General features: G+C 40.5%; 1 protein-coding gene across 1 annotated transcript; it reads left to right on the top strand.

Moving 5' to 3' along the window:
- The first annotated feature begins 12226 nt into the window (after positions 1-12226).
- On the top strand, positions 12227-58544 carry ccbe1 (collagen and calcium binding EGF domains 1). The gene is made up of 11 exons (XM_080419599.1): positions 12227-12384; positions 12630-12710; positions 41169-41221; positions 42261-42395; positions 43120-43257; positions 46588-46694; positions 49531-49639; positions 49913-50052; positions 51845-51880; positions 53575-53610; positions 57363-58544. Exons 1-11 carry the CDS (start codon positions 12278-12280, stop codon positions 57609-57611), a joined length of 1191 nt encoding a protein of 396 aa, XP_080275725.1. The 5' UTR covers positions 12227-12277; the 3' UTR covers positions 57612-58544.
- The last annotated feature ends 5921 nt before the right edge of the window (positions 58545-64465 follow it).

The following is a 64465-nucleotide window of genomic DNA, read 5'->3' as shown; positions in this document are numbered from 1 at the left end:
AGTGGGAATGCCCCACTGAGGGACCCTAAGTTTAGCAATGCTATATGGAATCAAATGATGTAATTGTCCCCAATAAGAGCTCATGTCCAGATGGTAGGTTTGGGACTGCCCCAGCCTAGTTCAGAGTTTCCCCTTCAAAGAAAAGGGTTTTCCTCGGCTCACATGACTCAAAAAGAGAAAAATGGGACCTGATTTTTTTTAAAACATGAAATATGTTATGCTAATAATTTCTATAAAGTACTGTCTAGATTTTAATCTTGTGTTGTTGTGGGTACTAAATTCGTACCCAAGGAGGGCTTGATGGTCCATTGTGGAACCTTGGGCCGTCAACCTTTACTTTATAGAGTGCAGTCAGAAGACAGGCCTTGATAGCCACAGCGTTGATATACTGAATGTAATAGATAAGAACTTCAGAATTCTCCAGGCGCTCAACCGAACGCTTGTTTGCATGCAGACTTAGATGTGGAGCGAATTGCCTTTGTGATATATCAGGTCGTATTGTTTTAATATCATTAATTTGCTGTTCTTTTATTCACATAGTATAGAGGGAATCTCCCTTGTTTGTCAATAAAGATGCCTTGCGCATGTAAAAGGTAATTTCTGTGTATGTCGTCTATAAACTGGACTTTAGGGTTTATTGAACCAAGAGTGACAGGTCTGTCACGGCACATCACTTTCTCTGTTGCTGTCAGGCCTGGAATTTAACCTTTTTAGAGGCAAGGCCACTTGGCCTTTGGTCTTGTAAATGTGTTGAGGGCACAAAGGCCAAAAGCCAGGACAGCAAGGCCATCAAATAAAACAATGAAGTCCACTGAAATAATGTATTTAATTCAAGGGTTGAGAATGAATTTGTATTAAATATGTAGTATAACTATCAGTGAAAGAAATTATTGGTATTTACAAATTACCAATATTTGTACAAACTCCTGAAAAGGAGTTCAAACGTTCATACTGAAGATGGGATGGGGACTCAGGAATTCAGAATATTCACAGTGAAATAGATTTAACTTTAATTCTGTACTCTGTCTGATGACCTAATGTCATGTAACTGTTGGCCCAAACAGTGTGTGCAATCTGTGCATGATTAGTGCATGTGAGTGTATTATCTGTTTGTCACATGCGGTATCTCAGGATTCATGTGTAGCTATTTTTTATCAGTGTTTTTGTCACCCTTTTTGGCAATCTACGCTCTTGTAAGGGCCTAGTTCAGCTCTATGCGTCCTTATTGGACCGCAAACGCTTCACGTCCTGCTTCTGTAGAACAGGATGTGAAGCGTTTGCGGTCAGAGAAGGACGCTTTTCACTCTGGCAGGAAACTGAAGACAAAAAGCAAACAAATAGAGTAGTATGACTATGTTACAGGAGCTGTCAACGTTATCAATGTCACGATCACAGCCTCTACAGTGGGCCCATGTGACTGTTTGCCTCTGAATGTGCCTCTGCCCCTCCCTTGCTCTGCTCCATGAGTCTGATTGCCCTGAATGCCGTCACCTGTGAGGACCAGCTGAGCCTGGTTTGGTGAGGAGCTGCTGTGTCTATAAAGACTGTGTTTCTGTCAGTGGTCAGTGCTGGTTCATAAGTTGTTTGTCAGGTCCCTTCTAGTCATGTGTAGTGTAATGTTTTGAGTTCTGTATTGGTTGTAAATCTGCATTATTCCTACTAGTAAAGTTATGTTTGTGATCCGCATCTCCTGCTTTGTCTGAGTTCCTGCTTTTGGGTCCTACAACACCAGTTCCTGACAATCAACTGCATGTTGAAATGTACATCTACCAATATAAAATATATAGTATAGACTAGAGTGAAAAAAAAGCATAGATTCCTGGGGGATTCCGGTCAACGAAGTATATAGGATTTAAAGTGGTTATAGAAGAAGTACAAGCTCACATGTCAAACCTTCTTTAAAGAAGTGCGGTCGGGCTGTGTGGGAATTCCCTCACAGACCATCTTGCTTTATTCCAGCTCACTGTGATGGATACAGACCAATGGCTTTGCCATCAAGCTCTGAGTGGAGGAAACATGAGGATAGATTGAGCAAGGGAGGCAGAGTGAACAAAGGAGTGAGAGAGGAGAGGGTGATGAAAAGGATGGAGAAGACGAGGGGCCTGTGCAGAGAGACCAATCCAAGGTCACTTCACTAATGTTATATTTATTGATTGTGTATTGTGCTGTCATTAATTTTAACATTTTGGACAAAATTGCCAATTTTACATCGAGGTGCCCAGATGTCCCTAGTGCCCACCTATCCTGTATCCTTACTATTTCATGAATCATGCATGAATACAGTATTGAACTGCTTACTTATTATCATCTGATCTCATGTCAAATGTAATATTTGTACACATAACAAACCCATGAATCCTCCTCTGAGAAAATAGACATGTTTTTAATATCCATGCAAGATGTCCATCCTCAAGCTTCCCTTCGGGAGGCATGAAGGAGCTTGTTTACACCATCACTTTAAACCTTGTGACACAGCCGTGAACCTTTGAACAGCTGGTGGAGACGAGAGAGAGAAAGAAAAGAGAGCAAGAGAGAGAGAGATTCTGTGTGAATATACAATGACAAGAGGTGTTGGAAATCATTATCTCTGACATGAAGAGGAGAAAACCTGACATCAACCTGCTGCCATGGCAGTGAATAGGTGAGAAGTAAATCAATGATGGCTCTGCTGAGGTGCTGTGCTGTGTTGCTGGCTTATTAGCCAGGGAGCCTTTTAAAACTACATACACGGAGCGGCTGTAGCTGAGTGTGGTTGCGTGATAATCAGAAAGTCACCGGTTCGACCCTCAGCTCAAGTGTCCTTGAGAAAGACAAATACCCCTAACAGCTCCCCACTGAAACTGTCAGAACCTTCCCTAAAACATCCGGGACAACGCTCCATACGTCCCAGACTTCCAAACTGTGGAACTCCCCTTTGCAGTTAGAACTACAGACTCACTCCCAATTTTCCACATTTTACAAACGGGTCTGGTACTGCACATGGCTTATGAAACTATCTCATATTTTGACACTACTTGCCTTTTTTTTATTGTTATGAGAGGAAACTGGTTACAAAAAGATAACATAAGAGAGAAGTGAGCAGTTGCAGAACTGGTCAATTTCATCATCAACTCTATGTTGAAATTTGTGGACCAGTAGATCATATCTCACGCTCTTCGAATAGTGTGTTACTACATTATTATTTTTTTTAAACCTAAGTTGTTTCAAAAAGGGTGGGCAAAATAAGCCACGGCTTCAGCCTATACCTTTTCGGTGTCACTAGCATTAGTGGACTCAAATGTATGTATATTTGCTCTTTTTTTTATGGACCGAATACTACACTAGATATACTGTAAATGGTGCTAAATAGCAGTAAATGTGTGTGTGTGCGTGTGCGTGCGCGTGTGCGTGCGTGCGTGCCATTAACTTCATCATGCTAAGTGTCGGTTAATTAAATGCCTGTAAATAAATGTGCATGGCAGCTTACGCAAATATGTGAATACTGTATGTGTGTGAGTGACACAGCTTGTTCATATTTCTCGTGAGCTGAAACTTGCCTTGGCTCTCCCATCCTCTCGGCACATTTGCAGAGACACTGCAATGCTGCACTAGAGAGAGAGAGAGAGAGAGAGAGAGAGAGCAACAGATCGTTTTAACCACATTAGTGGCATCACTATTTTGGGCAAATCCTCAGAAATTTTTAAATATATGTACATATTATTTTTCAAAAACATTCATATTTTTTTCACAATTATCTAAATATTTTCAATGTACATTGTGGGTAGAGCTTATAGATTGGCACAATCTGTTTTACAACAAAATGAAACCCATATGGGCTCAAGTGGTTAAAGCAAGGCAAGGCAAGTTCATTTGTAGATCACATTTCAACAACACATTTTAAAGTGCCTTCCGTAAAATATTAAGCATAAAGACATTAAGACACAGAGCATTAAGAGAGTGCAAAGGAAACACATTATAAATGGTAATTTGAATACAACATAAATTAACGAACACAAACATAATAGTTGGCAGTCCAGCCCTACCATTACAAGACCAAAGCATGCTAACTTTCCAGGGATTGAAAGGCTTTAATTTCTATTAAAATGGAATCCCTACTGATGATGACACTGGAAGGCAGGTTTCTGAACTGTCCACAGCCCTCCTCTGAGCCACAGAGCGAGTAAGACAGAAATGGTGTCATCCTATAATGAGCATTAACGAGGACCTATTAAACTAAGATATGGTTGAAAATGGCTGAAATGCTCCTCTATCAGGAAATGTTTAATATCTGTATCAATAACTGGACTGCCTGCATGGTATAGCATGACATGGCATTGCAGATATTAGACTGGCCCAGCTCTGTCATGTACAGTTTTGTTCTGTGGCAACATTCAATATAATACTAAATGCTTGTTTGGTAAAATACCATCCATTATCCCATCTTAGCGTTGGTTAGCAATCTAGTTCTGCTCAACCTCCTGTCTGCCCACCCTGTTAAGCCCAGGCTTTTTTTTTTGTTGCCTTTTGCCTTTTGCAAAGTCTAAAAGGTCAAGTGCTTAATCCAGATACAACAACAAGAGGGTAGTCCCATCACAGACATGTTTAACTCGATACAGCCCAGTTCATCCTGGGATGTACACACCATAGCACCAAGACGTTTGCCTGCTTAGGTAAACTGCTGTAAATGTTTCACTGCTGCCAACAGAAGGTATATTGCTCATATACCTGTACACTGTTGCTGTTGATTGATTGTACGTGTATTATTAGGCTACTGTACATATATTAGTCATATACACACTGTGTATAAGCTGGTTGGTTGGCACTTCACATATCAGCCTCATATCCACTGTCAAGCTTGAACAGTACATACAGTACGTATCTATTCATTGACAAAATGTTTGATCAAATTCAAGTTGACAGTTTGTACGTTATACTTATTGTCATAATATGTCCCCCTGTTGTTATTTTATCATTTTGTCGTGTTTCCTGGTTTCTTTGTTGTCATAATGGATTTACTTTAAAGCTGTGTTCCTCTAGTCCGTGTGTTTCCTGTTTCTATTACCTGCATTGACCCATTTCAACATTGCCCTTCACCTGAGTCCTATTACCTTTGCTTTTATTGCCTGTTCCTATAAGATTGAGATACTTTAAGAAGCCTGCAACCTGTTTTATTATTCAGTTATATTCTGTCTGTACTGGATCCTGTTACATACCTGTTTATTCTGTCTGTCTGGTGGAATAAAACTAGGTTTTCCCTGTGAATACTGGCAACGCTCTCTGCTGTTTGGGTCTTGCTTAAGATTCTCTGACACTTATGCCTACAGTATATTGTATTGTATTTATATGTATTAATAGTGTATTCACCAAGCTACCGTAACCTAGTCAGTCCAAGTGTAAATGGCTAGTCAGACCTTTATGTGTCATGTCATTATGTGTCCATTTTCTCTCTGTGGCTGGTCCAGATTGTCCTCCTACAAAACCAGAAAAGGTTTATTACTGCCCAGTGCAAAATGATCCCCATACGTTCTGATGAGTTGAACAATGATGCGTTAATTAGCCAGCCGTCATCAGAGACAGGCTTATCCTTCCCATTGGCTCATAATCAATATTTATTTGGGGGGGACAGACAGTGTCTTGTACTGGTTGTACTGGCACCTCACGTGTGTTTACACACACGCACGCATGCATGCACGCACGCACGCATGCAGGCAGGCATACACAAACACACATACACAAGCACATACGTGCATGTGTGTGCGTGCACACACAAAAATGTATGGATGCATATACATGGACAGTTTGTCCAAGCATTCATAGAGCTATGTTCAAACTTGTTGTGCAACCATACGCACGCATGCATCCATGGACGCTCACACACACACACACACACACACACACACACACACACACACACACACACACACACACACACACACACACACACACACACACACACACACACACACACACACACACACACACACTGGATTGACATTATCTCTCTACTGTTTGAATGAAAACTTTATATTGAATCATAAAAACACATGACTTCCATTCTTGAGCACCAAAAAACAACAGACACAGAAATGCACACACTTCTTTGGTCAGAGGTACGTAGTACATACCACATACACAAAAGCAGACTACAGCAGATATCTAATTATGTCCAGGATGCCAACAATTCAGGGACACTGTGTATCTGTGTATCATGTCCTGAGGCCAAGACCAGGAAATATTCAGCAATTATTTCAAAGGGACAATAAAAGTGCATCAACAGAGAAAAACAGCATAAACTGTGTTCAGTGGACTAGCACGCTGTCCTGGGAATTAGTAATGTTCCAACTGAGAAGGCCACAAAAAACAAATCATCAAAGCGATTGATGTGTTAAATACAAAAGATGAGACCGTGGCTTTAACTATGTGTGCGTACAATGGGCCCGATTCACTAAGCTTGTCGTAAATAGTGCCTAAATAAAGTGACTAAAGGGGTGCGTATTTTTGATAAGCACAATCTAGCACAAACGTGCGATTCGCCAAACACTGTGTACTGCCTTCATTTGTGTGTATCGCGGCTGACGGCTGTAGCTAATTTTTGCCCGACAGTCACGAGTGTGCTCCCGTGTAGATCATCCACGCCCCAATTAACACCATAAAAGGCAACCGGGAACTCTAACGTGAGACCATAAACGTCATCACGCTTCAAATCAAAATCGGTAGACGCATCGCCGAGGGAGTCTGCTGCCCGTATCTTGAGTTTAGTTGTGGGAACGACAGTTCTCCACAAAATATTGATTCCCCATATGGTCCTATCAGCGGTTGGGACCTCCATATTAGGGGAGACTGAGGTCAAAAGTAACAGGGGGCAATTGTAACACACTCAATAATTCTAATCAGAAACAAGCTAGAGGGATGAGACTTCTTCTGCACATACTCAGTAGGGTCCTCTCTCTGCCTATGGAAGAGTAGAATGATCATTTCACCTCAGCAGAAGTTTTCAACAAAAACTGATTTTAAGGTGTAAAAGTATACATTTTTGAATGTACAGTATTTTCCTTCTGCTGTCTAAAGTTTAGATGACAGAATATTGAATTAGTGTCCGTTGGGCACGCATGCCCCTCAAAAGCTGTGCAAAAGCTGTGCTACTCGTTGTATCCGTTGTCCGAGTACTCGTTGGCTGTCTGTGTCCCGTTATGCCTATATGGAGATCTCTATATCTGTCTGACTGTGTCCCTTTTATCCCCATATATGGAGATCCATGACTGATAGTCTACGCCCAAATATGGAGTGAATACTTGGGCATGGATGATTCATTGTGACCTCATCAAGATGGCAAGCGCAAACACAGGCAAAAGGTATAAAAAAAGGTTTAGTCTCAGTTTTACGGTCAGATCAACCTAAGCTCTACATATAGCGGCATCCTAGACCTCGGATCTTCAAGGCTTTCCAAGGCGCTTCTTACGCGAACTAAAACGTCATATCGTCACTTCCTCTTTTCACGGGTAACATTTCATCATGTACCGTTTTATTAAAACTGCCAGAAACCTCTCTGGTCAGGCTGTGCGCCAGGTGAGGCACGGCTCTACAGCACGCCCCAACTTCCACACCAAGTATGGAAACAGTCTGATGGCTGGAAGTGCCATGTTCTGCATGTCTGTCTGGTCATACGTGCTAACACAGACTGGTATCACCTGGAACTTGTCACCTGTCGGTAAGATCATGCCTAAACCCTGGACAGAGGATGAGGAGTGATGATGACCTTTGACCTGTGGATGACCCCAGATGCACAACAACAAACCATGACCCTCATCACTGATGTTTTCCATAAAACAGTATAAAACATTGTTGATTGATTGTGTATATGCACATATGTACATATGCAGTAACATAGTGAAATTCGGCCTGCCCCGGTGGCTCACCTGATGGAGGCACGCCATCGTGTGTGTTGATCGTTCCTTGCGCAGCCAACCCGGGTTCGAATCTGACCCAGGGCTCTTTGCTGCATAGCCATCCCCATCTCTCTCCACTGTAACTGTCAATTAAGGCAACAAAAAAAAGAAAGAAAGAAAAAAGACCAAGAAATATCTAAAACAACAAGTGAAATGCCTGCCTGTGGCTGTCCCAGCCATGTTAATGTGTAATAATGAATTGTGCGAGTGCTTAGATAAGTCCTGATATAGTCCATAAGTGTTATGTCCCCTTCCAACGGAGGAAGGTAATTTCAACTGTAACACTCCATTCAAACTCTCCCACGTGGGAAACCAAACCTCTACCACTGGACAAGAGGGAATCCCTGCTTGGTCAGCTGGGAACTTCCCTCTGATATACACCCCTCTTCAGCACCATGGACAGGTCTGAGCTGAGTTGAGAGAACAAGACATGGCACAATATCAGCTCGCAGCAAGCTAACCCCCAGTACTATCAACTACTACACTGTTTCAGAGACATAGCGAATGTCATTCTTATTAAGCTATACATTTTTTTGTAATATAATCCTGGCCTGAGCACAGAGTTTCTAATGATCTAATAATTTAACTAGGCTATTGTATCAGACACAGCGCTGACGACGTCGTCAGATGGGGGAGAGGTGGAATAATAATAATAACATGAATCTATATAGCGCCTTTCACACCCAAGGATGCTTTACAATACACAAAATAATGAAAACTAATTGCCAAAAGCCTGAGTAAACAAGTGTCTCTTCAGTGCGAACTTGAAAGATCCAGTGTTGGCATTCTATCGTTAAATGAAACCATATTTGCCAATCTGTGATCCTGCACTAAACGCTAAACAAGATGGCTGCTTCTGCAAAACGGAGCTAGGCCTTTGATTGGCTGGCCGAGTGAGGAGCAGCGGATCCCATATGCTGCGTAGTTTTTTAGATGCCATATTCTGAGAGGACATGGGATGCCATTGGCGAGCCAGCCCTAATTGGCTAGCCTTTTACCAAGGCCAGCCAATGAGGAAAAAGTGACGAGAAAGTGACTGCTAGTTCCAGCGTCTCTTCACTGATCAGCCCTGCGAGCTGATGAAAAGAGACGCCCATTTCATGGGTGAAGCACAGCAAAGGCCACCTATTTTGATTATTTAATAGTTGACTATATTAACTTATTGTATAGTATAGTATATTGTATAATTGTGGTACAAAGTCATGTTTATATCTGCAATCTGTAAGTTTCATGTCCTACCCGGGATTTGCACTCCTCTTGTTACATTAACCACATTAACCTGCATGGTTAACGTGATTGAATATAACAAGAGGGGTGTAAATGCTGGGTTAATGTAACCATATATCCTGTGTCATGAGTCATGACGAATAGCGAGAATTGCCATTCTACAAGCTCACGTGTCCCATCGCAGTGCATTATGGGTTTGTAGATCTGTACAACATTTTTGATTTTTTTTGCTAAAGACAAAAATATTGGCTTAAAGTGGTTAGAAGGTAACCAAGAGAATTGGGCATTTGTGAGAACTGGTTGTGGATTTTGGAGGAGAAGTGGGCACTTTTTTTCTTTTCTTTAAATGTTCACATTTTATAACCCATTTCTAATCACTCATACCAGTTCTCTCCAGAGCCCACTTCATTTTAGTGCCCAGTTGACCTGTATCCCAATAGAAACCCCATTACAGTTAAGCCTGTAATGCGAGGTGAGGCTACCTAGGTTTATTGCAGACATAGGCTAATAAGTACTGATTCTCTTGTGCGGTTCTGTCTCTGTGCTGAGGCATCAAAAACAGGTGGAACATAAATGGCACAGCATGCGCACCTCAGAGTCGTGACGCACCCTGCTTATTTCTAAAGGCCGTCATCCATTTTGTGGGCGATGACGATGGCAATGGATGGAAGGGGTGAAAGAATATTTTCTGGGTTCGAAGCACCATCTAGTGGAGATAAATAGAAACTGCACCTCCCTGCAGGTAAGCTCTGTGGTCAGTGTGATGTGAAGTAAAATGTCGTTTCCCCCCTTGGTCATGCTTGACCAGGCCCTATAAATCAGGTGTAATGTATCATTCTAGCACAGTGGTTCTCAACCTGTGGGTCCCCCCATTTTGGGAGAGTCCCCAGATGACAGTGAAGTGACAATTTAAGGACTTTTAAGACCTTTTTAATACAAAATATTCACAATATTTATCTGTGGAACCGGGTCAAACTAAATTGAATGCCTCATCTTCTACATCACAAGTGCTTATCAGGGTGGGGGGTCCCCAGTTCAAATATAATTATTTTGGGGGTCATGGCCTGAAAAGGTTGAGAACCACTGGCCTATACTGTGAATAAAGTATAGGCCTACTGTAAATCATGTCTGACTGACCTCACAGATTGAAAGGCCAGTAGTGGCTGTAAAATGACACCACTGTCGTCCTGTTTCACTGCTATATCCTTTACTTAAGCTCCCCGGGCGTTCTGCTATCCAACTCCTGTAATGGTATACCGCTTTCCTGAGAAACTGAAGAACTCTTGGGTTCTGTAGATGATGCCAGGCAGTGCATGGATGGGGGGTGTGTGTGTGTGTGTGTGTGTGTGTGTGTGTGTGTGTGTGTGTGTGTGTGTGTGTGTGTGTGTGTGTGTGTGTGTGTGTGTGTGTGTGTGTGTGTGTGTGTGTGTCTGTGTGTGTGTGTCTGTCTGTCTGTCTGTCTGTCTGTCTGTCTGTCTGTCTGTCTGTCTGTCTGTCTGTCTGTCTGTCTGTCTGTCTGTCTGTCTGACTGACTGACTGACTGACTGACTGACTGACTGACTGTGACCTTGCATGCTGCTAGAGGTCACACTACAGGCAGCAAAGGTCATGTTGTGTTTTGCAACGTCTATGTTTGTAACACAGGGATGAGTGTAGGGTTTGACGTTTATAGGGCTATTTATAACCCCATTGTCTTGGTCAGTGCGCTTTGAAAACGATAAAAAGGTGCACTGCACACTGAGTCAGGTTAAAGTTGTAGTTTTCATTATGAGTTTTGGTTCCATTAATTAGGCTAGTTTTAAACGTTTTGCCTTTGACTCTGTGTGGTAGTTGTCTCATTTTAAATCAGAAAACTAAAATAAACTGCTGTGAAACATCAGAGAACGTCTTCCATCCACCAGATGGAGATGATCGTCGAAAGAATGTTATGATCATTGGAAGGAGATTTATACGGGCATGTAATTTTCGTGAACAACCGCAAGGTGGTAGCAAAGATATCAACAACATTGTGTGTGTGTGTGTGTGTGTGTGTGTGTGTGTGTGTGTGTGTGTGTGTGTGCGCGCGCGCGTGAGAGCATTTTAGGTTTGTGTCACAATAGCCTAATGCTATCCTTAATCATGACGTGAAACGTTCAGTGGAGAAACCATCATCCTGTTAAACCCGTCAAGTTATTATTAACCGTAAAAAGTGAAACCTGCCGCGGGTTTCTCTGTGTAAGTAACTACATTGAAAAGGTTATGCACCGGGTGAGATAGGAGCAGCCTTGGATCAAGACTATCATAGTCTAGATGTATTTGATCGATTTTAACATTTGCATATCTATGAGTCTTGGGCTGCACCCCGCAGCGTGCCCTAGACTTTCATCAGTAAAGTCCGTATTTCTCCGAACATGTACAAATGCTAAATATAATGTGCTTACCCGGTTGCCCCAAATGTTAACTCGGCATTCGGAATCATTGTACACTGTATTAGTCCGTATTTCTCAATAGATATGTGTTTTAATCCCGTCTGTGCCTGAACGCCATTTTCCCCACCCCCTCTTTTACTTCATGTTTACATTGAGTGTAATCCCGGTTTTCACCGGATGCGCTCCGTCACCACCGCCCATTCAGGAATACAGATAGCAGATAACTTCCGTCAGAATCCGACACAGACGGGATTAAAAACACATATCTATTGCAAAATACGGACTAATATTTTGCACACTGGTTCCTAATGTCGAGTTAACACCCGGGGCTACAGGGTCAGCACTTTATACATATTTCTTGTACATGAACGGAGAAGTACGGGCTTTCCACGCGGATGTGCAGTGATTATTCAGGGGGTGCAGGCGTGCAGCCCAAGACTAGATAGAAAGTAAAAGCCAGACTCGATCAAATACATCTATGATAGTCTTGATCCAAGGAGCGTTTCCACAAAGCGCGTTCAGTCAAACAGGCAACATCTGTCCAGATAGAAGCAGTTAATAAGTAGGCGGGGCCGAATGTGGCCAAAGTGAGTTTGGATTGTTAAATGGATGCAGTGGAGGAGATGAAGCAGCAGCAGCAGTCTCTTACCACAGTCTCAGCTGGTACCGCGCACAGGACACACAGGTGTTTCCCACACCACCGGACCCCTATATGAGATGATACTGACACGCAACGGGAGGACTCTTCTGATGACTGTGACCTGCATGTTCTTCTCCAGAGGTTTACTGTGGTCCTATCGAGATGAGCAGGATGCAAGTGACAGGTATATAAGACAATGTATGGGACATAATTAACCACTTAATCCTCCTTATATATTTTATAGGCTATTTGAAAATAGCATGCACTGTGAGCTTGTAGATCTGCTATTTTTGAAATGCTTAGAAGTTGTATTATCATTATTAGCCTATTATTTTGAGAAGTTTGAAAGACAGATACATAATGCCCAACATAGGCAGGAGTTCATGGTTGTTTTATTGCATTATATATAGACTATATTTGTTTCCATAGTGAGGTCTGCTCTGAAAACAAGATTGCCACAACCAAGTACCCCTGCTTGAAATCAACTGGAGAAGTTACGACTTGCTACAGGTAGGATGATTCAAATAGTTGCATGCTACTAAACATGTTTGTGCTTTATGTTTGATACAAAATCATCTGATAGAATGCAAAGTAAGCAATACAAAATATGTGGCACAGCATACGCCAATCTGCTATCATTTGCATACTGCATGATGATGAATGAATGACTCTGTAGAATGAATAGGCTACATCAGCTTTAAATGATGGGTAAAAAAAAAAAAAAAGAAGCTTTTTAACTTTTTATTAAAGGACCACTTCACCCATTTTCAACCTATCTTCATATAATTGGTCTTCACTAATGCTCATTATAATTTGGCACCTTTTCTGTGACTGTCTTACTCACCCTGTGTCACAGAGGAGGGCTGTGGACAGTTCAGATCTTAGCTACCATGGGGGGAGTTAATGTTTCTGGCATTTGTTTGGTTCAGTGGTTTTCAAAGTGAGGTCCAGGGACCCTCAGGGTTCCTTGGGGGGGGGGGTCTAAATGGACCCTTCGAGGTCTGTAACTCTTGAGAGTGTACAAATGGGACCAAATGGACCTGTAAGGGTCCATTTGGTTCCATTTGTGCACTCTCGGAGTTATGGGGGGTCCTTGGTTTAGTTCTTTCCTGGGCTGATCATTCACAAGCCCGATTGCCCTGATATGGTGACATTCCTGCTGAGGTGACACCTCCACGCAGCTGAGGAGGTGCTGTTCCAGGGAACATCGTGCTGAATAGAGGAGGGGCTGCTCACTGAGAGTCTGCCCATGTGAGCGTTACAGCATCTGACATTTCACAGATCACCAGACGCTTCATGTAGCTTCATTTTTTATTTACGTTTACAAGATGAGTAACATTATACACACACAGCTAAATGTTTCAGCACTGTCTTCTTCACTGTGTATCGCAGTTGTACTATTTTCTCACAGCTCTACAGTTTAACACACTTACAGTTGAACTGTAGTACCACTACCACACAGTAGTACAGCAATACTGTAGTACCACACGCAGTAGTACACCAGTACTGTAGTACTGTTACCTCACGGTTACTGAAGAAGGCAGTGCTGAGACATTTAGCAGTGTGTAATCTGTGTATAATATGTCTTACTCATCTTGTAAACATGAATACAAAATGATGATGTGTGAATTGAAACGAATGAGGTCTGATTATATGTGAGTTGGGACACCTTTTTGTGGATTTTTTTGGACAGGTCTAAGAGATCTTTAAATGATTACATAGTTAGATATGTTGGTCTAAGATCTCCTGCTCTGGCCTGTCCTTTAAACATAACCTCTGAATGTAGTTGGCTGATATCTTGCAAGCTATCCTGCATTCTGCTTTGTAATCATAACAGATTCAATAACAGATTCACTTTTATCATAATGCATTCACTTTTATCAAGAGTGTAACCAGCCCTTTTAGGAGCATCTCTCGCCATTTGCACATTAGCTGTATTATTATAATAATTATAATAATAATTACGAATAGCAATTTAACTTAATGCAAATGTTGTAGCTAACGCCTTCTGTTGAGGTTTCAGTGAAAATGCTAAATAAATGCTCTACCCATAGCTTTGTGGATACATTATTAATACAGTTTGATATACTAGGACAGCAAAGGCTCTTGAAATAACTAGCCTAAAAAACTAAGTGGAAAAATAATTTTGTGAATGACAAGTTGTTACATTGGGTAGATCATGGGTTTTCAACTGGTGGTTTGTGGACCACTGGTGGTCCGTGAAGGTATTGCATGTGGTGCCTGACCATGCATTTAGTTATGTAGGAAAGGGCTTGATTTAATTCACCTCAAATTAACATATTAAATTAAGCCCTTAATTTCACCCCTCCCAACACAACAGTGGTCCCCAGGTTGACTGGGTGGTGGTCCCTGGTTCATAATCAGTTGAAAACCCCTGGGGTAGATGTCCAACTGAGAACAGCTTTGGAGGTCCAACCAGGAACAAGCAGAACTTGTTTCTATCGATACTGTGGATGTTCTGTGGAACCAATTGATTTCCTTAAAATCTGAGAAGCATGAAATGTTGATGGATGTTCAGCCACTTGAACCTAAGCATCCCTATTCTGGGGGCAAATATTCAATGAAAATAGCAGATCTACAAACTCACAATGCATCCCAATGCGGCACGTTGTGAGGTTGTTTTCTCAGCTATTTTCAGTGAAGATATTTGGTGTAGGGAGGAAAAATCGGTGGGTCCTAGTAGACCCCTGGGGGCTGGGGGACTCCAGTCAATGAAGAATGTAGGGTTTAAGTGGCTAACCTACATTGTTAGTTGAGTAGCACTAATAACCCTCAGTCAGTGCTCTCAATTTAACGACAACATTAAAAAATACTTCAAAAGTTCAGTTGCATTAAGGCCATAATCATGATTATGGCATTTTATATTATTTCGTTTTTTGTAAATGTAAAACTAAAGGAATGTGGACTTCCAAATGTGGACCAAATAGCCGTGGTTTCTTTTTTTGCGGCACTTGAGACATTACTGGCTGGCGTTTAAGCCTGTTTGACATTCTGTTTGATCATTATGTCTCAGACATGCTCTTAACATGATTATGTTGGTTTATGGTTATTGGTTGCGGTCACCGTTGTTCAGAATGTTTATTTAAAGAAGAAAGACTGGTGTGTTAGCAGAGAGACTGGAGAACAGAGTCTGCATAGTTCAGGGTGCATTTCAGTTCACTGGCATGGTGCAAGTCAATACATGAATGCTTATCAGCTGCAGTGCGGGTTCAAGGCAAATCGTATTGTCATGCCAGACGAGGCTGTGGAGCTTGTCACTGCCAGTACCTACCATGTATGCAGGGTCTTTCCAAAATGTAGTCATAAAGCAGAAATACCAGAGTAATGAGTCTACCAGTGCAATTTTACCCAGCATAGCTACAGCAAGCTTGATGATACAAATACTGATGCTGATCGATCGATTTGTCTGTCTGCCTGTCTGTCTGTCTGTCTGTCTGGCTGGCTGGCTGGCTGGCTGGCTGTCTGGCTGGCTGTCTGGCTGGCTGGCTGGCTGGCTGGCTGGCTGGCTGGCTGTCTGTCAAGAGACCATGTTGCTGCTTACACTCTGATGCACACAGTCACACTATTAGCATTCATCATGTTGTGTTGTGAAAGCACCAACAGAAAGACTCAGAGAAACCCAGCAGACATGCACCAGAGTACAGACATGCACCAGAGTACAGACATGCACCAGAGTGCAGACATGCACCAGACTGCAGACATGCACCAGGGTAAAGACATGCACCAGGGTAAAGACATGCATCAGAGTCCAGGGGCACATTTAACACAACACTTTAAATACAAGCAGGAGTTGTATTTGAATGCATAATATCTTGTATTGTATGACAACTATGCCAATTACATAGACTTGTTTTAGAAGGTCCAGTGATTTCAAGAATCGGTGCACTTTCAGCTGTAACTGCCGTAGTAAGTGGAGTAGTTTAAGAATCTATTAAAGAAAACAATGATTACTTGAATTATCATATGAAATTGTCACAGTATACTCTGGAGACCTCTTACAATGTATTCTGAATTCAGTTTTGGCAACACCAGTGAAGTACTGTTACTGTATGGTGAAGTGAAGTCTCAGGGGGAAAAAAACTGAGATGAGAGCCAGATTCATTGTGTTAGCTCCACAGGATAAACACACATAAATAATCTTTATTTATAACTTTAGGTGACAAGTAATTACAGAAAGCCATGATTACATTGGTGTGATTTATTGTGTACACTCACTAGACCCAGCTACCTTGCAGCATAAATGCTTTTCTGGGAGAAAAGCAGAGCTCATTGTTTCCACTCGAGTGGTGTAACGGTTACACATAATTGATATGTGGCGTGTGTAATTGTTGCTTTGTTATTACTCCAAATATTTCTGGTGTTACCAAGCGTTTAATGGAGCTCTTTCTTCTGTTACTCCCCCATGTTTCTCTTCCTCAGAAGCTCTGGCATTCCAGGGGTGCTCTCCTCACCCCGAAAGGACAGAATGCCGCAGAAATCAGTGAGGCAGGGTGACTCCAACATTTGTTTTTTTGCGAGACAAGATAGCCATGAACTCTGATCCGAGAACATGTTTATCTCCTTGAAACAAACTGTCCCAGTCTGCATCTACACTGACACCTCTTGAGACAAGTTTTCAATCGCTATACCTTTGTTGTTCCCAGACATTTACTCTGTAAAATACTCAATAGTTATTTACACTCTGAGTGTACACATGTAATAGGTACATTTGGTTTCAGTTTACTCCCAGAATTACAAACAAATGAATGAACACTGAGGATTTTAATGTAAACAGTAGTTGACTGCTACTATGAGCTGAAAGTGATGTTATCCAAATTGTTAATTTATCTCTGAAAGTGTAAACAAAAATCCTTAATGAATACTCCGGTTTACTGTCCTCAGGAGTCAGGAGTTTCTACTGCAGAAGTCATAATGGTTTTCAGTGTCTGATCATGGACTGTGCTTGGCTGTGAAGAAGAGCCTTACAATCAGTAAACCGTTTGCTGGCCTCTCGGTTTTCTGGCGTTAAATGTTCAGTAGTTTTTCTCAAACTGAGTGAGTTTTAGGTTTAAATGCTTTCTGTGTTCAAGCACTATGGGGGATTACTGCACCATGTCATTGAAATTAAATGGTCAGTATAGCGAAGCCAGTCATCCCTTGAGTAACATTTACTCTTATCATTCAACTTGTCCAGCTCAGTGGCATGGTGGTTAGAGTGTCCGCCCTGAGATTGGGAAGTCGGGGTCCAATTCCCCGGCCGAGTCATACCAAAGACTACAAAAAATGGGACCTGATGCCTCCCTGCTTGGCACTGAGCATCATGGGTTAGTTCTTGCGTCATGTCCAGGGGGTGTGCTTGTCATGTACTGTACATCATGGCTGGGGGATGCATTTGTACCTCAAACTGGTCAGGATAGGCCCTGCCCTATGGGCCACATGACTCGGCAAAGCTTAGTACTATTTAACTTGTCCATGAAACGTCAATGAAGTTTCGATTTGACAACATTTAACAAGAAATGATCTTATTTAAACACTGAAAGGACAACTTCACCCATTTTCAACCTATCTTCATATAATTGGTCCTCACTAATGGTCATGATAATATGGTACAATTCTTTCCCACTCTGTCTGTGTCTAAGAGTTGTGGACAGTTCAGAAAGCTGCTTGCCAGTGAAATCATCGTTAGGCAGGTTTTTTTTTTTCAAACAAGATTTCAAATTCTTTCTTTTATTTAACGATTAACGTGAGCAATTATAGCGTGCTAACTTTCCAGGAAAAGAAAGCCTTCCGTTTCTATTAGCTTGGATTCCCCCTGGATGACAAAATAATCCTCTAGAAATTATTGAGTGGAGAAAAACATGAAAGCCAAGACAATTTATGTACCGTTGTTTGAATTTGTCATTTTATTGTAGTGAGTAATGTTGTTGAGGGTTAGGTTAGGTATGGAATGTTCTAAGATCAGAGCCTGACTGAATAAAATTACCTGTGGTCCTTTCCCATAGAATGTTAAGTTCTACACTTGCAAGCCTATTGGATTTGTCTGCAGGTTTACAGTTGTTTTTGCTCTCACTGAGTTTTAAATTCAAATTGTGCATTCCTACATACAAAATAGTTTCTCATTAAGCCAATAGTGATTATTGTACTGTGTAACACTGCACTGGAAAAGTTTATTGCACTTGTGAGTGAGGCGGAAATATTAGGCAATTTACAGTGATTAATATTGGTCACAGACATTCAGTCCAGATGTTTCCTATCTGAGGAAACATTATCATTAAAGCAAGAACTTGATCTATGTTACTATAAATGTCGTCACAAGACCAGTCACTGGAATTCTGCGGAAAGAAACAACACATTTCTTCCTAAAAACCAAAACAATTCATTGCAGGGCATCGTGTGTGTGTGTGTGTGTGTGTGTGTGTGTGTGTGTGTGTGTGTGTGTGTGTGTGTGTGTGTGTGTGTGTGTGTGTGTGTGTGTGTGTGTGTGTGTGTGTGTGTGTGTGTGTGTGTGTGTGTGTGTGTGTGTGTGTGTGTGTGTGTGTGTGTGTGTGTGTGTGTGTGTGTGTGTGTGTGTGTGTGTGTGAGCGATTGACGGCATGTTACCCTTTTTTTCAAGCTGTATTTTGCCCCACAAGGCCCAATAGCACAGCAGTAATAAATTCACTACACTTTTTATTCTACTCTAAACAATATTCTGAAGATGGATGTTTCACTTCAGGGTCTCCCTGTCTCCAAAAACATAGAAAATAAGTGTCTGAGCAAATGCAGGCATGTTTTGATGTGTTAAAACACAACTCTGCCTTCAGTTATCAAATAAGGACCCCCACCCCCCACTTGGCTGAGACTACAAAAGAACGGAAACCATGATAGACTATCACAGTTTACAGTTTTTAATATCCCTTCATACATATAGAGTTATAAAATAAAGATCTGTCTTAGTGAAACAAATCAATCGTTGAAGCAAGGATCATGGCACAAGTCCAAACTCTTTCTCAACAGCCCTGGGACTGAAACAAATGGTTGTAAAATTAGTCTTTACGGAATCAGATAAAACTGATTAGAATCACAGCAATGGAAACATTCCTGAAATTATTTCCAATACCTGGACCTGTTACTTCTCAGTCAGGTCACAATGGAAAAGAGAAGACGCTGATCATGCACATAACTATTTCACAACTTGGGGTCTGGGGACCCCCAGGTGTTCTTTATGGGGTGCCTGGGGATTCCTGTATTGGTTCTGCAATACAGTTTTTTTTTTTTTAGTTTTTTATCCACTGGTAGATCTACGACTGTCTGGCTACGCAAGACTGCCTAAAGCATATCAAACTGGGGTCCTTGCAATGAAAAAGATTGAGAATCCCTCTGGGGTCCTTGAAATTAAAAAAGATTGAGAATCCCTGTTGTACATAACAGTTCAAACTGTTGTTTCATTTTACATTTCATCTGCGTAGAGCTCCCAAACGTTTCCAATCATCTGTTTTAAATCTTCTCGGACCATGTAAGTCCACTTCGCTGATATAGACCGTTTTGTTTTCGGGGGAGTTGACATAGCGATAGATTATAGATACTATTAAGTATGGGTATTTGGGGTAGCTGTTCAATAATAGCTCCCACACAGTTGAAAGGTCATAAGATGCAAGGACTTAGAGAGGGAGGTCCTCAACATGGCAGATTTAAGCCGGGTTGTTTTATGAGAGGGGAGAGTGAAGATGAAGTTGTCTTGTTAAGTAATGATGATAACCGTTGTCTTTACGTCTGTTGTGACTCCCCACCTACAACCAGCAGCTACTGGGCTCATTTATCTTCACCGTGACCCCAGGTGGGCTGTACACACCAAGAATGACAACTATAACGATAACTAGAATGATAATGCTGTGAGCATCCACGCTGATGAACGATAGCGTTCTTGTAAACATGTTGAACGCGAGTGATGTGTTGAACTTTGTGGCTGACAGTATTTATTGCTCGCCACTGTCAATGTCGTTAATAGATGTGGTATTGATTCTGCTTTCTTCTTATCTTGAGTTAGAACGATTTTTTAAATGATATATTTAGTTTTTCTTGGTGTGGACAGCACTTAATGCTAAAAGTCTCACCTCATTGTGATCTGTCAGCAAAAAATAATAATAAAAATGATAAAAGTTTAACTTGGGGGGGGGGGGGGGGGATTAGAGTTGAAAGTAGTGCTGACTGTGGTTTAGTCTACTTTTAGTTTCATAAAGAAGAGAAGGCTAAAGCAGAACATTTTGATACAGTGAGTATAATATTGCAGTGCAGTGTGAGTTATCATGGAGCGAGCAGGGAGGACATGTTAGTGTTTTCCAGCATTCCTTAGTGATGGATATAAAGCATCAACAGCTCGCTCTCTCTCTCTCTCTCTCTCTCTCTCTCTCTCCCCCCCCCCCCATTTCCTCTCAGCAGTACTCTATGAAATATAACAGTATGTTGAATTCAAATGGTTTCACATTGGTTGTTAAAATGCCAATTACCATGAAGTTTTGATTAGGCCCATATTAATCTTCTTCTTACCAGACAGTGTTTCCACAAATTAATCCTCCCCAAGCCAACACATCTCTCCATTCCCCGACCCCAGCGGCTAAAACAAACACAACCATTGTCCATACAGTTACAATATATTTGCAACATTCACTACTCACAGTGGTAGTGATAATAATTCCTTAAAGGTCCAACATTTACATCATGGTTATAGTTCATGATTTGTTTTGAGTTTTTTATAACTATCTGTAAGGAAACTTACAAGCTTGTCTTCCTGTGCTCTCTGTCAATGACAGCTTTCTCCAGATACAGTAAGATGTTAACTGGTTTTGTTAATTAAAGAAAAACAAACCAATTTTGACCTGAGTCTGCCCAGTAAGAAACCTTAAATCACCATTAACATTGTAATTATCAAATTATGTTTTTGAAGTAGACTGCTCACTTATAATCACTGGATGTAATATATACTGCTCCCTACTGTCAAAGTAGGAGATTAAATAGTGTCATTTTATACGTAATCTAACTTTAATGCTGGTTATATTGTTGGATAATCAGAAATAGTTCTGAAATATTTTCAGTATTACTGTAAAGTGTAATTTGATTTATTTTTTGGGGAAACACACTTGTCCATATGTTTCCATTTGTAAGGAGACTGTTATACAAAACATGCCTTTCCCGTAAAGGTCATGACTTTAATAATGGCTCCCGATGCCTTAAGTGGTTTTATCAAAATAATTTGACAGTTGTTATTTTGATCATTGAACTGTATTATCATTCTACACATACTTCAGCAAGCTAGGAAACCGTATAATTTTAGGGATAAGCAGGTAATGAAAAATTATGTACTTTCTCTATCAAGCACATAAAATCCTCAAAGACATTAAGTATGTTTCAACAGCTGAGGGAAAAAAGACACAGATATGATCAAAGCATTCATTAATTCATAATTTTATCCATATGACCCTGCTTTGTGAAAAAACGTTTTGATCTTGTAATGCCATAGCAATAAAACATTTATATAGTTTTTTTTACAACCACAGATTTCTGATTTGGATATTTAAATTATAAATTATTATAAATGTTAGGCCATATGTTAACAGTATATTCATTTCTATTAAAACACATTTATCTTCAAATATAATCATTTATTTTCCAAACCAAGTAATACTGTATATAATCATAACAAGGATTATATGAGGGATTATTTAAAAACCCCACTGTCTACTCTGTTTGGGTTCTAGTCTTCACACTGAACTGAACCATGTGGTCATGCCTCAGTCATGATATGGTTGTGCTGTGGTTAAACTAGCATAATGGTGGTAATTTCTAAACCAGATATTTGTGGTCTCCAGTCCCTGAGCTCTTTGTGCCATATGTAAACAGTACAAGGTGTGTGCACAGCTTTTTGATAACACGGTTTGATCTTTATTTGTACAAAGATTCCTACATTAACATAATGCATAATTGTTACATTGCTGGAGGAAAGCATTGTAAAGTGAGAACAGATCAACAAGTTAATCTCCTAATTGAATGCAGCAGTGTGCGCACTGCATGTTTTAGCTCAGTCTACGGGTCTTTTTCACAGCCTACTTATTATTCATTCTAAAAGTGTTAATTTATTCTCCATTACAAGAAGAATAAGCTGTTAATGCACTGCATGTAATGTATAATGTATGTCCTTCTGCAGGACACCAGCTAACCAAGGAAATGTTCCCCTGCACCATTTAACCCAGGGCCACACCAATCATGTTATATTGCAAACAGCTGCACCATTCAACATTAATAAAGCATTTTGGAAATGGGACTTCATGTTTAGTGCCTTTTGGCAGACCAGACATTGCCCCCTCCGTTGTTAATTTTGCAGGTATGCTGTTGAATTTCATTACTTTATTCACTTTCGTTTACTTCACCATACAGTAGCATATACAGTATGAGCGTATGTGTCTGTCTGCATTTCAGCGTTTGTTTGTATTGAGGCTATTAGTACAGTCATTCTTGATCTTTTTTTTATGTCAAGGACCCCCAGTTTGATATGCATTCAACCACGGGCACCCATTTGATATAATTATTTTTAAGGGTACACTCTCATAGTTACAGACTCATAAGGGTCCATTTGGTTCCTAACTATCAATCATTTAGCTGGGGACCCCACGTTGAATGTAGTATGTTATACGCTCAAGCGTGTTGCGTTCCTCACTTCCTCGCTAATGCAACACAGCCCATTCGGAACATTAAGGAACGTTTCATATGATTGCATGTCATGTGTTCTTGCAAACCACCAAGATTTGTTCCTCTCTTTTTTCAAACAACCAGACAATAGTACATTTTCAAACTTTTCCAACTAAGAAAACAGCAGGACATCTGCTTTTTACATGTAGGCCCAGTGCTGGAGCCCGTATTCTAAATATTTTTCCTTTGGGCTGAATGATTTTCTTTTCAAAGGTAATTTTTTGCCACCATATAGGTCTACTGTTGATTTAGGTTTAACTTTCCAAGAGGTCAATTCCCCAGGGTCCAGTTTTTATAGCCTCAATTTTAACATCTCATTCTCTTTGTCACTTTTGCTGGTTATAGTATGACTTCTTATGTTTGGAAATTGGTCCTTTGGAATACAAATTGCTCAAAAGTGTAGGAAAATAGCTCTATATAGAATATGTTTACAACTTGATTTATCCACTAATCACTAATAATAATCACTGTTTGCTCACAGTTATTCAAGGTTCAGAAGGCATGATCCTCTTATATGCTATGAACCTTAAGACTAATATTTCACCAGATTTGCAGCATACTACAAGTTCTTACAGTGTTTCCCCAAAATGGCATTTGGGTGAATTTTTCTGAAATGCAAGGCAGGTATAGTTGGAAGGCAATTCACACACACAACATTGCGAGCAATAAGACACGTTATAAACGATCATTTGATTTCAATGAATAATAGTTATTACCGGTAAGTAGTAAATAATAGAATAAATTCAAATAAAACAGAAACATTTGAGAATAAAACTAACTTGTTGCACAATAACAAAATATCAGTTAAAGCCAGCGGCAAACAGAAAACTTCATCTTTTATTTAAAAGAACTGAAAGTTGAAGCAGACCCCAGAGCTCTCCAGACCATGCTCCAGATATGTGGTGCATAAAAACTGAACGCATGCGTCTCCCTGTATAGTTTTAGTTGCGGGGACATAAAGCTGACCTGTCCCAGACGACCTGAGAGGTCTGGATGGTTCATGATGGGATCAGCATTACCTGGCCCAGGTCCAACAGAATGGTTTGAGTTATAAAAGGAGCATGTGGAAGAGATGATGATGGTTTACTGTAACAAACTACGGACAGACACGCTATCTGTCATTTCCTGGGTTGTCAACCTCAGAGACGTCACACACACCTCTGCACTTACCTTCAACTTTCACCTTCTCTGTTTCTTAATAAGCATCTATATGCTACATGTTTATAAGTCATGAAATAATAACACTTAATGGATTAATTATTTCAAGTGATCTCCAAATGTCTCTAAGATGATGAGTTGTATATTGACACCCGTTGACTTCAGGGCTCCATAGCCAGTATCAGTCTTTACATGTTGAGACTGTTATGAATTAGCAGACTCGACGGCGGAGGCAGGAGGTATGAGCAGCCGCTTCCGGAATCGGAAGGTTCCCGGTTCGATCAACGGCTCCCCCTGCGTTAGTGTCCTTGAGCAAGACACTTGCTCATATAATTTGCATTAGGTTGGGAAATTTGGTTTCCTCTGCCATTGGTGTGCATGAAATTGCACACTGTAAATCGCTTTGGATAAAGGTGCTATATAAATGCACGAGTTTACCATTTTAAAAGCTATCTAATGTGTTCTTTCTTTCTTTATTTACGGGACAGTGTACGTCAATACATGTACAAGAATTCAACCAATTGAACATGATATCATGTAACCATGCCGGATTTATAGCTAGAAGCTAATTTCCACTGTAATCCCACTGTTTGCTGTGCATGAACACAGGCTTATTACTGCAGAAGTAAGTAAGAAGCTGGTTGAAGTGGTTTATTGTCTGTATTAGTGGAGCAATGATGGCATCTATCCCTCTTATAAGGCAATAGACCTCAGGGAGATGGATTTCTGAGGTGGAGTGCCACACCTACCATCAGCTCCCAGTACTTTTACCACACATCGCAGTTACCCAAGCCGTGCTACTCACTGAGTGATCAGTGCCCAGGATCAAACGCTGAACATTGTGATTATAAGATAAATACTCTATACAAACTGAACCAGACAGAAGTGAAGTGTGGCCTGAAATACCGCATTGGCTGTAGACATCATGATGTACCATTAGTATGCACACTGACCGTTAACGTTTGCCAGAGCCTCTCATTACAGAGTGTGTACGTGTTACAATAGCGGAAATAAAGACAAAATACCCTGAATTCAGAGCAGGATTTTGAATTAAAGATGTTAAATTGAGCAGCGCATTCGTGAATATTCAATCCAGAGAGGTTGTTTGTTTTAGACGAGGGGCCTTAGTCAGGGAAGTGAGACTGAATCCATTGGACTGTCAAGGAACTGGGAAGGAACACTGAGTTCAAAATGGTCATTAACCAGTAGGTAATGTGCCATGTAAAATTGCTCAAATGGGTCCCCCCAGATGGGCCCCCCTTTCCATTATTACCCATGGCCAGAGTATATACTGCACACGCTGCATGGGCACAGACAGAAACGGCGTGGAAAATCGTTAATAATTTAAATGGGTAGATGTTGCATTCACTAGATCTTTGTAATTTATTAGCTCTATTGAAAATATAAGACTCTCTGACAAGCTAGTGAGACAGCGCTGGCAGCGCTGTCCGTAATTGGTTCTTTTTGTTCTCACATCCACCTATTCACTTCTTATTCTTCTTACTTTCCATCATATGTACAATATTTGCACAAGATCTCTGCCATGAAGCAGCTGTGTAATAACATTTAACTTTAGTCTTTAATACTGCCCTCCCGGGCCATGAAACCACAGAAACAGCAGGATCCAAGAGTGGTTCAGACCACCTGTTGATCATCTGTAAGTGACTGCTGCAGGAAATTGGAAGGGCCTTAAATGCTCTTAACCACAGCCTTATATATATGCTTCATCGTACAATGAATAGCGAGAAAATATAAGATCTGCAAGATCACACATTTTTTTAAGTATTTTTTTTTATCTTTGAAAATGATTGCCTATTATTATTATTATTATTACTATGGGGGGGGGGGAGTAGTTAAACTGTTTAATAGAGGACTGTCATATTCTTAGGAGAAAAACTAAATTAAAACAATGCCACACATTAAGGCATGAGTAAACTGATTAATCAAAATATTATGATTTATTCCTCTCTTTTTTTCTTTCTAATTGTAATATCATTAATAATTTAGTTCCCTGTTTTTTGTCACTACTGTACATTTTGCACATGCGTGAAGTTTTTCCTTTGCATTTACCCATCCTAATTATTAGGAGCAGTGCACTTCAGGCGCTTCACCGAGGTAGCAGTTAGGGGTTAAGAAGTCTTGCTCAGGGTAACTTCAACACAGACTGGACGGACTGGGGGAGGGGGGGGGGGGACCAGGGACCTGGGACCTTCTCGTTACCAGACGGCCTCTATATCCCCTCAGCTAGTTACTACAATATGCTGCCTGGTGGCATCCATGGTATACTGTAGATATACTGTATCTATTTGTATAGTAAAGTCAACATGCCGGTAACCAGTTGCCCATTTCATCCCTCGTAATCTTCTGCTGAGCCTTTTATAATTGTGGGGTCACGCACCAAAAATAGCAGATCTATAAGCTCATAACACATCGCATCACATCAAGATCAAGTATAATCAAGCTTTCAGTTGATATTAGAACCACAAGTCTATAGAAGACCTTTTATTGTCCCAGCTCGTTACTTACTCCTAAATGCTTTGGTGTTTTAATACTGTACAGTCACTGAATTTAATGGCCTATTTCCAACAGACAGACTGCTTTTGGAAAATGTATGTTTTTCCAAAAGCTGTCACTTTCCATGACATCTTAATTGTGTTATAATTACTAGGACATTACGCAACACAGTTACTGGAGTACAGACCTGGTTCCCTTCTGCAAAGAAAAACCCAAAAAAACAGTGCAGTTAATGTTTTTGATCAGATTTCAGATGCTATTTAGGCCCGGGAGGTAAAACGAGGTAAAATGTCTCAGCATTCTTGACCAGCAGTAAAAGTCTGCCTCCATACAAGAAGATATACTGCACGGCAAGACTTGTTCACCTGCGTTTAAACTAAGACCATTATATTTTTTAGAGTGGATGATTTCTAACGGTACAAGAGTTTTGGAGAGATTTTGAAAACACTAAGGTATCCAAAACATTCTTTTTAATAGGAACTCCGTGTGGTTTTTATATCGTACTATAAATCTGCTCTCTTCAGGGGATTATATTTTGGATACAAACTCTCCAGCAGTTACTGTCCCTGTTGACGTAGCTCAAGTCTGATTTATACACTGTCTTACGGCGGTGTTGCTGGCAGAAAAATTATGATCTACAAGCTAAAAATGCATCGTGGATGTTACGAATTGCGAGCTTGTAGATCTGCTGTTTTCGGAGCACAACACTGGCATATGACAAAACATAAATTAGATCTCTGCTCATGTCTAATGTTTGGCTCAACCTTATCAGCTTTGTGTCTTGTTGACCAGTTGCCGCTTACAATAAAGGGACACATTTTGACATGCTAGATTCCAAAATGTCTGGATGACATAATGTGAATGATCCTATTATATTATCCAAACCCTGAAGGTATTTATCAAACAAACTGCTGTACCAAACCCTAGTGTACACTGCAGTTTGTTTGAACCCATTTTTGGGTCATGACATCCTTTTTTTTAACGCTTCTACAAAACATTTTTTATTATAATTTGAAAGGATTTCCAAGAATAGAAATACAAATTTAGATTTATTTTTTCAGAACTTCCGAACAAAAAAAATAAATCTAAAACCTTTAAGAAGTAGTGAAAATAGCAGATCTACAAGCTCACAAATGTGTAGACCGTGAGCTTACAGATCGACTATTTTCACAATTTTTTAAAATAGGGCTTAAGTGATTAATTTATAATGCAATTTTGTATGTTAGGGTCCCGTCGGGGCGACACCAAATTCATCTTTTGGGTCTCAAGCTGAAAGGTTTGTGAACCCCTGGTGTACACATACATGTTCATTTGTTATGTTACACTGATGCTGCAGTTCGGGAAACCATAGAGTTATTCCCTGGTTTTTCTCTTCCCCCAGAACTGGGGATGTTGTGACATTACGTGATGCGTGCGCATGTATGTATGTATGCATGCGTGCGTGTGTGCGCGTGTGTGCGTGTGTAAGAGGTGAGATGGGCATGGGTGGATTTACGTAGATTTATGGGTAATACCGACACATCATTTTTACCCAATGAATATTTTGACCGTGCTCCAAGCTAGTTGTTGCTTTTGGATCCCGTCCTGTTTACGACACACTCTGGAGTCATGGAATGAGGAAGTCATGAGTTGAGAGACGGCAAAGAAGTATTACTCAACTATTCTACTCAAACTGTTACTTCCTGTTATTGGGTTTTTTTGGTCCCCTTTCCCTCTTTTTTTTTTGTTGAAACAATTATCATCAATCAAATGAGTAGATTTCGATGAAGTACATTGCCAGAGCATTCGCTGGACAGAAGCAAAACACACTGCAGTCAGAATGAAAGAAAAAACAGGCAATTAACTGAAGTTATCCAGACACCAGAAGAACCTCGGTCAGGATAAAGTGAACATCACAGTCAGTGACAGTCTCATCCTACAGTAAAGTATTGGGAATACAAACACACTGGTACAGTATATATAGTGACTTTTTTCTGTGTGCTGAAAAACTGCAGTACGCATGGTTCTAAATAACTGCCATGGTTTGTCTATACAAACCAAAGTAGAAAAGTTAAATGTGATTTAGGTATATGAATGTGCAAGCATTGACAAAAGTGTTGCACATTGCTTGCTAGGGCTTTCACCAACTAGTCGACTAGTATAACCACTAGTCGACCTTTTTGGTACTAGTCGAATAGTTGATATTTATTTTTTAATGGGGGTCAAAAGTATGCCCAATAATAGCCTAATATTGGGCAATAACCCCCTTTTGAGGATCCTTGGAGACGCTGCTTCCCTTAAAACGGCATAAAAATAAAGGCAGGAGGATAATAATAATAGTAATGGCATTAACCTATTTTTTAATAGGTAAATATCGACTAGTCAACTACCACAGGGTCAAATTAGTCGACCAGTAAAAATCTCTTGTTGTGAAGCACAAATCCATTGTTAATTGTTCGCTGCAGGTGCGTTGCTTACATCAGTGTACTGTAAGGTCAGCCTGCCATGTTTCTACGCTTCTGTAGATTTTAAAACAACCTACATAATTGGCCTAGGGTTTCATTCCCCTTTAAGTAATGTACCAATGAGTAATCTCACTCACATATTCATCTGAAATGGTTCTATGCACAGGGCCAACATCAGAGGTGTACAGTTTTCCCAGGGTGAACTATTGAGCCTGTTGTGTTAGGCACAGATCCAGGAATCTAATTGAAGGAGAACCTTGACACCTATATGCCTCAGTAGAGCACTACGGAGTTGAATCAATTATCCACACTCCAGCAGTCGGCCTTAAACATGGCTGAAACCCCTTTTCTCTGCACTATGGGGGATGTGGCGATGGAAATCAACAACCCAAGCCCAATACTTTGTTATAGCGAATAGCGATGAATAGCGAAAATAACGCTGCACGTTGTGAGCTTGTAGATCTGCTATTTTCTTCGCCTTTTAGGAGAGAAGGAGTCAAATCCTTCTGGCTCCAGGAATTCTGAGGAATGTTAGCAAGCTGTTGTGTTTAGTCAGGCTGTTGATATGGAGACTGTTATGATGAAGATAAACTAAGAACTTACAGTAAGCACAGACAAGTTTGCCAATATAACAGAGAGGGGGGGGGGGTGTTGGGACACGATTATCAAACACGAAAAAGCAGCTGCACAAATTTAAACGTAATAATTCATAAATAATGCAGTGGCTTACAGCAGTAATTGTACTTAACTAGATGGGCACCGGCCAGCCTACTCGGGAACGATGCAGTTTGCAGTTGGTCAGTCGGACAATTCTCGAAATACATGAACTACAGACACACGCACACACAGAGATTTTGCACATTTATAGTAGGATTAATCAAATTATATAATTGTTAGCATTCCCTTGTTTAGTTTATTTGGTAAGGCATGAGAGTTGATAACATTGTTGATCTTTGACTGTATCTTCTTCATTTACAATTAATAGGAATTTAAAAATAATTAACTGAGTTTGCTGTTTTGTATATGGAAAAGGAAAGGGGAATTGGCTTATGTGGAAGTGAGTTTATTTATCATTATCATTACAATATCTCTGAATTGAAAAGAGAGCTATACAGTTGGTGCTAAGAACTTGTTCTATAGCACCCGTACATAGATCTAAAAGTATAGATAGGCCTACTACTCCAGTGTTCACAGCCACCCACTGTATAGCACCTTGCTGAGTGACCTGATGACGTAGATCAGATGCATTTTCATATTGAACAAATGCATCCCATTTCCAAGGAAATTACCATTCTATACATTTATTTCTTTGTGTCTGCTCTAATGTTGCCTATTTAGATTCATCTTGTCATCACTACACACACACACACACACACACACACACACACACACACACACACACACACACACACACACACACACACACACACACACACACACACACACACACACACACACAAATGCAGCCCCCACTTTCAAAACGTGTGACCTAATCCAACCAAACACGCGATCACAGCTGACTAAAAGGCTTCTAATTCACTACCAATCTTCTCCATTTCCCAAAGGAAATTGGCAATACATCCCCCAGGAATTCACCATTTAAATCTTTTGTCTCAAGTCTTCACAAATTACAGAACACGCAACCTGGGTTCAATCTTCGTTTGGTGTATATTTATGCAGTAATTTAATAAATTCTCCAAACAAAGCATTAATGATGATTATAAGTTACTGTACATTCACAGCCATGCATGTCACTGTATACTATCGAGCATGTTCCCCTATAGTTTAATGGCCAAATTGTTTACATGCTATTTATTTAGAACCGCAGGCCATTAAAAGACACTTATTACTGAAACAGAAACATTGCGCTATTCATCTTACTGAGGATTAGTATTGGAATAAGTCACACGTTTCAATGTAGTGTAATTAATCGTTTTGAGTGTAGCAGGTTTTTCTCTCCAACCTGACAAACAGCTCCTCTGGTTTTATGGAATGTAGACATGTTATTGTAAACCACCAGCAGTGATTCTCCAATGAGGAGACTGCATGTTGCCTCACAGCTGCGTGCGTGCGTGCGTGCGTGCGTGCGTGCGTGCGTGCGTGCGTGCGTGCGTGCGTGCGTGCGTGCGTGCGTGCGTGCGTGCGTGCGTGCGAGCACTTGTACTTTTACTTAGACATATTATATGTTTGCGTATGAGTAAAGTTTGTTTATTTGTGTATTGTTCGATGTTTGTCAGGGGTGGAAGAAGTACCCAGATGTATTTACTTAAGTAAAAGTAGCTATACCACAACTAAATACTCTGTTACAATTAAAAGGCCTGTATAAAAGTTTTTACTTGAGTAAAGTACAAAAGTATTGGCATCAAAATATACTTACTGTACCAAAGTAAAAGTACTCACATTTTTCAAAATTTGTCAGACCTTTTGGAAAATAGCAGATCTACAAGCTCAAACCATGTTGCTTTGTGACATGTTGTGAGCTTGCAGATTTGCTCATTTTGAATAGCCAAAAGCATACTTTAAGTGGTTAATGTTTTGTAATAATAACCTAAATCTGCAAAGTAACTGGTAACTAAAGTTTTCAAATAATTGTAGTGCAGTCAAAAGTACAAATGACCAGCTCTGTGGCCCTGTGGCTAGAGTGTGTCCCCTGAGATCGGGATGTCTGGGGTTCAATCCCCGGCCGAGTCATACCAAAGACTATACAAATGTTTCCCAATGACTCCCTGCTTGGCACCAAGCATCAAGGATTGGATTGGGGATAAGTCCCTGCATCATGTCCAGGGGGTATACTTGTACCAAGCTACAGAAACAGGAGATAGGCTCCTGACTTATGGATAACATGGCTCTGGAACCCGAGGCTACGTTATTACTTACAAAAGTACAATATTTGCCACTGAGATGCAGTGGATTTGAAGTATACATCTCGAAAGATTTAAGTACTCAAGTAGAGTAAAAGTACCCTCAAAACTCTACTCAACTTGAGTAGATGTACTTACTTACTTTCAACCAATGTGTGTGTTCTGTCCTATATGTGTGTTCTGTAAAATATCAGACCTTCAATCTCAACGTGTTGCATCGGCAACACATTGTGAGCTTGTAGATCAGCTATTTTACGCGCGTGACACCATCGTACAACGAAGTATGAATCGGCCTTAAGACAAGGACAAGAGCAGTCCTCCATGTTTGTTCAGGGGAGGTCTTCTGTTTATAAGGTAATTAGAGTACTTACAGCTAACTGGGTGCAACCAAGGTCAAGCTAATCTGTGTGTGGAGTCCATGGGGCCCCTGTAATATGATCCGGATCACTAACCAAAATTAAATAACCTTTAAATGAACAGGTGGTAAATGACTCACAAATTGACTGTGACTTCCCCTTTACAAGTATAGGCTGTGTAATGTGTTGTGTCCTGTTCGCGGGCTGTAAAAGCCTGTGTCACACGAAAGTAGCTCTATAAGCTCACAACGCTTTGCATCACGACACGTTGTGAGCTTTTAGATCAGCTATTTGTGCCATTTTTGAACATTTTGAAAATGTTGTTCGCTTAACAGGCCCAAAACAGGGATAAATGTATAGTATTATGCCATTCAGGATTCTTCCACACAGAACTAGATAGACAGGCTTAAATGTGTATCTAAAAGATATCATAGCACTGTTCATTCCGTTAGTTTTTGGTCGAGGCATCATTCACTGCACATTTTTACCACTAGCGTCCCTATTCTATGCATGTCAAAATAGGTGAACATTCAGCTGACAACATGTCGCAATGTGACGCACTGTGAGCTGGTAGATTGCCCATTGGTGAAGAGATTTGGTGTAGAGGGAAATTGAGGTATTGGTAGTGTTCTAGCAATTCTTTGCATTATTCTATAGAGGGTATTCATGTTGCACATTTGATTAATATCCAGAACTGACCCAATGGAAGGCAATATGTGGGCAAACTGTTATGTGAATCAATGCCAAGCATTGATGTCAAGGTCTTTGATAATGACACGGTCATTAGAAAATTGTCATTCTGTAACACACATGCATGCATACACGCACATGCACACACTCACCGGCAGAGCCTGGGAGTGTATCGTTGGCTGTTAAAATCATTAAATTTATCTTCAGCATCACCATATAGATCCCTCCACTCTGCAAACATTCACCTTGAACAGCAACACAGTTTGACCTTGAATAACCTAAACACACATCATTAAAGAAAGGTCATGCTTGGAACACAAGCAATAATCCTAATCAGCAGCAGCATGTTAATTGACAGAGAAATCAATGTCAAATTGCTAATAATCTGACCTTTCTGCCTTTCCTCTGAATGTTAAAATGGTTTTACATCTCTCTAGTTTGAACTAATGCAACAGTAATCAAAAGAAAAACTCAATCCTGTCCAGACTTTGTATTGAAGTATATATAATTTAGCTAGATTTGCTGTGTCTGTAGTATAGCACCATGTGGACAACTGGTGGTTTGTGGTCAGGTTTTCTTCATAGGCCAGCGCAACTCTAAAATATACACAGTAAAAACCCGGAGTGTTCATTTAAATCTGAAATTGTAAAAGTGAATCTTTATGTAACCCTTACAGGTCCATTTTTACACTTTCGAATTTAAATGAAAAGGCCCTCCAAATTTTCCCACTCCCAGATAACGAATCATGTATTGGTTAGAGGTTATTTGATTGTTTTACCGCATTGCCCTCAGGTAATCAATCTGAGCTGAGTATTAATCAACCAGAGTCTACATTATGTTGTTTTAACTCATGCTGGTCATATCACCAACATTTATTTCGTTTTTCTTTTTCAAGGATCTGCTTTCATGTCTACAGATGACCTCATACGAATATGTCAGAATGGTAGAGATTAACAGTTTTATACAAAATAATTACTCTTTGCATTGATGAAAAACACAATGTAATGCTTACTTTACACGTCCATACGTTATTATTTCAAATGACTCTTCTGTGTACTTTGAATTCCAGATTTGCTTATGAGATGAGAGACGGTAATAAATGGTCTAATGTCATATTGAATATGAGAAGGGCAATGCACCCTTTTGTTTTCCCTCAACCGTAGTACCATTTCTCCGAAAATGAATTTCCACAACAGTTCCGATGTATCCTTTTCTCCGTGAGATACGGTTTCCTGTTTCGTGTGATTCTGGAAGCTAACGTGATCTGTTTGTTTTTTCTTGAGGCCTTTCAACTTACCCTGCTTATTTTCTTGGGCTGTTTATTTGCTATAAGTGCTTTTTGCCCTCATGGGGACATGATGAGATGAAACAGTGGGTCACACAGGAAACCATCCTCAATTCAACTCTCTTAGCGTGTCCATTGTTTCTCTTCCAAAGAGGAACAGCGAGAGAGATAGAGAGAGAGGGAGAGAGGAGAGAGAGAGAGAGAGAGAGTACCATGTGACATAGCAGATTCCGAAGACAAACTGGATACCCTGGCCCGGTCACAATGTTTCCCATACTTCACATACAAATGCACATTCACATATACACATCATAGTGACAATAGTCAGTGTCATTCGAGTTTAAATATGAACTGACTGATTGTGCAGATTGGGTTTAAGCGTGCATGTATCTAATCTTACTTGTTTTTATACGTTCTCCCTGTTGTGTACATACAATATAGTACAGATATAGTACATTAAACACAATACTAGTACAGATATAGTACATTAAACACAACACGTCGCATACCGTAAATTCAAGTACATTTCAGTACATACTCTGAAGCAGAAATATGCACAAAGTCAAATACACCACCCACTCGAATAAATACTGTATATTCACACACTGGGACAGGCTAGCTGACCAGAGAGTGCACTAACAACATTGTCGCAACATGTCCGGTTTGATTCTGACTGGAGATCTGTTGTATATCCTTCCCTTTCTCTGCCCTCAATTTCCTAATTCTATACTATCCTGTTTAGCTGAAACTAATTTGCAGCTATGCCCCAAGGTTGAATATATTGGGTAATGATGAATGGCAGGCAATTTATCATCATACCCATAGCCTTCTTTATACATAAAGACAATGATTTTTTTTTTAAAGCATTTGATCAACGCTAATTGAATTAAAAAAATTAAATGACAAAATGGTAGTCACACCAGGATTTCCTCACAGTGTGGGTAGAGAGTTGGCTGAGAAGAGGGCAGGTGCTACTGGCTCTCACACGTGTTGGTATGCAGCTAGCGAGTATGGAAAGTCACTAGCTCCAGTGCCACCGTTGTGGTGATTTAAACTGCACCAACCGTAGCAATTGTGTTTGGTGGCTGATTGTTATCCAGGTCTGACTTATCAAGTTCCTTCCGCAGCGAGGTCACTTGTAGTGACAGTGCAGTTTGCGGTGGCACTTTAGCGCAAGCTAGGGCTGATAACGGTTGTCATCCCTTGGGCTGGTATGACTTATCACTCTCTCAGTCCTTTTATCACTCCCCTCAACCAGGGCAAATAAAGTCTAAACACGCACAATGCTCATGTCCTACTCTCACCTCATGGTGCACCTCCCAAGTGGAGAATTGTTCTACCTCTAGATTAGACACAGTTAAAGGGATGTGAGTGTTGAATGGCATTAGAGACTTATAATCACATTGCTTCAGGTTCAAATCCCCCAGTGGGAAATTGAACTGCAGTGAGGGAAGTCCTTGTAGGCCCAACTCCCAGCTGAGGCAGGAAATATTCAGCTGTGCTTGCACTTGTGTTGGCTAAAGAGTACTCGCATTTTGACTGGAATAATGTGAAAGATGAAGTGACTCCAAAAGGCTGTCTTATTATTAGAAGCAGATGAAAGAAACCAGTACCAAATGGTAAGAGGTTTTAATGGTGATCTACTGTCAAGATTGGGCTTAATTAGATTTATTTAGATTTAATTTTATTTACCAAACTTTTGACTTGTGTTTGCTGTTGAGATTAGGCAAGTTCTATTACTTAATTTGATTGATTTAGATATAATTTGATTTACCAAACTTTTGGCTTGTGTTTACTGCCGAGATTAGGCAAATTCTATTGCTTAATTTGACTGATTTAGATAAGGAAAAATAAGGAACAATACTATGTAATTATAAAGGAATAGCTGTCTTGTCCTGTGTGTAAATGTCTGTTGCCCTGACTGTAAATGTCTGTAACCTTGATTTCAACATGAGTGAGCTGGTTGGCAGATGTAGAACAGAGAACTACTGTAGTGCACTCCTCTGGGCTTTAAAATGGCTGATTTATACTTGTTTGCGCGCCATGTCGCTCACAGAAAATTGCCGATCTACAAGCTAGCAACACGTCACGCTGTGACGCATTTTGAGATTGTAGATCGTTTATTTTCAGTGTGCAACACTGAAGCACAACTAAGCATAGAAACAAACTTGCAATACCAGATTTCGCCACTTAGAAATCAGTGCTTAAAAATTCTCCCCCGGTCCTGGGGGCTTGCAACTAAGTAGCCCTATACAGTAAATCACCCATAAGGCTATAGAAGCACTTACATGCTTTCCTTTCCTTTTAATCCAGTAATATAGACCACACAATACAAAGGGGGCACGTGTGTGTGTGTGTGTGTGTGTGTGTGTGTGTGTGTGTGTGTGTGTGTGTGTGTGTGTGTGTGTGTGTGTGTGTGTGTGTGTGTGTGTGTGTGTGTGTGTGTGTGTGTGTGTGTGTGTGTGTGTGTGTGTGTGTGGGGGGGGGTGTGTGTGTGTGTGTGTGTGTGGGGGGGGGTGTGTGTGGGTGTGTTGGTGTGTAGGAATATCCCTATCACCGTAACCACACCTGAATCTAAGCTTTAAAGCTTACAGTGCATTCTGTTCTATAGGACCACCATCAAAGCCTGTATTGCTACAATGTGACTTCATGGAGGTAATTGGATTTTTCTTTTCCTTTTTCTTTTTATCACCTCCTAGTGTGAGGGCAACACCTGGTAGCACTTTCCCCAGACGTGTGAGCCAGAGATGAATAGCTTATGATGCAGTATTATTTTGACTTGAGTCATAAATATAGTCATTCCTGCATAGCGATATAATGAGGACTTGTGGTTTCTGTTGTTCACTCATGTCTGGCACCGATAGATTATTTCACCAATGTTTCCTTTTGAGCTGGAAAGAATACGACTTGAAGTAGTGATGCAATCCATCTATGAATTCCACAAATCGCTGCTTGTGTTTGTATGACTGTCCTTTGTGTGTCTTGAGAACCGGCCAATACATTTGTGGAGTGTGTTGTTGCTGTTGTCGCAAGGGAGTGCAGTGTCGAGTGTGAAGTCAGCAATTGCGGAAAAAGTACTCACATTTTTTACTTAAGTAAAAGCAGGGCCGCATTAAGGCCCCTCAGGGCCGTGGAACTACACCAAATCAAAGGCCCCCCCTCAACATTAATCGGACAATATTGGGTGCGTTCACGCGCACGTGCGTTTGGTGCACGTGCCACCGCCAGCACGATCGGTGCTGACACAGGCACTGGGCAGAGCCTTTCCAACTTCAGTCTATGCTATGACTACAGTGTCTATCATTACAAATTACATTTATTATTAAGGAGGTTACTTTATGATCATTACAGTCGTAGCCTACTAGACATATGGTGATGAGATGGGTAACAAATGTTTCATATTTATTTTCTTATTCTTCATAAGAAATTCAACAATTCAAGTTTAGAATTGAGAAAACAATACTCAGCAGAGATGGTAAAAGTACTACTCACTTTCTTCACTTAAAGTAGAAGTAGCCTCAGATACATTTACTTATGTAAAAAGCGACTTTAGTAAAAGTACTCATTCAACTAATTACTCAAGTAAAAGTACAAAAGTACAGGCTCTGAAATGTACTTGAAAAGTTAAAGTAAAAAGACCTCTTGAAGTCTACCGCAGTGGTTCTCAACCTTTTTACCACCTCAGAAAATAATATTATGGCTCACCATTATGACCGACTGAAGCTAAGCTAAACCTACTTCAAACAAACACACACACGCACACACACACACACACATCTTCATTGTCAGCTTAACTCACCATGCTGCGCCGAGGTTCAAAGAGTTTAATGCACGGCACTTCCAAAGTTTGTACAATGTTTAAGTCACAGGAGCTGGTTTTCATATCGTAAATATGAACGTTGGCCCAAATCTTGCGTTTAATCCACATGGTTCTTGTTTATTTGTGTAGCTGTCACAGACCATGATAGCAGAGTCATACAGTTACTGGTTAACAGAAACAAACTTATCCTAAAAGCGGAGGATTTCAAAATAAGAGCCGCTTGTAAAGATTAGTCGACAGTAGTTTTATTTTTTTGTCTACTTACAGGAAGTAGAAGTGACACATCAGTACCAGCGGCAGCGACGGTATGCAAGAGGTTTGCATCTGTTCTGCCGCGCAACATTAAAAATAAAGCAACATATGTTTCTAAATATATATAATTCACACAGCAGGGCCCGAATATATACATTTTTATAAATAATAAGAAGAAGAATATATATAATATTATAATAAAATAATATAAATTTTAAAAAAAATTACAATAATATATATTTTTTTAAATACATAATTCACACAGGGCCCCTGGAGGCTCAGGCCGTGGAACACAAGTTCCACTAAGTTCCGCGGTTAATGCGGCCCTGAGTAAAAGTATCAACACTGCAATGTAAAAATACTCTGTTAAAAGTAAAAGTCCGGAATTCAAAATTTACTTGAGTAAAAGTGCAAAAGTATTGGTATCAAAATGTAATAAAAGTAGAAAGTAGTTTATGCAGGATGTCCCATTTCACAAGTTTTCAAATGTATAAAATGTATACAAATGGCCAAAATGTATATAGGGCTGAAGTGGTTAATGTGTGTTTTGTAATAATAATCTAAATCTGCAAAGTAACTAAAGTTGTCAAATAATTGTAGTGGAGTAAAAGTACAATATTTGCCTCTGATATGTAGTGGAGTAGAAGTAAAAGTACTGAAAATTGGAAAAACTCCAGTAAAGTAAAAAATACCTGAACATTTTACTTAAGTACAGTACTTGAGTAACCGCTGGAAGTCAGTTGGATCAGCGGTTCTCCAGAACCTGCGTGTGTAGGGTTGCCAATCGTCCCTTGACATACATAAACGTCCCTTATTGGTAAACTAACAGTCCCTGAACTGACACCTTGTTCCTTATTTTTGGGAATCAATCAATAATCAATCAATAACACATCTAGCAAGTTCAAAGCGCTTATATAGACTACATACGTATACTATAATACAGGTTGTTAACCACTTAAGTCATCTAAACTTAGTGAACTGGTCTAGAGTTGTCCCTGTATTTGGACCGTTTTTTCCCTTTACACAAATCTCTTTGCCAAAAATAGCAGATCTACAAGCTCACAACATGTTTGATACAATGGACCCATAAGAGTCCATTTGGTTCAATCTGTACACTCTCAGAGTTATGGGGCTCCGTGACCTAATGCATACCAAACTGAAATTTCTATTTAAATTTTAAAAAGTTTGAGAACCACTATAATAATGCAGAGCAAACAGGTGAGGTGAAGTAAGGACACGAGACAGCAAAAGAGTGGAGAAAAGAGAGAGTCAATGTTAAGCCAGTGTTTGAGTGAGTCAACTGTTCAGAAGAATGGAGGAGAGCCAACACATCCACCAACACGGTGTGGCTCAATGGGGGGTTGCTACTGACTGTAATTCAATGGAGTGTCCTCAGATGAGAACCAACGTGTGTGTGCGTGTGTGTGTGTGTGTGTGTGTGTGTGTGTGTGTGTGTGTGTGTGTGTGTGTGTGTGTGTGTGTGTGTGTGTGTGTGTGTGTGTGTGTGTGTGTGTGTGTGTGTGTGTGTGTGTGTGTGTGTGTGTGTGTGTGTGTGTGTGTGGGGGTGGGTGTGTGACTATATTTAGGGCTAAAGGGCCGTTCACACTGAGCAATATAACTATATCGTTCACCATTGTATTTCATTTTTATAGTTGGTGTGAACTCTGCCATCCACTTGACTTAAGTGTATTATTTGTATAGTTATAATTACAGTGGTCAATATGAATGGCCCTTAAAAGTCCCCACAAGTATATGAATTAATAATTTGAGAAATAGATGTCGTGAGAAATAGACCGTTGTTGTCAATTTGGATTAGGATTAGGGAGGGACAGCGAGTGCATTTTCCGGCAGCGGCTGCTGCCGAGGCAGCTCCGCGGAGCTGCCGGCGGCGCCCGCTTTGGGAGTGTGCTGCGTTTGTGTAACGCAGTCCCCACCAATATTATTTACGATTCTGTGCCTATCGGTACATAACTCGGAAGGCGCTTAGTCGAATAGCAGACCATCGGCCGGTCGTCGCGGGCACTCGCGCCTGGAGGCGCTCGGGCGCGACTCCTTGGCCTCAAGGTCTGCTGATTCGGCGCCTCCGTCATGGTCCAAAACTATACTTTATCAGCGGAAAAAGAAGTTGACTGCCGCTCCTCCACCGGCAGTTCCGCGGCAGTTCCGCTGCTCCGCCGGCAGCTGCCGCTCCACCGCCGGCAGTCACTGCCGGGAGCTGCCGCTCCTCCACCGGCAGTTCCGCGGAAGTTCCGCGGCTGTTGCCGCTGCCGGAGAATGCACTCGCTCCTTCTGGGATTAGGTTTGGTTTAGGGTTTGGAGTTAGAGTTATGCCTGATTTATACTTAGTTGTGTGCCAGTGTCGCGCAGCAAAAATAGCTGATCTATAAGCTCACAACGCATTGCGATGTGTTGTGAGCTTGTAAACGTGAAGTCGGCTACAGTGCACAACACCGGCGCGCAAATAAGTACAACTCAACCTTTAGGGTTAGGGTTCAAAATTGCCAATATAAGTGGTCAAATGGTATGTATAAAATTGGCATGCCAAAATTTCGATGTCCTCAAAAGTATAGTAATAGTAGTTTGTGTGCGTGCGTGCATTTGTGTGTGCGTCTGTGCATTTGTGTGTGTGGGTGTTGCCAGGTCTGAAGTCTGGCCACAGCCAGCTTTTTTGTGGCGATGGTTCAGACATTAAAATGGAAAAGCAGTAAAACAGATCCATGTTGGATTAAGAATGACCAGATGAACCGTAGTCTTATGAGATGCTTGCTAATTTGGCCCTATAAAAAGTATATTTTACGGGTGAAGTGTGTGCCTTTTAAAGTGTTCAAGGTATGTTGTGTATCATTGTCAATCTTATCTTTTACAGGAAGAAGTGCTGTGAAGGCTTTAAGTTTGTGCTGGGCCAGTGCATTCCTGAAGGTACTGCAACCTTTTCCAAAACGTTTGGACGTCTGTCTCGTGCAGTCGCTCGTGATATTTACTGGAACGCTCTCTCTCATCTTATCCCATTGGGTTTCCCTCTCTGAGCCCCCTAGAAATGTTCAATTGACTTTGTGTTGTTTTAACCTCACTGAATAAGTGTAACACCAAGGAACACATGCCAGCACATTTTTTATTAGCAAACTCAAACAAGTGTTTGATTAGTGTGGGATTTATGTATTGTTACCAGAGGCTGATTCAACAATATAGGCTTGATTCCAAATAATGTCTAATTACCCCATGGCAATCTTTGCATGATATGACATTATGTTGAAAGTATATCATTTAAACATTATGACCAGTCAGTATAACAACACACATGGTGTTTTCATGTTAGTAATGAACATATTGTTTCTCTGTTAACCACTTCACACTATATACTATGTACGTGAAATAGCAAAAATAGCCAATCTACAAGCTCAATGTTTTGCGATGTGACACGTCGTGAGCTTGTAGATCGGCTATTTTTGAAATTCTTCAAAATGTTATAAACTAAGTATCATTGATTTAGCAATGCCTGCATCTTTGTCGGTACTGATACTGATACTGTATGTACAGTAAAATGAATAATATGTAATTATGTAGACAGCTCCTCATGCAGCATCTGTACAAGTCAAATGATGAGGTTAGTTGATGATGAGAAACATTGATTTTACTCTGAGAGCCCACGTGTCTTCTTTATATTTACACTAGTCGCTCTCAAACATTTTCATGTCAAGGACTCCCAAATTGATATGAATTGGCCCCCCCATCAGATTTGTTTTGTGCCCGGGACCCCCATAAAAAATGCTCACAATTATCCATTTATTTTGATTTTTAAACATTTTCCAAAAGTTGCAGATTAACAAACTTGATGCGACACGTTGTGAGCTTGTGGCTCAGCTATTTTAAACCCCCCCCCAAGGAACCCCCGGGGGCCCCCGGACCCCACTTTGAGAACCCCTGGTTTACAATGTCCCCATTGCCCATCTCCCTGCAGACTATGACGTGTGCGCTGGCGCCCCCTGTGAGCAGCAGTGCACAGATCATTTTGGTCGAGTCGTGTGCACCTGTTACAATGGCTACCGCTATGACCGCGAGCGCCACAGGAACCGAGAGAAGCCTTATTGTCTGGGTGAGTGACACTGACACAGCTCCATTATGCTGAGGATATACTGTCAAAACCTATACCTTAATGATGCAGGTGTTTTAAAGGTGCTGTAAGTGACTGTTCAAATTAAGTGTTAAATCGAATCTATATTCCGATAAAATAATTGCTATAAACTGTACAGTAACAAGGGTCTCCCCGTCTCTCCAGCTCCTATTAAACAACAAACATAAAATGCATTTTCAGGTTGGGATACCAATTTCAGTGACTGAACAAACTCTCTATAGCAAAATTATCAGAATATAGAGCTTTAACATTTTAGCAAAAACCTTTAGTTTTAACCGAAAAATATCACTAACAGCAATATTAATGGCATTTTCTATAAATTACAATTAGCCTGTTTAGTATACGATATATCACAACTTGTAAGCTGTCTATATACAGAATCAATGAAGTTTAGGATATCTTTTCTGTTTGTTCTTATTTTAGTGCCATTTAAATGCTATATTGCCCGTATTTAACCACCTAAGCCCTTGATGTACGACAAGGGCAAAACAGCTGATCTGCAAGCACACAATGCTTTGCGACACGTTGTGTGGTAGATCTGCTATTTTTGCGAATGTTTTTTTGTTTTTGTTATGTACGATTGTTTTACATTTTTGAACAAAGACGCTATCATGCTACTGATCATTTCAAATGCAATTCACACAAAGGTTGTCATTTTCTTTACTTATTTATTTATCCATTGCAGATGTTGATGAGTGTGCAAACAAAAACGGCAGCATATGTTCTCAGACCTGCATTAACACCGTGGGGAGCTACAGCTGCGAGTGTGAGAAAGGTTACTTCCTGGAAGAAGACGGTAAATCCTGCGCCAAAGGACAGACAGGTGAGCGTAGCTTATAGAAGTGACCACACGTGTGTGTGTGTGTGTGTGTGTGTGTGCGTGCATGCGGGCATGTGATTATTCTATCGATTACTTTTAATTACGGTACACTTAAAAAATATATATATACCAACTAAATTCTAATTTAGTTTTTTATAATCGACTTAAGCCCTATTTTATACTGTGTGTGTGTGTGTGTGCGTGTGCGTGTGCGTGTGCGTGTCTGTGTCTGTGTCTGTGTCTGTGTCTGTGTGTGTGTGTGTGTGTGTGTGTGTGATGGAGAAAGAGAGACAATTGGAGAGAGAAAGATGGAGAGAGAGAGCGAGGGATCGAGAAAGATGGAGAGAGAGCGACACACAGAGAGAGAGAGAGAGACAGAGAGATGTGGAGAGAGAGCGAGGGAGATGGAGAGAGGGGGAAGAGAGAGGGGGAGAGAGAGAGAGAGAGCGAGGGAGATGGAGAGAGAGGGGGAAGAGCGAGAGAGAAAGAGAGAGAGAGCGTTTCAAGCATGGACACCTGGTAGTCATTACACCTAGCAGCTCCTTGTACATGTCAGAATGTCTCCCTCGCTCAAACACTGCCCCTTGACTCCCAGTCTGTTTGGATTTGCTTGACGCATTTGAGGCTAACATCACAAATGGATGAAGGGATGAGAAAGAGTCCGGCCCCAGATTCGGTTGCAAATGGAGCGGTCATGGCGAGTCATGGGCTGCAGATTTGCAACTTCCTCCCATGAGCTTGTCTTCCATTACTCAGATAGAAAAAGGCCTTTTACTAACAGCAGTTCTTAAGCCTAATTTATGCTCCGTTGTACGACGGTGTCGCGCCCCGGTGTCGCGCGCCGGAAATAGGCGGACCTACAAGCTCTCAACATGTCGCACTTGCAACTTGTTGAGAGCTTGTAGCTCGTATAATTTTCAGCGCGTTAGACTGTCGTACGACAAACATATAAATCAGGCTTTACTCTAGGAACGAGGTGCTACGGTACACACTCAACCCCCCCTGCTGTGTGTCCCACTGCTGAGACAACATACTGGAGAAAAATACTGTCCAGAAGCTCTCAGACATCCATTACATTTATATATTTATACATTAAGTCACTTTCTACTCCAGTCCAGACACAAAATAAAACAAGACAGAGTCTAATAACAGTGGGGCTTTCCTGTGAAGTCTGTAACTATGGATAAGAAATTACTGCATGTGTTTACGTGCCAAAATATAAGATCTTAAAATGTACATTGAAAACATTTCTTCAGTTTTACTGCAGTGCAGATGGACAATTTATTTCCTTGGTGCCTTTACATTGAGTTACAGTGATATGCATGTATCTTGAACAAATGATGAGCTAAGATGCTTTTGTGGTAATGTTGCTGAGCTGTGGCTGGTGTTGCAGTGCCAGCTGAGCTGTGTAGTTTGCTGCGTAACAGGCTCAATAGCAGGGGACAGACGACAGCAGGTTTTCCTTCAATGTTGTCTTAATTTCTGCACAGCACTAGCCTACATTCACCTGCTTTCCTTGCTTTTAGGTAATATAATGCAATAGCAGAAATGTGCGTGCGTGAATGCGTGAGTGGATGGCTGATAAGGTACGTTAACAATTGACATGCATGACTGAAACGTCACGTCCATTCAGTTCCATTCGAAGAGAGCGAGGGGTTGGAGCATCTACTTGTGACAGTTTTGACGTGTCATGGTTACTAAAAAAAGGTGTCTGAACGAAGTATGGCTCGAGGGAACTATGTTAATCTTTCTTTTTTATATAAAGCTGATATTTTAATTTGAAGATATTTGACTGAAATGTTTTCAGTTAAGTCCATTGTTCACTTTTCCCAAATTAGGTAAGGGTGTGTGATTTAAGCTCTGCTGTTCCAGGGTTAATTGATTGGTAGGTGTTTCCAATTGTATTAGTCTAGTCTCTGACACATTTACTAGACCTGTCTCCTGTACAAGCCTAGGATGTTCAGTGACCTAGAACAGTGGGGTTCAGGTAACCACAATGTTACAGTGGTTCAGCTGTAAGTCACTCTTCAGCTATAAAGCCAGTTAACTTTTAGTGATAGGCTAGCAGGACTCAAGGGTTTGGGTTTTAATATTTTAAGCTGCCGATCATTCAGCTGCTATAGAATGTCATCATATCAGTCCTGGTGGTGCTCTGTTTTCAATTATTGAAGACATGACATTAAAGCTCACTATCACTAAATTGTAAACAAATCACAGTTGTGTTCTGCTCTCGTTGCAACATTTGCTATTTCAGGCAATTAATTGTATTTATATTATTATTGTATATCATCATTACTGACTTCTAATAGTGTTTACCAAGGTCCTGGTTACTGGAAAAGGTTCCGTAATAATATACCATGGGTAGTATATTTTATTTATTGCAGATTAGTAAGGTCTGTTTGTTTTTTGTTTTAAGTATATTGTTTACATCTTGAAAATGTGTTTTATTTATTGTACAGCACTGTCGCTCATGTGTTCGGACATGTATTTGTTATTTGTATGAGGGCCATGAGGAAATAAGTCCTGGACTTTATTGTGTATATGTTATTGCTTTTGAAATAAACAAAACTAATCTAAACTAGACACCACAAAGTGAGGATATTAACAACAGTGGTGTGCTCTTATTGCAATGTTTGCTTTTCATTTCACATTACACAAGATCTACATGTAACTCATTTTTAAATCTACAGACAGTAACATGCGCACGCGCGCACACACACACACCAGCCTGATCTCCAGAGATTACCGTAACATGGCACGGAACGAGTGCACTTCATTCCGTGGATAGTCGCCTAGAAACCCCGAAATTGCGTGCATATGTACGGCGAGTCCCACGGTGGGCGTAACCAGTCGCAACCCGGAAAAACCCGGAAGCAGAGCAGTCCCCACAACAAAATTTACGATTCTGTGCCTATCGGTACATAACTCAAACGGCGCTGAGTAGGCACAGGCGAACGTCACACCGTTCAGGACGGCAACTCAGTCGCCTTAGCTCCCTCGGTGGTCCTTCACGGGGTGACAGTTCGCCTGTGACTGCGCGCCTCCGAAATGGTTTTGTCACAAAGGGAGCGCCGTACATATGCACGCAATTTGGGGGTTTCGAGGCGGCTATCCACGGAATGAAGTGCACTCGTTCCGTGCAATGTTACGGTAATCTCTGGAGATCGGGTTGCACACACACACACACACACACACACACACACACACACACACACACACACACACACACACACACACACACACACACACACACACACACACACACACACACACACACACACACACACAGGGTGATGTGTGAATAAACATGGGTGGTTCTTCCCCTCCCGGCAGCTCGTCTCTTTGAGAAGTCTGACAATGTGATGAACACTGGATCCTGCTCAGCCACCTGTGAGGATTTTCACCAGATCAAGATGTCTGTCATGCAGCTCAAACAAAAGGTATTGGTAACAAAATAAACAAACAAAGTGCTCACCTGTCCATCTGAAAAATGCTACATTTACTGCATGAAACTGTACTTTAATTATGTGTACCCGTTGACAACTACTTTGTCATACAGTAATTTCTCTTGGCACAGTTCTAACTATTATGTGGTTATATTACATGATCCCAGAGGGTGAATATTAAACACATCTGCAAGGTCTGGGACTGTTTTGTTTATTTAATACTGTACCACCAAGAGCTTTCCAAAGAAGGTTTTCCCAAAGAATCTACACTTGCCAATATTTCACACACACAACATCGGGCAGGTATTTACAACTCTCTTCAGATGCATTAGATCACTTTATTGTCTGATAAAAGAAATGCAGAAATAGTTTGTACTGTAGTTAGTTCATTGGTGCCTTTGGTCTGTAGGTGTGAATTGCCTGCAGATCTGTGTGAAACTGAGCAATGTGGTAACATTTTGTCACTGTCTGGTGGAAACCTTGTATCTCCATATTTCATTTTTTTATTTTTATTAATACCCTACTACTACTACTAAAAAAGTAGTGAACACATCATTACTCGTTGTGAGCTTGTAAATAGCTATTTTCATTATGTTATAGAATTCTGAAAGTGAACGTGAAAGGGGTTAAGTCTGTGACTAAATAGCAACTACGTTAGATCCATTGGAACAACAGGTTCTTTTTTCCATTTCCTCAAAAGCAAAGGTTTTGGTACATACAAGGTTTCCACCTGGCAGCGACGATTTCCCCCTGTGTATTCGCAGGCTTAACTTTCCAAATGTGTCCTGTCAACGGCAGCTCTCAGCACCCTGGCCTGTAACAAATGATATATCACTTGCAGCTGTGTGGTCTACCAGCTCTTTGAGGCGATATGTACCTTTTTGTTTTCTTAATGTCATGACATTAAGAAAACGATCTTGCAATATGTATTTGGATCTGCTCTGTAAGAATGCTGATGAGTGTGGTTGGTTGGATAGGTATATGGTGTTTGTTACATACGATAGCTGGATGAGATTTTGTAACAACATACAGTACAGCACATAGCCGATTGCGTTGTGGGTTCGTGTGTAGATTTGCTATTTTTCTAAATTTTGACAAAAGGGGAATGCCAGGTTAAAAAGTGCATCGTTAATTCACATCAGCCAAGCAATCATATTCTCATAGCAATTTTTTGTTTGATAAATTGAATACTGTATTAGTCAGAAATGTAAACAGCATGAGGTACAGTCAGACATTAAAAGGAGTCTAAAAGGATAACACAAAAAAGTCCTGGGGACATGTTTCCATTGTGGGCCTATGTATTCAATTCATCAGCATAGCATAAAAAATAACACAAGAAATGAATTGTAAATAACCTGCATGCTTTATCAAAGCTGGAACTGGTTGCACTGTTAACTCTGATAACCAATGTTACTGTGTTTTCTCTGTTACTATCTCTGTTCTTTAATCTTATCTTATGACTTATTTAATATCATGTACATTTGAAGAAAACAGTACAATAGCCTGAGGAGGCATTAGTGTTTATTGTATCAATGTCACAATACATTAAAGTCCGTTCCTTGATTGCATACAATTTACTATTGCTGATGGAACTGCAGAGAAAAAGGACTAAAAGGATTTGTACCCTCACTTTTAAATTCAATTCAGGATGACTCGTGTGTGTGTGTATTTGTGTACACACACACACACACACACATGCGAGTGTGCATGATGTGCGCACGCTTTGCAGATGCCAATGATGGTGTACAGGGATCAAAGATGTTTTTTCAATCCCACTTAAAGCCCTTTTCCTTAGCATATAGAGAGTTTCCTGCTATTCCAACTGCCTGAATTACAATTACAAGTCTGCTGCATGTGGAAGATCAACTTTAATCGCATGGCACACTTCACTTGAAGCTGGTCTTTGAATATATCATTTTTGTGCCTCTGCCAGCGGACAGCCGCGGCCGGAGGGATTATTTTTCCGGGTTGTTCCTATGACTGCAGGTCTGTGCGTCCATCCCAACCTCATGAGCATGATATGTCAGGAACGCCTTGAGGGAATTTCATGACATTTGGCACATACAGTAAGCCTACTTGGACTCAAGGATGAACTGATTAGAAGTAGGTGGTCATTGGTCAACGATCAAATGTCACTGTGACCTCACAAACACGTTCATTACATTCCTTCAAAGACTTCACTACATAAACTATGAGTCTGGACAGACATGGATGTTATTGTAAACTGCAATTGGTTGGCAGAGGCATGCAACCACAAAGCTGTCATTCTAGGTTCATCCTGTATGACCCAATACTGTAACATTTACAAGCAGTGGATAACGTGCATGTTCAGCATTCTCTAGAATAGGGACAACCGGGTGGCACAGGGGTAAAGTACCTTCCCACCACCGTGGAGACTTGGACTTGATTCCTCCACGGTGCCCCCGGCTTGGCCATGTTCACGGGTTGGGAAGCTGGCAGGGGTGCCCGTTCAGCAGGGAGTGGAACTGGGAGAGGAGCGATAGCATGTTCCTTCACTTTTATTACACCCTCATGGTGAAACTCCTCACTGTCAGGTGAATAGAAGCGGCTGGTGACTCCATGTGTATCAGGAGAGACACCCTCCCCAAGACCAATCAGTAGGTGTTGACCGTGAAGGGGACAGTGACAGTATAATTTGAATAATAAATACATTGATCAAAAACATCTGATTAGAATGCCTTATTGAGTTGGTATGAGTTATAAAGTTTAAAATTATGTAAATGTTTTCCACCAAGCACAATAAGATTGATTGATTTTCTTTTCTTTTTTTTTATCAGCTCATTCATTCATCTATCCATTCCTATTTCAGATCACCATGCTTCCAAACAATCCTGAGGTCCACGAGCAGATGACCAATGACAAAATGTTCACTTCACACTCATTCTTACCAAGAGCCCCTGGTCTGACTGGCCCACCAGGTAAAACAAAATTTATAGTATGTTTGGTTACCAGCGCAGTTGTAATAGAATAGCAATAGAAATATTTTAAATGCATTTGGAAAGAGTTGAAACAGAATGACTGAACTGCACCCAGAGAGCTGTTAGAAAAAAGAAACTTGCCATTTGGAGCACATGCACACGAAGAAGAACCTGTACGGATAAATATTTTCGGGCAGCTCTAGCAGGGATTAACTAAAGTCCTGCGATTGAACTTGTTTTGCGTTACTTCGGTCATTTTATTGATTGTTTTAGGAGAGCCAGGCCCAGAGGGGCCCCCGGGACATAGAGGACTACTTGGCCCTCCTGGTCCTCCTGGCCCCAGAGGACTGATGGGACCCATCGGACCTTCACCAGACCTGTCTCACATCAAACAGGGCCGACGAGGACCCATGGTCAGTAGAAATACCTTGGCTATAAATAATGAAGTTTTATGATACCTGCATAAAAAAATGATAATAATAATAAAACATTACACACCACAGAAACTCCATCCACACAATGTTCATTCCAGACATTAGATAAGCATCTACATTCAGCTGAGAGACTGCATTGGTTCTCAATCATTTCAGATGGGGGTCCACGGCCAAATACATATTAATTTGGGGGTCCTTGACAAAAAGTTTGAGAACAGTGCTCCTAGTGCGTGTGTGTGCGTGCGTGAGTACGTTTGTGTGTGTGTCTGAGTGAGTGTCCTGACTGTGACCTCCCTGGCTGTTGATGTTCTCTCCTGGGGCTTCTAGGACACAGCTCACAGCTCTCGTTCTCAATGTCCTTGTCTTCTCTGCTCATTGGTTCAGCCCCGGGAGAGCCGTTGTGGATTTATCCTCCTGAACAGAGCCTGGGTGGGAGCCAGACAAGACACCCTGCATCGACATCATGCAGGGGAAAAATACCAAAACCTCAAAATGACAAATGCCAAAGATAGATTGAAAATCATACCTCCCCCCTGCCAATATCCAATATTCATGCATACACACACACACACACACACACACACACACACACACACACACACACACACACACACACACACACACACACACACACACACACACACACACACACACACAGAGACTCGCACACACACGTGCTGCCAAGATTTGAGTGCAAGATGAAAAGTCCACTAGTCTAGTTGACATATGTTAATGATAATAACAGCAGAGAAGTTTGGATGGATTTGCTGGATGCTTGTGTGGTGTTTTCATTGGCTCGCCGCTTGGTGAGGGTCATGTGTCATCTTGTCTTTGTGAGTTGACCGTACCACTTTCATGTTCAGGACCTGCGTCCAGAACGTGTGGTATAATGACAGCGGAGATATATTCATGCGTATAGTAGTTTGGGGGTTGGGAAATCTCTACTATTTATGCAAGCTTGGATGTTGAAATATCAGCCTTTCAACACCTTCAGCTACTCATGCGATTCACCAGGACAGACCGTGAGCTACAGTACATAACACTGTTTTTACAGGAGATGAGCAATTTATGAACTATGTAATGTGGCACAGTCGTGTGTGTGCGTGTGTCTGTCTCTGTCAGCTTGCCCGAGCACATGGGCTCCAAATTGGATTCATTCATCATCATCATCATCATTTTATTTATTTTAAACCTTGGAAAACACATTATCAATGTGGGGAGAGGGGGGGGGGGTCATTCACAAAAGAGCAATGTTTATATGGTACTCTTTGGACTATTATATTAGTTAGTATACACAAGGGTTGGGTGCTGACCAAAACAGGACAGATCCCCCCTTCATACTGAATTAGTTGCCAAGAGGATCTGCCGCCATACCAAAGGTCGAAATTTGTTTGACTGCATCTCAGGGTTTCCAGGGTGACGTGTGTGGAGCACGGTATGAGTCACCAGACTGACCTGAAGATCAGTCCAACAACTAATGTGATGTCCCACACACCTCATGATTATGATGATCAAGAAGGATTTGCAGAGACAAAGCCCTTCCACTGACGTCAACTCAGAAACGGACTGAGCGAACGGGCCAAAGTAGATCCTCAATAATCTTCTCTGATGGACCACAATGATGAGATCAGTGATACGTTTATTAGCTCCTAGAAGGAATTTTGTCTGCCTGTGAAATCATTTAATAAAACCTCATTAAAATGATACACATGCACACAGATGAAGTGCAACATGATAATCTGATTTGTTTTGTTTTGTTTTATTTTAACAGGGGCCTCCAGGAGCGCCTGGAAAAGATGGCATGAAGGTAAGAATTCACATCTAGTCATGCTTTGTCTATTATTTCAATTAACATGAGTTATTCAATGGTTGTCAACAGTTCTAAGCAGGAGTGCTTGTTGGATCTAGTGAGTAGTAATAAACATGAGACTAAGGAGTTATACAGGCAGTTTTGTCAGAATCATATATACAGTAACTGCAAAAAAGACTAAAATGTCTCCCAGCATTAAAAACGTAAGCTGTTAAATTCAAAAATAGCAGGACAATCTAGTCTGTGTGTAACTGGCAGTATATCCACTGTCTATACCTGTGGTGTCGGGTCCTTAGTACCCTATACCCCCAGTGATGATATGCAGCCCCTCCTCACAACGTGTCACGTTTTTCACCTATAATGACTCGAAATAGGGACGCCAGGTTGAAATGGTTAAAGGTCTTTACGGGGGCTTACCGAACACGTACAGTATGTACATTCAATCAATCTCACGATTTATCGATCTCATAAAAATGGCATACTTGTATCCGTTCCATCTATTTTATCGCTGTGTAATATTGCCATTCTGTGTGGTTGTACTCATAACACAATTCAAAAATATATATTTTCAGGTGAATTAAACGCACAAAACAGTAAGGTTACTGACTCCAGAAACTTTGACTGAAATTAAATCTAATCTAAAATCTAAAGCTAAAGAACTAAACTGTGAACATGTGAAAATGAAAAGTATTTTAAGAAAAAGTATTTAAAAATGTATCAGTATTTTAATTCAGAACACTATTCCTCTGTATGATTAAGTGTCACTGCCTCATTATGGATCTGAGAGGTTCATGTTTTGTTGTATTAGTTAAATAATGACTATTCTGATTGTTGTTGTTGATTGATAGATTATGTTTGTTTGTTTTACAATTACCGTAGACAGGTTATGCAAACCATAGTGGACATAATTATAAGAGCAGAAAAAACATATATCTTCATGTTCTATACCTCCACAGTAATCTGTGCTTGCTTTAGTTGATTGATAATTTAGGGAACCGTGAAGGTGTTTTTTTAACCTCCTACTTTGCTATTCTCTCACCACAGCTTGGGCGCTTTTGTGGATAGATTTAAGGGCGATAGCGATCTATCTCTCTAAGTAACAAACTCGAACCATCTGCCAAAACACTCACAGCCCCAGTGTGACCCTGAACATCAGTAACAACCACAGAAGTTAATTCAGTGTGTGTAAGCTACCTTAGATCAACAGGCGGCCATGATACTCTCTGCAGTCTGGCAATCTGAGCATTTATCCTTTGTTGAACAATAATTTTTAATTAAATGTCGAAACTTTTGCGAACAATGTAAAGGTAATATTTCCTAAATGTGTGTGTGTGTGTGTGTGTGTATATATAGATATATATGTATGTATAGAGATTTTTGAAACTTTTAGAAAAATAGGAAGAGAATTTGACCAAAATAGGGACGCCAGAATAAGGATACGTAAATAGGTATGCCAAAATAGGGCTGCCAGAATAGGTATGCCTATGGGACGCCTACAGTATTTGGCCAAAATAGGGATGCCAAGTTGAAAGTGGTTAAATATTAATCTCTTCCTCAAGTCGGTTTTCTCTTCCTTTTCCTAGACCCCCAAGAAGATGCCCTGATCAGAATACAATGAATTATTTCCATGCTTCTTCCCACTGTAAGTTACTGTAACTCATCTAAACCAAATATTTGTTTTGTTTCTCCAGGGGGAGAGAGGTTCTGCTGGGCCCTCCGGACCACCAGTAAGACTGCCTATCTATACACTACACATGAAATACTGTTATTATATAAAACACCATCTCTCTGTAAGATGGTGTATAGAAATACAACAAAAAGATCATGTCAATCTGTATGTAAATAGTGTTATCATACACAACACACATTAATGTGACCGACATCTGGTAACACTAACCTAGTGTTTATTAATGATATGCATGTAATGTTAATAATTGACAATATATATAACTTACCAAGTACACTGACGGACACTGAAAAGTTGTAACAATATTTTTATTTTAGATCATAACCTAAACAGTGCAAAGCAGCTCGTGGTGTTAAGGGCTTAGTTGACATACTCAGTTGCACACAGTGTTGCCCAACTAACTATAACTCCGACTTTAGCCACCCTAGGAGCAGTGATGGGCAAGTAGTTATAATTACTAGTTACTGCTTTCAAAAAGTAACTTAGTTATTAACTTAGTAGTTTCACAGAAAATACCTTTTGTGAAACTTAGTAGTTACCACGCCTCCATGTTAAAGTTGTACAATGCAGAATCACAAATAACGATTTTTAGCAACCTCTGCTGGTCACTACCGTCACTGCATACAATTTCCGTAGTCCTCGATTACCCAGAATTCCATTCGTTTTCACCGGAAGCCGGAAGCGTTTCAAAAAGCGATCTTTTAATTGTTTTATACTATCTACGGATCGTTTCTCTTAGCCAGTGGAGCATTAGTTACCATGAGCTGTGCTTTCTTTTTCTGTTATTTTTCGATCTTCCAATCCTACATTCTCTTAACACATCAGGTGCCAGCATTTTTTCATAACAACTTACGTTGGGTGCCAGCATTCTCCCCATTGACTGCGCTTTGCTGTTTAAAGCTCTAGACTCCACGAGGAGCAAATCCATGTAAAAAAAAACATCCATTCATGTTGCGCGATGACCCTGGCTACAGCCTGGAACGATAACATTTCACTCGCGAGTTACAATGGGGGGGGATCGCGCATCGTGCATGACCGGTTTTCCCCACCGGAAACAGATTCGGAGATAAAGGTGTTTTAAAGAAGGAAATAGACAGGAAGTGGATGGGAGCCATGTTTTTGTTTCCGGTGATCTATCTGGCCTATCCTTCTCAAGATCACAATGGGTACTCCCAGAGCTGCTCTAGCCCCGCCCGTGTGGAGAAAAACGAAAAAAACAAAAAGACATATTTCACGGTCTGGACCGTGTTCGGCACCGGACCGCTACTCTGCGCAAACACGGTTCAGACCGTGTTTGGCACCCGATGTGTTAAAATCAGCGTGAGGTTCCTTTTTGTTATTAGCGCGGTATTTCCTGGCCAAACAGGAAACAGTTGCGGTAGTTCCTGGCCGACGTCATGACGTCGGCCAGGACGTCGGCCACGACGTCATGACGTTGGCCAGGAACGTCATTTTCCCGGGAAAGTCCCCCCCGTCCACGTTCAATAGAAAATATATAAATAAAAGGCTTCCGGGGGTGAAATTCATGGAGTGGGTGTTGTGAAACTTTTGCCACTCACAAAAGATATACAATTTAACTTTAGTTTTGTTGAAAACGTTACCTAGTATGCCTTTAAATTCGGCATAGGCTGGCCAAAAAAGAAGAAGAAAAAAGGCTGTTTCAGCCTACCATCCGGTCACCACCCGGTGAATTCACATTATCATGTGTCTTCTGCAGACCGATCTTGCAGAAACCAAAAAGTGGAAGTGGCCCTGAGCGCAGACGCTGATTGGTTCTTCCACTGTTTGGTTTCTGCAAAACGGCCACTCAGCGCTATCTATTGGAACTATCTGTAGGATACCGGCAGGCGGCAGAGGCGTCATTGCACATTGAAAATGTTTGCCTATAACATGCCCAAAATATGTTAATAAATGTATGGTTTCAGTCAGACAAGAAAACACATTTCATGTCGGGTGTGCATTGAGATGCACAGTGAGTCAGTGTTTATCTGGAAACAGATTAATGTGATATCAATGTAAAGCGCTTTGGATAAAAGCGCTATATAAATGCACCATTTACTTTATTTTACTTATATGCAAAAAATAACTGATTTTGAGTTTAAATGTGAACACTAGGGGATGGTAATTGCCATCCCCTGAGACCCCAAAGGACACCCCTGGATACCGGGATTGCCTTCCCATTTTTTATAGGATACTGAAAAAGTTAAGAATTGATCGCCCCCCTCAGCCGGATCTTAGCGACAACACGGGACAGAGTCCCTGAACTGCAGTGAGCGGAGGGGGAGGTCACAGACGGGGTATAGTGTGAAAGTAGAAGTCGGATTAAAAAATAATCCTCACATAAGGTAGGCTAACGAGTAAAGAGCCCGTTTAAATTTCCGTAACTGTAACAGCATTATTGAATTGGTAAGAGTAATTAGTTACACTACTAGTTAACGGGAAAAGTAGTGGTGTTACAGTAACGTGTTAGTCCCAAAACTGCCTAAAAGTCTTGCCTACAACACAGATACAGTATGGGTCCATTTTTACACTCTCAGAGTGAAATTAACCCACTGGATGTTTCTGTGTAGATAAAGAGTGAAAATAATGTTAAAAAATGTTTGTTTACAATGTCATCAGGTTCTCTACTTCTGTGTCACCTAAGCTTCAAAGCTATCTTCTACAGTATATCTAATTTAGCAAAAAACTAATTTCAAGTCAAGGCTGTATTTTCTTTCACACATTTAAAACTTTTTTTTAATAAATGGCAAAAACCCAAAACGACCACAGAATTATTTGTTTTCGTAATTATTTGTTTTTATACAAATGTGGATCTTCTGAGATTTTTTTATAGAGCAGGTCATATTCAATTTCCCTTGAATATCTTTGCTTGACCATTGCTGCTCTGCAATGACTTCATAGGGGGTTCTAAGTCATATCGTGGGGGGCTTTGGTCCATTAGATACATTGACCACACAAAGTCATTAGTAAAACTTTCTCAGCAGCAATCCTGAACAGCCCATTGATGAATTGCATTTGTCTTTTTATTATAGAATTAACCTCAGTTTTTCACCCATGCCAAGCGAGAGGAGCAGTGGTTGCCATCTTGACACCATGTTTTTCACATTAGTTATATGCTGGGCGGTTTGAATTTCTACCATGAAGTCCACACATCTGTAAGGAAGGCAGGCAACAGGAAAGAGGTTCTTATTTTGTGTGATGAATTGCAAAGGGCAGAGGTCAATGAATAGTCACCTTGCTATTCGATTCAGAGACAGAAAAGGATGAGACAGCTATGAACAGTCAAAGTTTCATCCCATAGATAAAACGGAGACTGAGAAGGAATAAACTTCATATTAATGTATAGCTATACCTATTAACTAGCAGTGTTCAAGTAAATTGTATTTGTCTTGCACATTCATAAACGGTGCCATGCCATTGTTCCGAAGTACCATTGGTCCGACAGCATGCATTATAACTAAGCCTAAACCTAACCTCACACTAGACTGACTAACCTAACATTTTTCGGACTATTGGGATGTCGGAATAATGGGCCATTGTAACATTGTTTTTGAAAAGCGCTTTATAAATCAAGTTTATTATATTATTATTGTTATTATAACTATTGAGCTAGTTAGAATATAAAACCGTAATGCAGATAATCAAAAGTAACATATATTGTCATTCCACCAGTGAAATGACATAGCATAACAGCATGATCATACTTAAGTAAGTCCTCTCCATTTCAAAAGAACATAAGGATGACTAAACTCTTGAATTTTCCATTGATTTTTTGTTGTGCCTGACCCTCAGGGACCACCAGGCTCCTTTGACTTCCTGCTCCTACTAATGGCAGACATACGCAATGATATTGCTGATCTGCAGAGCAAGGTGTACGGCCGACCGATGCATTCCTCAGGGGACGACAACATCCCCATGGTCCCCGACAGCTGGAGGGACAATCAGGACAGCCTAGATATGGGCTCTGGGGAAGATTTCAAAGACCAAAAACCCTGGATTGGTGGAGGATTAAAGAGGAACCGCAAAAGGAAACCATTTTGAGACTGATCAGACTGGTTGGACAATTTGAAGACTCCATTCCATTGCTTGGTTGTGGCAGGTGTAAATATTAAATGTGTTTTATTTAACTAATTATAAAACATAATGTATGCCTTTTGATCAGAGATATCTATTTTTGTATTTTGCAAGATTGTGTATTTCTATTTTTTTGTACATTGAATGTCTTAGCTCTATATTATTTTCCACCAAATCCTTCAGGCCTTCTTGTCTTGTTTGGTGAATTCTGTCCCAACATCAACAGCACTCAAATCAAACTTCTAAATATGTTTGCCCAGTGTACCTAATCGTTACATACTGTACATTATAATGTATTCTTAAATTGGAACATCCCAGAAAGGTTCATGGGGTTGGGGGGGAGCAAACTGACTGAGTACTTATCTGTGGTGGAAAGGAAAAACTAAATCATGTAGATCTCGGGAATTACATGGGAACGGTGTGGCACCAATGTGGATTTCGGACTTCATGTGGCCAGCCTATGATGTCAGTCGCCTATGTCAATTTGGGCAAGGTTTCGGCCCAATCAAAGTGACTTCTCTATTATAAAATTAAACTTAAATATTTTTGAAAATATTTGAAAATTATATTAAAATGAGTGAAGTTATTGCTGTAGCCTACTTTCACATTTGGCTCTGATTGGTCCAGTGTTTTGCAATATTAGCTTCAGACACACATTAAGACACACACAGACCCCTCTCATTGATGGCTAGCCTCTTGCAGAGCCACGCCGTAAAATCTCATCTAGACCACTAATGGCAGCTTAATGTGGCTTATGTACCTACATCTAAAATGTGAAAAAAAAAATCAATAAATAATGATAAAAAAATAAATAATAAAAATCCCAGCATGTTTAGATCTGCAAATCTGGAGTGAAATTTAATTAATGTTTTGGTGGTAAGTAAGTAAGCGTGTGGTAAGTAAGCAATAATAATAATGATTATGAAATTTCACTGATTAATTTCAATTGCATGATTTTAAAATGTAATGAGTGAATGAGTGAGTGAGTTTTTTGCACATACATTATTGAATCAGGCAAAGTACACTTCCCATTATCTAGTCCTACAATAATTGTATTCTGATATCTACCCTACTTCTGTTACCTACCATAAATATTCATGTATTTGTCATTAAATGTGTGAACTATAGAGAGAAAGTGGCTGTGATTATGAAAGTAGTATTTTGACTTAGAGGAGTGCATCATGGGATCATTCTTGAACATGAATATTCACCCAATCACAGTGAGAATTGTTCATCTTATCCTGTGTATTTGTAAATGTTGTTTGCATGTTAGTCTGTCTCACTCTCCACTGTTGCTAACCAGAACAAAGTGGCGTCATTTTCAGTACAGCAAGGAAAAACACTGTTTCACATTCACAATGAATCATATTGGTGAAATCCCTCAGTCTACTAGCTGTTTCCTGCCACATTATGTTACTGTATGCCCCGTGGGTTTCATAACCTCTCATGTTGCACACACAAGAGCCTTAAATCAACACCTTCCAATATCTAGGTCATTGATCACCTGTTAGCTCACCAACAAACCAGGGTGATCTGTGTGATTGTGAACAGTTAAAACCCACTCAAATAACTCATTAACTCCACTAGATGGCAACCATCACCATTGCAACACTTTTACACTCAGTGTAAAATGCAGTCATTGATGACACTCAGCTGATTGACCATTGTATGGGCCAAGGACCCCTACATTTCTTGACAGCACTACTTTTTTTCTTCTTTTCTTTTCTTTTATAAATAGCCTACATACATTCATTTTTAAACGTATGTAATACACTTTCATTTTCATTCTGTGTTTATAACAGTTTGGCATCTCCAAATATGTGGTTTTCTGTGTGGGATTTAACTTTACATCTGTGTTTCAGTCCCTTCAGTCAGCTGTCCTGCTTAAATATATTTCCCTTCAGTAGTTTCATTTTGATACTCACAATAAAAAAGGCCTTTTAATTTATCCATAAACATTTACCAACAGTTTTGTTTTCAGACACTTTCATCTTCTAACTAAGAATCAACATTTTTGAGCAGATGTTTTCAGATGATTAAAACACTCCAACCTCTGCTTTTGTATTTCAGTACCTGCCATAATCCACTAGATGGCAATCATCACCTTTGCATGGATTTGACCTTATTGACAGGCGGTCTCTTTCTCTCTCAACTGAAGGCAAGTCTGTGTTGTGAACCTCAGTGTGTCTGTCTAATATTTATTTATTTGTTTGTTTGGGGTATTGTATCATCATTGAAAGGGGCAGTAGAGTAAAGTGTTTTTGGTAGGCTACATCCTCTGGGGAGCATAAAGGTGCACAGCAAATTCCATGGATATTCAGGCAGTTTTCAAGATAAATCTTATTTGGGACCATGTGTTGGAAGGACTGACAGCCATAGCTCTTTAGAATCCCACCATCAAAGCAAATTTTACTTTTAGATTTATTAAAACATCCTTTAAACACAGAAACCCACATTTGTTACTACACACAATCTGATTATTGATATTATAATAATAAATTGAACATAATCATAATCTGATTATGTGGCAAAGTCCTTGAGGACATTGAGAACCTTGTCTTTTTTGATGCCTTACTAACCACTTTCAACCTGGTGTCCCTACTTTGGGCAAGTCATAGACAAAAGTATCACAAAAAAGTAAACATATAAAACAAATTCAAACGTATGGAAAATAGTGAAAGTCGCGTTGTGAGCCTTTAAATCACTATTTTCGGTAGCCTCTATCGGCTTAAGTGGGTAAGTAACCCAGAATAAACAATTATAAACAAATACAAAGAGCTTAGACAGATGCCATCTTCATTCAAAACAACATCATTGTTTACCACTGTTGTATTTTCAGAGAATAGGCTACAAATTGCATTAACGTATCATTAAAGAGGAACCTTAAATCAAAGGCCTTAAGACTTTGGACCTAACATCTATTTAACAAACAGCACAAATAGCAAATCATTCATCACCAGGCGATCAAGCCTTACAATATTTCACACACACACACACACACACACACACACACACACACACACACACACACGTACAAGATTCCTATTGCAAATGTTTCATGACGAATTAATTAGTTGCTGTTGGAATGAAGGTTTTAATTAAGTAATCAATTAAAATTAATTGCTTAATTTTATTAGCAACAAACACCCTGAATGGGAACAGAGAGCGGTAGGACAGACTCATACCCAATTAACTAATTGATGCATAACACATTTAGTGGCTCTAACTGCTCCAAAAATCCTCCATTCATTGGAGATCATGGTAGAAAATGCATTTGTTACCCTTCAACATAATTAAAGGACAGTGCAAATTAAATTCTAATGAGGCGAAAGGCACCCTCTTAACATACATCCTCTCCAACCCCCCCGCCCCCAACCCCTTCGAAAAACCCACTGAAAGCTTGCTCTTGTCAAAGCCTAAGTTTAAGGAAGTATTGAGATTGAGAAGACAATAATGAGAGATTGCCAAGAGTGCTTTATATGCTGCACACAGGTAGAGAACTTTGAATGGCTGTTCTTCTGGGACCCCTGGGGGGCCAGTCTTCCCAGGACAACAACACTTGTCCCCTGAGAAAGGAGTCTGCTGAGGAGCCCGGAGAGTGAATGGACATGCACTGCAGCGAGGACAGCTGAATGGCCAGAGGTTCTTAAGTGATTAAACTGTGTTGTGCTGTGCTGGCCTAGTCCCCAATGCACACATGCATGCACGCACGCACGCACGCACGCACGCACGCACGCACACACACACACACACACACACACATACACACACGCACGCACAGGCCTGTATATCCTTCCACCTCTCCCTTTCATTGAGTTATCTTTACTCAGGCTTTGTCTCCATTAATTGGAGCTGATGAGGGACTAATTGGTAGCTTTTTTACAAGACCCGGCACTTAAGCAATAGCGAGCTGAGGGAGGCAGGTATGAGCAGAGTTAATGAGAGGCTTTGCACAAATAAAGGCTTTCAAATGGGCCTGTTTTACAGAATGGTAGAAAGGGAAAGTTTAAGAATATCTTTTGTGTCCCCCACATCTTTCACTTACAGGTATCTGAAAGGAGGGGGTAGGGGGGGGGGGCAGGAGGGCACCCAGTGGTCAGTGAAATGTTGAGCACTTGTGGAAATAAAAGGATCTGTTCTAAATTGTTTGGGGCCCATCGTTTAGTGTGTCTGTAAATAATGAGAAAGGGCTGCTCCTGAAATGAATGTGGCAAAGTCCTTGAGGACAATAAGAGCCCTCTCATCCCCGGACCACACTGGGTTGTGTTGAACCAATCTGGGATAAAGGTTTGACCCTCCTGCTTTGTTAACGCTGAGCCTGTAGTCTATGTGTGCAGAATTGGACCAATTAATAACACATAATTTGAGGTCTATACAAATTCAAATCAGTTAGATAAACCTAAAAGCTGCTGTCCACTACTAAATTTCAAAAGATCAAGATTGAATCTTTACTATCTTCATCCTACCTAAATATGTGAAAGGGATGTATTCATGTTCCATAAGCTCTTCCAACATTATTGTCAAAACAGACGAGGAACATTATGACATTAAGAAAATATTAATCTTTTAAATCAGTTAACCTGAATCTGCATCATGAAGATCCTGACATTTTGTTTTTGTGCTGGCATCCCAACTGCTGTATGATAAATCTTGTGATATTCTTGTGTGTTTTGTGCTGCTGGGGTATGAATAAACACCATGAAGCAACAGGCTTTATTTGGCTGAGCCCTGGTGTCACACTGGAGAGTGACGAGGCTTTTCCCCTATTGTTCCCTATAAGAAACACAAACATCTTTAGATACTTAGAGATCCCCCAAGAAGCTAAACCCCACAGCACAGCATATAAAGCCTGATTTATACTTTGTTGTGCACAGGTGTCGCTCGCCGAAAATAGTCAATCTGGAAGCTCAAGCTTGTAGATCTGCTATTTTTGGCAAGTGACACTGGTGAACAGTGAAGCAAAAATCAAGCATTTGCTGGACATGTTGGTTAAAGAATGCTGGAAATTAAATAGCTAAAATAAATACCATATACCATACCAAATACCATAATACATAAAAAATCAAGCCCCATGTCTTTGCAGTGAAAGCTCCTTAGAGGTGATACAGTTGATTTAGCTTTGACTAATTGTTTTTCTTAAATGCCTAAAGGTTCTGCTTTCCACTTGCTTCAGATAACCACATGATGACGCCCACATTAACTCACTCACTTTCACCAATACTCATGCTGTGATTCTGTCGTAACTGGCTGGCCAAATATTTGGCCAACTAATTAGTAATGTTATTCACAGTCTCAGTGAACTATTAACATCATACAGGCTCAATTGTTCACTAGTAATCACTACCAAAGGAATCATTAGCATTCCTATTGTCATGAAAATCCCACATTTCCTCGTAAAGTCTGACAATTAACTCCCTAATGAAGATCTCTCCACAGAAGAGAGACCTCCACTTTCCCTCTCTAAATCTATTGATGTCTAATTCGGTTTAATAATTTGAAGATGTTACTGCAATGAACAAGAGTGTCAAGAGAACTTTTACTTTGTTGTTTCAAACCTGTGGTGGGATGTGGGAGCTAAACTTGGTTTTATTTGGTCTGAAGCCTTTGACAGATTCTGCATTGATTCATTCATTTTGGAAATGTATAATGTACAGATCTACAGTATTCAAACAGTAAAGGATTACAAATTTAAGCTATTTTCAAATTGTAAATAGTACTGTAGCAAAGAGAATGAATTATCTGCTGTAGCTGTGCTGTTGATGATATTCATCAACTGCTTAGGAAAGTTGCCTACTCGCCAAATACATACTTGATTTCATTATTTAAACTAAAACAATGGAAGTAAACCAGGCTAGCAGTGAATGCATGGAGGTTTGAGAAGCTGTGTACAGGAAAATGTGTACAAACCAAGAGGAAAAAACATCTGAAGAGCACAGAGAGAAAGTGAGCTGTGGCAAACTTTTATATATTTTTTGCTCTACTTTTATAGTTTTATAGTCCTCTACTCATCAGCTCACAACCCTCCTAGCTCCACACACTATAGCCTCCTGCTGTGGCACAGGACAATCCAATAGCCAGATTTGTTTTTTAATTTCAAGTTTCTACTAACCACAGATACGCCCTCCACTCTCTAGTCTGACAATTAGACTACTAAACTGTCTCTGTACTTGATCAGCACGCACGCACACACACACACGGTTTTGAGTGAAGATACCCTCTCCAATCTTCACCAGTGGTCTTAATGTGATGCTGCCCAGAGCTTTAGAAGTCAGAAGTGAAGAGCCTTGTTCTCTGTGTTCTCAGCTAATCCACATCCTGTCCTTTCACATCCATGGCCCCAATGATTTACATTGGGGCCATTGGTGCTCATTGTTCAGGTATTTGCTAAGGCTAAGACTTTGTACTTTAACCCCAAACGTATGAGCATCTTATAAATGACGATGCATTGTTATTATCTACGAAGCATTTTCATGCTATGTTTTATATACTGTATACCAAAGAGACATCTTGCTGCTGTGGCAGTGGGGCGCAAAGTGTATTCATTTGGGGGGTACTTTATTGGTACGGTGATGTCATAAATACATGTACATGTATGACGTAGTTCTGATTGATGCGCATATCTTCATCACAAGTGTCTTTGCCCTAGAAGATGACACCCCCAATGACAACTGGAAGAGGAGAACGTCCCCTTCAGGTTCCCTCCATGCACACAGGCCACACAGCTGTGCTGGTGCTGATAGAAGATAATGATCTACATCAAATACATTACATTAACTAGAAAATGTGCTCCTCGGAGCACAGGTCTCCGCCATTAATCCTGT

The sequence above is a fragment of the Gymnoscopelus braueri genome, assembly GCF_963280865.1.
Source record: "Gymnoscopelus braueri genome assembly, chromosome: 22".
Lineage (NCBI taxonomy): Eukaryota > Metazoa > Chordata > Actinopteri > Myctophiformes > Myctophidae > Gymnoscopelus > Gymnoscopelus braueri.
Note: the sequence above shows the minus strand (reverse complement) of the source record. Positions and strands in the feature narration are given on the sequence as shown.

Bases quoted from the DNA above. Each gene is read 5' to 3' on its own strand.
- ccbe1 (XM_080419599.1), top strand. From the start codon at position 12,278: ATGATACTGACACGCAACGGGAGGACTCTTCTGATGACTGTGACCTGC. The intron at 42,396-43,119 runs GTGAGTGACACT...TATCCATTGCAG, and splicing joins AGAGAAGCCTTATTGTCTGG to ATGTTGATGAGTGTGCAAAC. The intron at 51,881-53,574 runs GTAAGAATTCAC...TTGTTTCTCCAG, and splicing joins CTGGAAAAGATGGCATGAAG to GGGGAGAGAGGTTCTGCTGG.